At 42.8% G+C, this 72,089-nt stretch overlaps 1 protein-coding gene across 1 annotated transcript; it reads right to left on the bottom strand.

Moving 5' to 3' along the window:
- Positions 1-34,516: 34,516 nt before the first annotated feature.
- LOC147612087 (phospholipase D alpha 1-like) lies at positions 34,517-38,683 on the bottom strand. Its single transcript, XM_086783963.1, has 3 exons — positions 38,446-38,683; positions 35,549-37,442; positions 34,517-35,384 (listed from the first exon to the last, which is right to left on the bottom strand). The coding sequence occupies exons 1-3, from the start codon at positions 38,551-38,553 to the stop codon at positions 34,951-34,953; spliced, it is 2,436 nt and encodes an 811-aa protein (XP_086640089.1). The 5' UTR covers positions 38,554-38,683; the 3' UTR covers positions 34,517-34,950.
- Between the last annotated feature and the right edge of the window lie 33,406 nt (positions 38,684-72,089).

Genomic DNA, 72,089 nt, shown 5'->3' on the forward strand with positions numbered 1-72,089 from the left:
TCCTGAGCTAAAATCAGCCATGTTCTCAAAGAGCAGGAATGTGGTACAGGACATTGATATGTGGCACAAGAGGATTGGCCATGTCAATATACAGAGATTAAAGAACATGCAAACAAGAGGCATTGTCAATGGATTGCCTAGGTTCAAATATGATGGACATATGCATGTTTGTGAAGCCTGTCAGTTTGGGAAGCAGGCAAGGTCGAGGTTTCCTAGAGAAGGAAATATGAGTAACAGGCCACTTGAGATAGTACATAGTGATGTATGGGGTCCAGCACAAAACCCATCTATCAAAGGCACTTTATACTATGTTACATTCATAGATGATTTCAGCAGGATGACATGGATATACTTTCTCAAAGAGAAGAGTGAAGTGTTGGAAAAGTTCATGGATTTCAAAGCTTTTGCAGAAAAGCAATATGGCTGTTGGATTAAATGTCTGAGGACAGATGGAGGTGGTGAATACACCTCAAAAGCTTTTGAGCATTTCTTGAGGAAGCATGGAATAAGAAGACAGTTGACTTGCAGGTATACACCTCAGCAGAATGGTGTGGCTGAGAGAAAGAATAGAGTCATATGTGAAGTGGCAAGGGCGATGCTCAATGAAAAGAGCATGCCAGATTACTATTGGGCAGAAGCATGTGCTACTGCAGTGTATATATTGAACAAAACACCTACAGCAGCCATTCATGGAAGCACGCCAGAGATGCGGCTCACAGGTTACAGGCCAGACATTGGACATCTTAAAGTTTTTGGATGCATAGCTTATGTACATGTGCCTGATGAAAGAAGAAGGAAGTTGGATCCTAAGGCAGAGAAATGTGTATTTGTGGGATATGCACAGGATCGAAAGGCATACAAATGTTATAACCCTCAAACTAGACAAGTGGTCATCTCATGTGATGTGGTGTTTGATGAGCTTGCTAGTTGGTACAAAGCAAAAGATGAAGGTGTCATTGAGTCACTTGAGGCTGATGTACATGTGAACTTGCCACCACAAGCAAGTTCTAGTTCTACTACTATGTCTGGGCCAGCAGAAGCTGAGAGTAGCAGTGTACGTCCATGGTCAGGACGTTTGAGGCATGAGAGTGTGAGCACTGGGAGTAGTGCTATGGATAAAGGCAAGAAGAAAGTCGAAGGAATTGGAATCACAGGTTATGAGTCATCTAGTTCTGAGAGTTTGGATGAGGAGCTTGGCATACCTGTTTTACGCACACCTGGTGCTAGGCAGGACAGATATGTGCCACCACATGCTAGAGTTGCAGGTGTACAGAGTGACCCGCAGGCATTGCGGAGATCCCAGAGAGTCAGATATCCTGTTGACAGGTTGACATATAGAGATTTTGCTATGCACTATGCATATATGACATCTATGGTGAAGCATGTGGAACCTACATGCTATACAGAGGCTATTGGAGAGCATGTATGGGAAAAAGCAATGGATGTTGAGATGGACGCATTGGTCCATAATGATACATGGGACTTGGTTGCACTACCAAAGGACAAGAATGTTATTGGATGTAAATGGGTTTACAAAGTGAAGTGCAAATCTGATGGTTCTATTGAAAGACATAAAGCAAGATTGGTAGCAAAGGGTTATGCACAGACCCAAGGATTGGATTATGATGAGACGTTTAGTCCAGTGGCTAAGATGGGCACAGTGAGAGCAGTCATTGCTATAGCTGCAGCTAATGGCTGGGAAATGCATCAAATGGATGTCAAGAATGCATTTCTAAATGGAGATCTACAAGAGGAAGTGTACATGGCACAGCCAGAAGGGTATGTACACCCAAGATATCCCACTCACGTATGCAGGTTGAAAAAGGCATTGTATGGTCTAAAGCAAGCACCTCGTGCTTGGAGTGATAAGATGAGCAGATATCTTATCTCACTTGGTTTTCAGATTTCTACAGCAGATTCTTTACTCTATGTGAAGAAGACAGAGCATGGGATTGTTTTACTAGTCATCTATGTGGATGACTTGATTATCATAGGTGATCATGGTGCAGATGTGATGCATGTCAAGAAAGCTTTGAGTGGGCAATTTGACATGAAAGATCTTGGTGAGTTGAGATACTTCCTTGGAATTGAAGTGGTGAAAGATCATGCAGGTACTTGGTTAGTACAGCGCCAATATGCATTGGATATGTTGGCAAAGTATGGCATGATAGGGTGTAAGCCTATGAGTACACCATTGGAGCAAAATGTGAAGTTGCGGGCTGATTATGGCGAGGAATTGGATGATCCTTCTATGTATAGGAAGATGGTTGGTAGTCTCATATATATGACTATCACACGCCCGGATTTGAGTTATGCTGTGGGGCTAGTCAGCCAGTTTATGCAGAGCCCCAGGAAACCACATTTGGATGCAGTGAGACGCATCATGAGATATGTGAAGACCACAGCACATTATGGTTTATTTTATGAGAGTGGTAAAAGCTTGGACATACATGGCTACACAGATGCTGATTGGGCATGTAGCGCATATGAAGGAGGTCTACTAGTGGATATGCTTTTACACTTGGAAGTGCTGTGGTGAGTTGGAGTAGCAAAAAGCAACCTACAGTTGCTTTATCTAGTACAGAGGCTGAGTACAGAGGTGCAGCCATTGCTACTTGTGAGGTTGTATGGTTAAAGAGTCTCTTGATAGATTTATGTGAGCCTATTGGTGGCAAAGTTGTCATTCATTGTGACAACATGAGCAGTATACAGTTGGCAAAGAATCCAGTATTTCATGCGAGGACCAAACACATAGAGGTCCATTATCACTTTGTCAGAGAGAAGGTGCTGGATGGTACAGTTGATCTTCAGTATGTGAAGACTGATGAGCAGGTGGCTGATATCTTTACGAAGCCACTTAGCAGGGAGAAGTTTGAGTACTTCCGGACTATGTTGGGAGTACATGGGATGAGCTTGAGGGGGAGTGTTGAGAGCCTTGATATCCCAAGCTCATCTACATCTTCATCGGCAGTACATCATGAGCTTGAGAGGGGCTGTTGAGATTCAAGCTCGATGTCAGTGTGAGCCAGCTATGCTATGTGCTGGCAGATTAGGTAGGAGCATGTGTGAGACATAAATGACCGCATGTCCAGTTGGTCATAGTGTGTGGACATTAGCTAGGGTTAGTAGAGTGTGGACACAACTCATTGTGTGTTGTGTGGATTATGGATTAGTGCATTATGCTTGGTGTGTGTGTGGACATGGCTTCCCTCTATGGTTAGGGTTTGCAAATATACATTAGGGTTTGCTCCTGTGTGTGTCTCTCCTCCCCCTCTACCGTTCTTTCAACAAAATTCTCATTAGGCCAATGCCTCAATTTATAGAGTTTACATCCAAGCATCCAATCCCAGTGATTTCTCCTTGATTCACTCCACCTCTTTTGCTTGATTCTCTCCACCTCTCCCAGAATATCTCCTCATGCTACCCTTTATTCTCTCCCAGTAGATACTTCTCCCAGAATATCTCCACACCTCCAAAATCTCCTCATGCTACCCTTTATTCTCTCCTAGTAGATACTTCTCATCTTTTCATAGGTTCTCTCACATTTACAGATTCTCTTTTACAGCCTCTTGCTAAGGGCTTGTTCCCGCACACACCCTATTCACTTGTATATTTCAACATTCACAACATGCTTCTAAACAAGAGGCGGGGAACTTTGTATCCAGTACCTCTAACCCTAATGAAGGACTCCTGTGATAAATGAGTGTTGTAATAAGCACACATTGTAACTCACAAGCCACTTCTTGTACAAGCCTATGTTATAAAGACTTTTTCCCCTTGTTTTTGGTGTATGTGTATGTCCAATGCCTTCCCATGTCCCATGGTTCGCATTGAGGGGGGGGTGTTGAAATTATATGCTCATATATAAGATAAGGTGTGTGTGTGTGTGTGTGTGTGTATCAAACCATCTCTTGTTGAGATAAGGTTTGTGTGTGTACCAAACCCTAGCCTTGAGGCTATAAAGGGATCAACTCTCTCTCATATTGTGTGAAATGAGTAAGGTATCTTGTAAACCTTATTTTAGCTAAAGCATTTCATTAAGCTTTTGGCTACATTGTCTCTCTCTCTCCATGTATATGCTCATATTTGAGATAAGGTGTGTGTGTGTGTAACAAACCATCTCTTGTTTGTGTGTGTGTGTGTGTGTGTGTGTGTGTGTAACAAACCATCTCTTGTTTGTGTGTACCAAACCCTAGCCTAGAGGCTATAAGGGGATCAACTCTCTCTCATGTTGTGTGAGAGGAGTAAGGTATCTTGTAAACCTTGTTTTGGTTAAAGCATTTCATAAAGCTTTTTGCTACATTGTCTCTCTCTCTCTCCACGTTTTTCTAGTAATCATGTGGCCGATGACTTCCTAAAACAGATCCATTCTAGTGGGGAGAAGTTACTGGCGGCTGCGAGACTGGTACTCCAAGAGCTTGTTTGGGTACCTTGCTAGCCTTCCTCTTCTAGGTGGTGCGAGCAGGACTGTATCCAAGGAGGTCTCTAATGCCCCGTGCTGCTCACCATGATGATAGTGGAGGTAGAGAGCTAGGAGAGGCGTGAGAATTCTGATGCCCCCATGCTGGAGTTGCCATGATGATAGTGGAGATAGAGAGCTAGGAGAGGTGGGAGAAGTCTGGAGAAAATTGGCAAGAGTTTGGCTAGCGAGAGAGTGAGAGGAGGGCTCCCTATTTATATAGTTTTTTACCTAGAAACATACATACTTAAGTGGGCACGTGCGTTCATAGAACATTCTTGGGAACATGTATATTGAGAATGGCATATACGTACGTTCACATCTTTGAACGTGCATGTGAATGTGTAAACATGGAAACATGCATGTGCAGATGAGAATGTGCATACATAGATGTGAACATGGAAATGTGCATTGGTAGCTGGAAACATGGAAACATGCGCATATGGGAACATGGAAACATGCACAAATGGGAATGTGGAAATGTGCATGCATAGATGGGAACGTGCATGCACATCTTGTACATTTTTTTTGGTGAATGATGGAGTGCCTTAGTTAGTGATGTTCTTATCATTAGTAATCACGGCTATGAGATCCCTCTACCCCCTCCGTGCGGATTCCCAGTTGCTATCAGCGGAAGTAGCTTCTTCTTGCACGGGGCAGGGTTTCCCACTCGGGGCCTCGCCCTTGAATGTCCGGACACAAGACTAATCTGGTGGTCATTCCGAAACCAAAACCGAGATATTTCCCTTGCCTGGAAAACGGGGACCATTCCACCTTTTTGATTTCCTTAATGAATTTTCTAACGGGGTCAAGAGACTAAACTAACCTTCACCTAAATTAAACCAGATAGAAGGAAAACTATTACATACTTAACTTGAAGAAATCAACGCTTTTTTCCTAACTGAATCAGGCACAGCCGTTGATCTATTCATTTGAGAAGTCTTCAGGTTTTTATTTAACTACTCGAGTTCTAAGTGTATTCCTATTAATCAATTTCATTATTAAAACTCTACTGATTCCAGCCTATATGGCCCATGGGTTAGCCACCGCCCAACCACTGGAATTGGTAGAACTAGACAATTACTCACCCACCCATAATCGAATGCCTTTCTTAACTTTTGCTTTTGAATACAGATACGCACACACTCCTCTTTAAACTTTAACTTATAAAACGATCCATTGACAAATAGTTATTGATTACAGATGTCATAACTCAAAATTTCCATGCAGTCCTTGTTTCTAAAAAAAACAGTATCACTCTGGACTCTCTGTTGAGACCAGCTGGTCAGCAAAACGAGATCCAGTAACAGAATACAATAATCATTGGTCCATCATACAATATCTTCCACGACATACGCATGGGTGTCCTAGGCACCGCGAGCCGCATGAGCTGTCCTTTGAACACTCTTCGGCCGCCAGCTATTGCAACCGAACTTCCCTTAGAAAAACATATATACCAAATGCTCCCTCCAGCATTCTGGCGTAAGACAGTCCTTTAAGAAAATAAGGTTTCTATGCAAGTTTTCAGTTTGATTTTCTTTTGAATACAATGACTATATCTTAAATCAGTAATCCCAAAACTTCATAATCGTAATACTGAATTTCAAAACAGAATTCCTCGAATTCTGTAACCTTGATCCTCAGATCAGTTCGAAGGGTCTTATCTTAGTTTCAGATTTGGTGGGAGATTTGAGTGTATTTTCCTGAATTGGTCACATCGTCTTTCCTCGAATTTGACGAAAGAGTTTGGTCTTGGTCATAATCTGATTCAGGGAAATTAAACATGGAATTAAAGAGAATCTAATTTTGATATATAAAAAATTTATGCATAAAATCCAGCTTTAATGAAAATAACACTTTTATATAAAAGAAAAAATCCTTTTTTGTATCTATTTATGCAAAAAAAAATCAATTTAATAGGAATAACTCTTTTAAAATAAAAATAATTTCTTTATGCATCTTTTTATGCTAGATATTAAATTTAATGAAAATAACACTTTTATAATAAAAATTTTCATTATGCATCTTTCCATGCAAAGAAATTGAATTCAATGAAAATAACACTTTTATAATAAAAAAATTTCTATTATGCATCTTTCCATCCATAGAATTTAAATTCAATGAAAATAACACTTTTATAATAAAAAATTTTCTATTATGCATCTTTCCATGCATAGAATTTGAATTCAATGAAAATAACACTTTTATAATAAAAAAATTTCTATTATGCATCCTTCCATGCATAGAAATTAAATCTAATGAAAATAACACTTTTATAATTAAAAAAATTCTATTATGCATCTTTCCATGCATAGAAATTAAATCTAATGAAAATAACACTTTTATAATAAAACAATTTCTATTATGCATCTTTCCATGTATAGAAATTAAATCTAATGAAAATAACACTTTTATAATTAAAACAATTTTCAATATGCATCTTTCTATGTATAAAATTTAAATCTAATGAAAATAACACTTTTATAATAAAAAAAATTTCAATATGCATCTTTCTATGCATATAATTTAAATCCAATAAAAATAACACTTTTATAATAAAAAAAATTTCAATATGCATCTTTCTATGCATAGAATTTAAATCTAATGAAAATAACACTTTTATCATTAAAAAAAACTTCCAATATGTATCTTTCTATGCAACATAGAAATTAATTTCAATAATTAATATCAATGATATCCATGCATATTCATAGGTGAATATGCACATGGAGTAAATAAAAATATTTCTTTTAGAATGCACAAACGGTGGGGATTACTCTTTTAGAATAACATAAAATAAACTTTATTTTCCATAAAATTCAAGAAAATTTTACCATAACCTCCTTTGTATGGCTAACCATTTCTCAATTTTTACATTCTAATATCACTTTAAAATTAATCCCAAATTGAAGTAAAATACTCTAATCTACTCAATTTTCACTTTCTAAAGAGTAAACAATAAGACAAGTGTAAATCAATTTATTTGTTACTCATATTAGGATAAAGAAGGGCTGAATTCTTAAGGAAGAGAAGGGGGTAGCCTTTTCATCAAGGCATATCATCAAGATTCACTAAAAAAGCAAAGAAATCAGAAAACCATAGATTAGAAATTAAAAAGTAGAGTTTTTAGCTTACATGGAATTTTGTGAGCTTTCCTTTGGCTTGAGGGATTGAGGGTTCTACTCTTGTTTGGATCAAGAGTGGCCACCAATTCTTTTGGAGATGATTTAGTCAAAAACAATTGAATTATCAAGTGAATTCAATGTATTTGGCTCTAGGGAGGAGTAGAGTAACAGTGCATAAACACTATTAAGCTTTTACAAAGGGGGAGGCTTCTATTTATAGGAAAAAGTGAGCCTCAAACCAAGCAAACTGATTCTAGAATTTTCCAAATCAATTTGGTCAATTTTTGACCATTTTTGGATCAGTTCAGCTTACTTTTTGGAACTAGACTTGAAATAGGAGAGAGGAGAGATGAAATATCTCATTTTATTGATTTAAAATGGAGAGCAATGATGAGAAAAAGGGGCCTCCTTCATGAGGGGGAATCCCCACTCTGAGGTGTCAAAAATTGATTTTTTAACTATTTTCCTTGGTCCTTAGTCCACTCTTCATCTTATGTGAGTATTTACTCATTTTTGGGGGGTTTTTCTTTATTTCTTCAATTTATCTCCTCCCTACATTTGGGTTAATATTATTGGCCCCTCAGAACCTTAATCCAAAAATTTTAAAAAATTTGGACCCTTAGGCTAAGGTCTATTGAGCAGATTATAATTTATTTCTAATGCACCTTAGGAAATTCTTTTTAAACTTCTATTTCGGGGAAATTAAATTTAATAAGAACAGATATTTTTCTATCCAAAGATATCTTAAAACTGAGTTACCTCTCTCTAGAACATTTTCTCTCTCTAGGCCAAACAGGTAGAAACAAGATCTTTTATTATTCTGAAAAGGGGATTGATTATAGAGGAAGAAACTAGACATCTTGAGGGGCTAGGGAGGAATCTTACATTCTCTCCCACTTGAAAAACGCGAGATGTCCTCATCTCGCAAACTGGGGGTAATCTCGTATCAGTTCGGCTTCTTTCTCCCAGGTGGCGTCTTCAAAAGGATAGAACTTGCATTTGATTAATAATTCTCTTAGAATTCTGTTCCTGAGAACCTTTTCTCGAACATCAAGGATTTCTTCAGGTTGGAGTTCCATCAGCCCTTGGGTTGAAGAAGTTGAGTTCATCATTAAGTACATGATTTGGGCTTGGTACATACTTCGTAAGTAGGCTGACATGAAATACATTATGTACTTTGAGATGAGGAGGCAGAAGAAGTTCATAGGCTAAGTCACCTACTTTCTTTTTAATTAGATATGGCCCACAGTATCTGAGGGGGATAACTTCTTGTACTTCCCAAGAGATAGAGAACTTCTTTTGGGGTGTACTCGAATGAAGACCGTATCTGCTTCTTCGAACTTTCTATCTGACCTCTTCTTATCTGCATACTACTTCTGTCTATCCTGGGCAGCTCTCTTAAATCTTTGCGGATTGACTATATCTGTTGCTCCATGTCGTCAAGCATCTAGCTGGACATCTCGACCCTAATCAATGGGTCGGACCAAGTTAGTGGTGTTAGGCAATCTTGTCCATACAGAGCTTTGAAAGGGCTCATCCCGATGCTTTGGTGATAAGAGGCATTGTAGGCGAACATTGTAGGTGAACTCGACTAGGTGCAGATAGCTTAGCCACTTCTTGGGTTCCCTGCCACCACAGCATGATCGAAGTATATATTCGATTACTTGGTTCACTCTTTCTGTTTGACCATCGGTCTCGGGGTGGTAAGCTGTGCTGCTGAGATCCAAGAAAGTTCCTACTACTTCGAAAAATGTAGTCCAGAATCTTGACGTGAACTTGGGATCTCGATCACTTACTATTCTCCTGGGTAGTCCATGCAATCTGAAGATTTCCTTGAGGAACACTCTGGCCATGTCCACTGTAGTGTAGGTTTCTTTTACTGGAATCAGATGGGCAACTTTGGTTAGTCTATCAACTAGCACAAAGATGGAGTTATAACCTGATTGCACTGAAGGTAGTCCAATAATAAAACTGATACATTTCCACTTCATCTGGGGGAGTATTCTCATATGTGAACTATACCATGCCAGTATTACATTAAAATAATGATATTTTTTATTTTCACTTAAAAATCCTCTACTTTTGGAGAGATTGAAGCTTCTCTCTCTCTTCAAAAATCCTTGGAGCTTTCTTCTCAACATACTAAACCAATTGATTGGTTGGGGGCTTCCTTCTAAGATAAAGAAGGAAGCCAAGAAGTAATTTCATGGTTTTCATTAATATTCTCAAAAGATTTCACTTCTCAACCCCTCTCAGAGAAGTTTCAAATTAATTGTTTTCAATGCAAATTGATTAATCACAAAAAAAGTTATTAGGATGCTTTCTATGTATATCTCTCTCTCCCCAAAAGAATAGTCATTCCTATAACTAATTCTTAAGCAAATGAATGCTTCTCATTGATAAATTCTTAATTCAAAATCAATCTCTAAGCTTGTTAAGCTAGAGATTAAGAAAATGGCTTTTTTATGCTTTTATGTTAATAAAATTATGGTAAATTTATGATTTGATTCCATAAATTGGATTTAAGTTCAAATATAGTTCTTCTGAATGGATGAGATGTGATGAGGATAGATGTGATGAGATGTAATATGATGTGACTAGATGATATGACTAGATGAGAATGGATGAAGGACGATGGGAATACATATCATTGGATGTGGATTAAGCAATGTGAATTGATGTAGAAGAATGTGGAATAACGAGAAATGATGTGAAACAATGTGGAAAGATGAGAATTCGTTAGAAACTGTATTTATGACCTGTTTTTAAATGACTGTTTAATGTCAAGAATGCTGGGGAAGCATTTTGACCATCTTGTGAATGAGGGCGTGGGAGACCTAAGTAATAAAGTTGCAACAGCTGACGGAGAGTCAACGGAGGACATCTTGCGTAGCAAGGTCGACCGAGGTCTTGACCAGCCTTCGGTTCGATTTAAATCGTGAGCTTCCGGTACGGTGGATGAGGGACAAAGAAAGTGGCCTATGAGTGAAGCGCTAGGTGACGTGTGAAGGAGCCTAGAGGGTGCTGACCATACGGTGCTCGGGCTCTGGGTCGCCGAAGATACCCACACGTGCATCGAGGAAGAAAATGGAACAAGGAGTTAGAGTTATTTTCTGAACTTGGGCATGGATCTGGTTGATTGTCCTTGCTGGTCCTCAACGGATGAGTCCATGGCTCTTTTATATGGATCTGTTGGTTGATCTTGCTGATCTTCAATGGAGAGTCCATCTGGATTTTTATAGGTGAATATATTTTCGGGTACTATGAGCTAGGAACTATTGAAAAGGCCCCTGAGTGAACAAGTGGTGAGCGTTCTGGTTGCCAATGATGCCATAGGTACACGGATGAAGGAATGATTGAAAATTAGAATTCAAGCTAGATATTTTGGAGGATTATGATCAGTGATACTATGGTTTCATTAAAAGATTGTTTTAAAGACAGCTAAATCTGTAAAAAAAAGCAATTTCATTTTGTATGTGGTGTGACTATCTTGAACTTTGCTTGAAGCACCGGCTAGGGGACCTGGGAACTCTTTTCCCTGGTACCCGGGGCAAAACATAACCAAATTCCTAAATGGATTCTATCACTACAATGGTTGGGCGGTTGGCTAACCCATGGGACTGGATAGGGTAGATTGATGGATCCCTAAAATGAGACTCAATTCTGTTATGATACGATAGATGAAGTAAATCCCGGATAGTTCTTGTTCTATGGAAAAGAATCAACGGATGTGCCTCTCGATGAGGAAAAAAGCGTTGGTCTCTATGATCCAAGTGCAAGTCTTTTCCTTGATCTGATCATGTGACTTACGGGTTCGATCGGGATCAGTTTGGTTAGTTAAGGCTCTTGACTACGTTAGAATAAAAATATCCTGGAGGAATCGCCCTTGCTTTCTGGGCGAGGGAAGTTTTTTCAGGTTCGGTTTTGGAAGAACCGAGGGATTAGTCTCTTGTCCGGATATCCGTGGGTGAGGCCCCAAGTGAGAGGCTCTTCCCCTGCGCAAGAAGTGCTACTTCCGACTGCTAGCATCCCCAATTTCATTGCGCAGAGGGGGCAGGGATCTTTCAGTTAGGGTTTGGTGTTTTGCTATGTGGTCCACTTGGTGGGTCCAATTGGTTGTGTGGCTGATGCTGCGATGACTAGCGTATGTGGACCTTCCTCTTTGGTACACCCACCATGTTTTGCCCTTATCATGGAAACATTAGTATTGTTGGGGGAGTGATGGGTGGCACTGGTGGTCTTGATTCTGCAAAGTTAGAAATATTAACAGTACTAGTGTTAGTTGGGTTGGTTTTTGGAAAGGCCACTTGTGCCAAGAGAGTACTCGACCAAAAAGGTTGATCTCCTGCTTAGAATGAAGTTGGTGACTTATCCCTATGGTCAAGGATAGAATAGGCCTCTTTTTAAGTGGCATGGCTTGAGTGTGGGGTACCTTTGGATGTTTAATGGATTGGAGCACTTATTTGATGGGAGAAGTTTGACAAGTGATGGGCTCCTTGTCTATCACGAGGACAATTATCTGTCAAGCGGCTAGTTGTTGCAAGGTAGTAGCAAATCATGAGTCCCAGTCTATTTGGCATTGATTGTGTCCAGCCATCTTCATCCAAGAAGCACTTTATCACGCATGGTTCTTGTAGGCATAATATAAAATTTGCCTTCCAAGGGGTTATTTCCAATGTAAAACATAGTAGTGAACAATCCTATGCATGATGTTTTTAATACGTTTACTCCTTCCACCCACGCTTTTGTGGATGTCAACCAACGGTTATTGTAGTGCACACCAAGTTATGTGGGACATTATGTTATGGCTAGCACCCATGTCAATGTGATCGATCGTGAGTTGTGGCTTCGATATATCGAAGCAAATGGTCTTCATTTTTTCCCTATAAAAGATATAGGTCATCCCTTTTTGATCTTTCACCACCTTCTAGTCACAGATATCACCTTCAAATTCTGACACACGTTGCATTGTTGCGGTACTTTCATATATATTGAAGCGATTTCCTTACCATCTGCTGTGGCATATCTTGTGTATATTCTCGTTTTGGGAGAATGTCCATAGTCACAAGAGTGTGCATTCAATTTTTAGAGTCTTCCAGCTTTGGAGTGAGGCAAACTCCGAGCTCTCACAGTCCTTGTCCACGTTTTATGACATATCTAGCAAATTTTTAGCTCAGTGGTGTTATTGGTGATTATTGAGTCTTCGCGGCAAAAGGTCCACCACCACTCATAAGATGAGTTTCCATGTATGTAAATTTACTTTGAGGATTTCATTCCTCTTACGAACGTATTGTGTGGGAGAGATGGAATTAGGGTTAGGTTAATTCATGTGTGGGAGACATACACAGAGAGAACAAAGGGAGAGAGAGAGAGAGTTGTGGGGATAAGTCAACTCATAATGATATGAGTGTGTGACTCCCCTATCACACATGTATATTGCACTAGTACACATAGTGCACTTAGTACATTAAAAGTACTAAGTGTACTATGTACTATAACTTATGGGCTTGTACACACTATAAGGGTGGGCATAATGCCTTTACCCCAACAACCTCCCACTTAAAGGCAAAGTGTCCTCCTTAAGTAAAGGAAAAGAAAAATCAGCATGTACATGATAATATACAAGGCCATATCAAGGCTGAAACTGGCCTCATCCAATGCCAATGCCCATCAACAAGTGTCTGCAATGAGCAAATCGCTCCGGAGGCAAACTCTTTGTCAACAAATCAGCCGGGTTGTCATCCGTGTGAATCTTAACAAGCTGAATTTGCTTGTTCTCTATCACCTCTCTGATGAAGTGATACTTCACATCCACATGCTTCGTCTTTGCATGAAAGACAGGGTTCTTTGCCAACTGAATGGCACTCTGACTGTCACAATGCAACAATGGAATATCGTCTGTATAGCCCAAATCAACCACTAACCGAGATAGCCATAATGCCTCCTTGCAAGCCTCTGTGGCTGCAATATACTTGGCCTCTGTAGTAGATAAGGCTGTGCACTTCTGCATCCTGGATATCCATGACACAGCACCTCCTGTGAATGTAAACACATAACCGGTAGTAGACTTCCGGTTATCTGGATGACCGGCATAATCCGAATCCGTGTAACCATGCACTAATGCATCCTATTTGCCAAAACAAATGCACAAATCCTATGTGCCCTTCAGGTATCTCATGACACCTTTCACTGCTTCCCAATGCTTCTCGCCAGGGTTGGCCATGTATCTAGAAACCACTCCCACTGCAAATGCAATGTCCGGCCTAGTAGCAACCATGGCATACATGAGACTGCCACAAGCTGAAGCATACGCAATCTTGGCCATATCAGCCATGTCTCTATCTGACTGTGGGCTATCCATAGCACTGAGTTTCACATATGGAGGCAAAGGAGTACTAGTCTTCTTCCCCCCGTCCATATTGAACCTCTGCAAGACTTTGCCAATGTATTCCTTCTGAGGCAAATACAACACATGCTGATTTCTGTCCCGAAGTATCCGCATACCCAAAATGTGATTTGCATCACCCAAATCCTTCATATCAAAGGTTTGATGCAGCCTCTGCTTCAAGGTATCCATCTCCTTACGAGATTTCCCGGCAATCAACATATCATCAACATACAAGATGAGGATCAATATCCAAAGCTTTCTTGGTGTACAAGCAGTGATCTATGTCACTTCTCCTGAATTTTTGAGATTTCATGAATGTATCAAATTTATGATACCATTCTCTTGGTGCCTGTTTGAGCCCATAAAGACTCTTTTTCAGCTTGCATACAAGCTTCTCCTTTCCACTCACTGCATAACCCTCTGGCTGTTGCATATATATCTCCTCATGGAGATCACCGTGAAGAAAAGCAGTCTTCACATCCATCTGAATTAAGTCCAGATCATGATGCGCAACCAAAGCTAACACAGCTCTAAGTGTGGTCATTTTGACCACTGGAGAGAAGATCTCCTCAAAGTCCACACCATATTCCTGCTTGAAGCCCTTAGCCACTAACCTGGCTTTGTATCTTGCATCTGGTGCAACTTTGAGCCTGTAAACCCACTTGCATGGCAAAACCTTCTTGCCTGCAGGCAAAGGCACCAACTTCCATGTTCCATTTTTATGCAGAGAATCCATCTCTGACTTCATGGCACGCTCCCATAGAGCTTTGTCTGCCCTCTGTAAAGCCTCCTTGTAACATGAGGGCTCCCCACAGTCAGTGAGCATCAAGTAGTCAACCCCTGGAACAAACCTGTCAGGGGCTCTGGGGTCTAGTGGACCTCCGTACCCAATGACCATCATTTGCAGGTTGCTGTCCAGCCTGCATATCACCCATTGGTGGCTCCTGTTCCATGCCATAAGGCTGAAATATCATGCCTTAAGGCTGAAATATCTAGTGGACCTCCATACCCAATGACCATCATTTGCAGGTTGCTGTCCAGGCTACATATCACCCATTGGTGGCTCCTGTTCCATGCCATAAGGCTGAAATATCATGCCCGGTATCTCCTCCAACTGTGGTATATCCATAGGGATATCTTCTGCCATCTCTGGCTGTCCATTTGGACCATTTTCAGCACCATTTAAGGGCTGGTTTTGCTGCTGTAATGGCTGATTTTATAGCCCTTTGTTGTTGTCCATGATGTCCATCATCATCAAAGATGACTCTGCCAGGCTCCTGTTGCCTTGCAGGCTCCTTATACATGCATGTTTCATCAAAAATGACATCATTGCTGCGTATAATCTTTCTATTTATGGGATCCCAAAGTCTATACCCCATTTCACCTCTGTCACCATATCCTAGGAATATGCATTTGTGAGACTTAGGATCAAGTTTGGTGCGCATTTCCCTGCGTATGTGCACGTACGCAACGCAACCAAACACTCTCAAGTGCTTGTATGACGGAGGCTTCCCTGTCCATACTTCCTCTGGCACTTTCCCACCAAGCCTCGTGTTAGGTGACCTGTTTATAAGGTGAACGGCTGTCATAACAGCTTCAGCCCAAAAACCATGAGGTAATGCAGCATGTGTGACAACATAGAACGGACCTTCTCCTGAATGGTCCTGTTCATCCTCTCTGCTGTCCCATTTTGTGGAGGATCATAAGGAGTAGAGAGCTCCCTCTTGATGCCTTTAGCATCACAAAAGTCCTGAAACTGTTTGGACATATACTCTCCACCATTGTCGGAACGCAAAGCCTTCAGTGTTTTGCCAGTTTGATTCTCAACATGAGCAACAAACTTCTGAAACACTGAGAATGTATCACTCTTCAAGCGAAGAGGATAAACCCACACCTTGCGTGTGGCATCATCAATAAAAGACACAAAGTATTTTGCCCCTCCCAAAGAAAGCTGAGGCATCTCACATACATCTGTATGCACAAGCTACTGAGCATCTTTCTGTCCAAGAGCTTTCTTGTGGGGGCACTGTAGTTGCCTACCATATATACAATGCTCACAAAACTTAAAACTTGAAAACTTTAGAGAAGGCAAGTAACCCAAACGAGACAATTGCTCCATTCCTTTGACACTCATGTGTCCCAACCGGCTATGCCACATAGAGATTTTCGGCAGCTCGGTTGCATTTACATTAGCATGGTGACAAACACCTGCATGCATGAAGTAAAGAGTGTCCACCTTAGAGCCTCTGGCAACAACCAGTGAGCCCTTACTAATTTTCCACTTTCCACTACCAAATGTGGTAACATAATCAGCATCATCAAGCTGTCCAGTAGAAAGCAAATTCTTCTTGATCTCAGGCACATGCCTGACATCATGGAGCATAAGCTGTGAGCCATCTGAAAACACAAGCCTCACATCACCTCTGCCAAGAATCTTGCATGCACCGGCGGTGACGGCGATCGGAGCGGTCGGTGGAGTGTGGAGGAACTGGCTTCTCGTCCATAGGTCGGCCACTACTACTCAATTCACCGTCCCCAGTGATTGCCAAGAAAACATAGGTGAGCCTCCGGGAAAAACATCCGGCAAGCAGGCTGCCAGGCATACCTCATACAATGATCCTTCCAGGCAAACCTTCTGGAGAGATATAAAATAAATAAAATGAATCAACTAGCCTCTTGGGCAACTTCATCCAATGAGCTGTAGAAAAAAAATTTTGAACAAGGAGCTCCAGGTGGGCACTTTATCCAGCAAGCTATTTCTGAGTGCTCCTGGGCACTTCATCCAGCAAGCTATCACTAAACTGTCCCTCCCGTCACTCCCCATCGGCACCCTCTCTCATAACCGCCACCTCTCACCTTTGCATTATGTTGCCTCACATGGCCAATCTGAGGTACTTTTGTTGCTGTTGGAGAACGGTGTGTCGTGGAATGCAATGAATCATCATAGACAGATGCCTTTCATGCTTGCTTACAAAAATGGAAGGGTATTTTGCATTGAGTGGCTTGTGGCCTGGGGAGCTATATCCTTATGTTTGATGCTCCCAATGGGAGGACATGCCTCCATTATGTAGTAAAGAGCGGCCACTTTGATTATGTCCACCAAGTTTTGGATGTTATCCACATGCCCATAGTGGCACAAACATGTGGAGCTACACCTCTACACTTGGTAGCCTAGTCTAGCCATTCTAAAGAATTTTGCAGCCATTCTAGAGAATTTTGCAACACATAGAGGATCATCTAAATGTGTCAAAGAGCTCTTAGCATGGGGTGCAGCTAGGTTGCAGAGAAATCTAATGGGCACACGCCTTCTTCATCGCTCTGCAATACCATAATGTAATACCATAACACAACAGGTGCATGTGCAGCTCTTCTCAACCACCCTTGGACTGCAAAGCCCTTGGTATGGCCATCTCCACGGCAGCAATTTATGAGCAGTCTTGACATTGAAGCAAAAGTTCTGTGGGAGGTTGACTTGGCACATGCTACTGATGCTTGGGAGAAGTGAATATTTTTCTGTTAATGAGGTGGAATATTTTATGTACTGGTCATGGCCAGATTTCATTCTGTATCTTGTATGTCGTCTGGACTTCGTGCCGGAAGTTTTTCCCAAACGAAGTGGCCAGTGATTATTGTTTAGATTGGTTTTGTGCTTTTGTTGGTGTTAACCTTCCTTCTGCTGGATGCTTTGCCCAGGGGATTTTTTTTGGGTTTGTTTTTAAGGTTGGGATAAACGCTAAGAAGAAGGGGAGGGGTACAGCTTGGCTCGATAGACATACTGGTTGAAGTTTAGGTGCCCCTTGCCTATTTGGCCTTCAGAGCTGGCCGGTGGAAAGAAATGATGGTGAACAGTGGGAAAGGAACTCTAGGCCAGGTGTGGTCCGTGCTGCTTGAGAGCCGGGAGCTGAGCTGTCTATGTTGCTACTGAATGCCAGTGGAGGGTGCGCACAAGAGAATGCTAGGGGGGCTGGCGGTCTCGTGAGGTGAGAGAAGGGGAAGGCTTGGGCGCACAATGGGCAAGCGAGGGGGCTAGGGGTCATGAGGTGAGAGGAGGGGAAGGCTTGGGCGCACAATGGGTAAGTGAGGGAGGGAAACTAGTCAGTGAGAGGGGGTTAGTGAGGAAGAGGAGGTGGGGGGTAAAGAAAGTGGGGGGGGGACGGGTGACCGTTGCGCACAAGGTTGAGGGGGCTGGGGGGCGGTGAGGAAAGTGGGGAAGAGAGGAGAGTGGGGTCGGCAGAAGGAAGGGGGAGAGGAGAGGAGGGTCGGTTGGTGAGTACGCAACAGAGGAAGGGGAAGACAAGGGGGGTCGAGCGAGAGGGTGGGGCCAGGTGAGCGAACAAGGGGGGGCGCTGGACGGTAGGGTGACAATGAGGAAGAGAAGGGTGGTGGGGTCGCCAGAGAGAAGGGGGAGAGGAGAGGGATGGTGGTCGGTGGGGTGAGAGTGAGGGAGAGAATGAGACGAGAAGGTGGGGAGTGAGGTTGGTCACTTAGTGGGGAGTGAAGGGAGAGGGAGATGAGGTTGGTCGATGGGGAGGGAGTGTCGGTGGGGTGAGCGAGAGGGAGAGAAAGAGAGAGGGGGATGGTCGGTGGGTGCGATGGCGAGATTGTTATTTTTATTTTTGAAAGGGTCAACAAGAGAGCACGGGTGGGTGACCAAAAAAAAGGGTGGGGAAGGTGGTGAAGGTAGGTGGGTCAGGTGAGATGGAGCCGAGAGAGAGAGAGAGAGAGAGTGAGAGAGGGGCTAGGTGGTAGGAGGTGAGGGAGAGAGGGGGTGAGGGCTTGGTCGGTGAGGGGGACAGGTGGTTGGTTGGTGGGGTTTAATAAAGTTTTTTGCTTTGCTTTTCTTTGTGTGTGCACAAGGCAAGAGGGGGTCGGGTGAGAGAAGCCACGCAACTCAAGCATTATTAGCTGACATCAGTTGCTAGCAACCTTTTAGGTGAGTCTTATGGCAATGCTGCTTCAGGCGGCTGGTGCACGGTAGTGAAGGAGTCGTATCTGAGGAAGGGGCAAGCCTCTGGTTGGGGCTACACTAATTTAACCCTTCACATTTGATGGCCTCTTCAAATCACGTGCGTGGGATCGGGTTGGGGGGTCGTTGGTGAGTTGGCGAGGGGGGGGGGTTACACATAGGACGACCGGGGGGGCGGTGGGTTAGTGAGTTGGCGAGGGGGGGCTGCGCACAAAAGTGAGTGAGGAGTGAGGGCTAGGGGGGAGATGGGTGGGGTGGCGAAGGAGAGGGCGCGGGGTCAGGTGAGAGAGGGAGGGGCCTATTGGCTGCACCCGACGAGAGAAGGAGAGAGGGGTGCGTAGGGGGTTGGGTCGAGTGAGAGTGAGAGTGAGAGTGAGGGGGCTGGTGCGTGGTCGGTGAGGGGGCTGGTGACGGTGGGTTGGTGAGGAGAGGGGGCTGGTGATGGTGAGTTAACAAAGGGGCAAGGGGGTGGTTGACGGTGAGAGAGAGAGGGGGGGGCTGGGTGATGGTCGATGAGGCATGACGCAAGGGGGAAAAGAGAGCTGCAGGGGCTGGGGGTGGTGAGGCACGTATGTGAGAGGTAGTGGTCGGTGGGGTAAGTGAGAGAGGGGGTGGTCGGCGGTGGGGTGAGGGGGAGAGGGAGTTTGGAGATAGAGAGAGAGAGAGAGGGGGGGGAGGTGGTGGGGTCGCAAGAGGGAACGGGGAGAGGAGAGGGATGGTGGTCGGTGGGGTTGTGGTCGGTGAGGAGTGAAGGGAGGGGGTGGTCAGTGGGGTGAGGGAGGGAGAGAGGGGGGGGTCGGTGAGATGAGTGAGAGGGGAGTGTCGGTTGGTGAGTACGCAACAGAGGAAGGGGAAGACGAGGGGAGGGTCAGGTGAGAGGGTGGGGCCAGGTGAGCGAACAAGGGGGGTGCTGGACGGTGGGGTGACCGGTGAGGGAGAGAAGGTGGTGGGGCTACCCGAGGGAAGGGGGAGAGGAGAGGGATGGTGGTCGGTGGGGTGAGAGGGTGAGGAGCGTGTGGTCAGTGAGGAGTGAAGGGAGGGGGTGGTCGGTGGGGTGAGGGAGGGGAGTGGTCGGTGAGGAGTGAGAGGGGAGTGGTCGGTGGGTGAGGTAAGGGGGAAAAGAAAGAAAGAGAGAGGTGGCTGGTGTTTTTTTGGGGGGGGGGGGGGGGGTTTGTTTTGTTTTTTAATAGAAAAAAGAAAACTAAGATGGGGGAGTCGATTTTTATTTTTATTTTTTTATTATTTTTTTGGTTTGGAAAAATAAAATAAAATAAATATTGAGGGATTTTTTTTCTTTTTTTGGGGGAATTAAAAAAATAAATATTGAGGGAGGGTTTTTTGGGAATTAAAAAAATAAATATTGAGGGAGGTTTTTTTTGGAAAAGGAAAAAAAATTTAAAAAATACAAAGGGGAGATTTTTTATCTTTTAATTTTTGCTATCGAGGAGAAGGGGAGGTTGGGTTGGTCGGTGATGAGAGTTGAGGGGAGAAGATAGAGGAAAAGGGTGGTCGGTGGGTGAGGGAGAGGAAGAGACCGAGAGAGGGGATGGTCGGTGGGGTGAGCAAGAGGGAGAGAAAGAGAGAGGGGGATGGTCGGTGGGTGCGATGGGTGCGATGGGGAGACTGTTTTTTTTCCCTGGATGGTACAGAGGGGGCGAAGGAGAAGAGAGAGAGAACACTAGAGAGAAAGTGAGAGGGGGGTGGCGTGGGTGAGGGAGAGAGAGAAAGAGAGATGGGGGGTATGGGGCACAGGGGGGTGCGCGAGGGAGAGGGGGGTGGTGGGGTGAGAGAACGAGAGAAGGGGTGACGGGGTGGGTGTTTTTTGTTTTTTGTTTTTTGTTTTGTTTTTTTTTTGGGGGGGCGGTGAAGAAGGCCGAGGGGAGAAGTGAGAGGAGAGGGGGTTGATGAGGAAGGGGTGGTGAAGCCACCCTCCAAAAAAGGAGAAAAAAATTTTAAAAAATGATACAAAAAATGTATTAAAATATGTACAATCCCTTGCCTTCTTATGCCCACTAGCTCGCTTGTCACCCTCGAGGAAGCCAATACTTCTTGACCCTAGATCCGTTCACCAATGGAAGGGTGGCACCTTGGAGAGTTTCTAGCTATACCGTACCCATGGTGGGCAGGATCTTCACCACACTCGGAAAGGACCCTGCCAAGCATACACCAACTTCCTAGCCTTTTTTAGATATTTAGAGTTGTAAACCAAAGCCAAGTCACCTTTGGAGAATTGAGGAAGTCTCAAGTGTCGATCAGGCCACGCTTTACGTCGAAGTTGCTCCACCTCTGTGGCCATCCGAGCGAGTTGACGGGTCTCTTCCAATATTTCGAGCTGCTTCTGTCGAGCGGAGTATGCGGGGTGATAGGTGGCCACCCTATGCTACCCCACTCTGGATGAGCCTGCATTAAATTCAAAGGGTAACACTGCCTCAAGCCCAAAAGCAAGTTGGAAAGGAGTGTGTAAGGTGGTTGCCTTGTAGGATGTGTGATAGGCCCACAATACCCCCAAAAGGGCTTGGTCCCATTGGTGAGAGTGCTCCTTGGCTACCCGTAACAAGGATTTGCACAAGACCTTGTTGGTGTTGTCTACTTGCCCGTTAGCTCTGGGGTAGTGTGCATAGGACCTCCGATGGAAGATTTGGTAACGTGCCAGCAAGGGTATCTATGACTTCATTCATAAAATGTTTCCCCCTATCACTGATAATTTCTATGGGACACCCAAACCTGGTGAAGATGCTCTCAAAAACAGGAACTTGGCCACTGTAAGAGCGGTGTTGTCTCGAGTGGCTTTGGCCTCGGCCCATTTGGTCGCATAGTCAGTGGCCACCAAAAATGTACTCACAGCCCGTGGGGTGAGACTTTGGGGTGATGGGGCCCACAAAATCAATGCCCCACTTCTCGAAAGGCTCCCACGGTGGTGTAGTATGGAGAGGCAAGTAGTGCCTACTATTTGGTTCGGGTCCAAACCTTTTACATACGTCGCATTGTTACACCCACTTTTTATAATCAAAGAACAGGGAGGGCCACCATAGACCAGACTGCATGATCTTTTGGGCGGTGACAAGGCCAGACGAGTGACCACCACCACCTGGTCCGGAATGCGCATCTTCCATAATGAGGGGAACCTCATGAGAGTTGACACATCTCCTCAACACTTCATCCTTGCCCCTCTTGTACAACTGTCCGGCAATGAGCAGATAAGGCCTACTCTTAAGTAAAAGCCTCCTTTTTGCCATGGCATCAGCATTCTGGGGAAACCTCGCTGTGCTCAGCAACATCACTATGTCCTCATACCAAGTAGGGGTGGCATCCACAATAAACAACATGCTGTCCGGGAGATCATCACAAACTCCCTCATCCGAGGCTGGCTCCCCACTCGGGATTCTGGACAGATGATCAGCCATGACATGGTCCTTCCCTGGGCGCGGACCATAATCTCAAAGTCAAATTCTTGAAAGAGAAGGAGCCATCTCCAGATCCTGCCGACGACTTGGGCTTTAATCAACAAATACTTCAATGCTTGATGGTCAGTGATCACCACAAAGTGATGCCCTAATAAGTAATGCCTGAATTTCTGAAATGAGTACACTATGGCCAGCCCTCCCACTCTGTGGTGGAGTAGTTTCTCTCGGCCCGATTGAGCTGCCTGCTTGCATAGTGAATAGGTGTTGCCATATACATAGGCAGTGATGTGTGTGAACACACTTAGGACCACCGGGGCACTTTTTCCCTCTTTAGGAGGTTTTTTCCCCCGGCTTGTATATATGCCCATCATACTAGGGCTAACTTATCTTTTGTACATTGACACAATCTAATACATTGTGTGTTGTGTGCATTCTTGCTTCTTCTTCTCCAAGCTTTGTGTGCTTTCCTGCAACCCTAATTCCAACAATTGGTATCAGAGCAGGCATCGGCTTCCAGGGCTACACCGCCAGTACCCTCCGACTCATGTTCTCCGATTGAGGTGAGCTTTCACGAGCGCTTGCAGATCCCTATACTCTGCAAATAATCCCGTAGGGCTTTGCATTCTCAGAAATTGCATCTGAGGTCGTTTCGGGCTCCGTTTTTGCATTTCAAGTTCTGCACAGGTGTTTTCGTCATTTTCTGCAGAGATTTCGACAGTGCAGTTTTCTGCAAAATAGGCATACGTATTCTATTGTGGACCGTGCTACATAGCACAAGTTGTTTTCTGTTCAGTCTTTGCTTCATTACAGGTAGCTTTTGCATCAGTTTCAGTCAGTGGCCATGGCTGATAATAGCAATGATGTATTTCGCATGTTATCTGCTGATGACAAATTGGATGGAGACAGCAACTACCCACTTTGGGCATACACGATGCAGCATGTTTTGGTTGCAAAAGGAGTGTGGAACATTGTGCAGGGTATGGATGTACGTCCAGGTTCTGTGGATGTAGGATCTGTTGAGGATGTTGCAGGTTCTAGCAGCTCTACTGTTGCTGTTGTTTTACCCACTGCTGAATAAGCTCGTTGGGATGGTAAAGATGCGCAGGCTCATGCCTTGATTGCACTTTCTGTCAAACGTAACATCACCCCACATATTCGTTCAGCTAAAACATTAAAACAGGCTTGGAATATTCTAGCTGGTTTGTATGCAGGTCGTAACGAGGCAAAAATCGCTTACCTGCGTAAAGAGCTAGAATTAAAGATTATGCAAGAAGATGATGACATGAATGTTTTTCTTGCTGAGATTAAAGATCTCAAAGAACAGTTGATTTCTGCAGGTGAGATTATTCCTGATCATTCTCTTGTGCAAACTGTTCTCGATGCTTTACCTGAGACATATCAGACTTTTGCTTCCACGTGGAGACTTCTTAATGAGGACAGACCTGATGCTGTCAAGTATGATACTTTAGTCAACAAACTCTTGCAAGAAGCGCAGTCCAGGCAAAACAGGGCTAGGCAGCAGCGTGCAGTTGATCAAGCAGTTATTGCTGCCCAGCAAAACAGAGAAGAAGTGGTAAGGCAGCCCCTTCCACTGTTTCTTCTCCTATTAGTAGGTCTGCAACTTCTTCTCCTTCCATAGGTAGCAACAATAAGTCTGAGAAGGCTCTTGATAAAGGCAAGAAAAAGACCAGGTGCAACTATTGTACGGCAAATGATCATGTCATTAAGAATTGCCCTAAGCTAAAGGCTAAAGAGGCAAAGAAGAAAGAGTCAAATGCAGCCACAATAGTGGATGCTTCTACAAATGCAGATTCTGCAAATGTTGTGCAGGATATAGAATGGGCGTTTAGCGTGTATTGCCAGTATGACCCATCTGTACATGATGCATGTTTGGCAGTTTCTGTTGACTCTAATGTATGGTATTTTGACAGTGGTGCTACAAAGCACATTACCTCACATCGTGATATGTTCACTTGTCTTGAGGCTGTCTCTAATGGGAATACTGTCACATGTGCCAATAATGCTTCTTACCCAGTGAAGGGCGTTGGTAAAATTATACTTACTACTGTAAATGGCAGCGCTTTCACACTTTCAGATGCTTTGTATGTGCCAGGGATGCAGAAGAATCTATTGTCTGTCTTTGTGCTTGCTAGACTGGGATTTGTAGTCAAATTTATGGATGACAGATGTACTGTTCATGATTTGACTTCTGGTGATACGATTATTGCATCTGGCACCTTGTTTCGTGGGCCGTATAGGCTCAATTCTTATGACAAGTGTGTGGAAGATTCAGCAAATGCAGTTTCTGATGAAAAGGCAGTTTCAGATGCAAAACTATGGCATGCTCGTTTTGGTCATCTGAACTTTGCTAGTTTGCTGCGTTTGCAGAAATTTGATATGGTTGCTTCATTGCCCCCTCTTGAGGCACCATTGAAACATGTTTGTGAAGGCTGTATTTTGGGCAAAATGCAGCGTTCTGCGTTTCCAAAGGATGGTTCTGTGCGGGCCACTCGCAAACTGTAACTTGTACATAGTGATGTATGTGGGCCTATGCAAACTTAAACACTTGTACTTCGTGACTTTCATTGATGATTACTCAAGGCATGCATGGGTATATCCACTGAAGGCAAAGTCCGAAGTGTTTTTGTGCTTCAAACAGTTTTTTCTTATGGTTGAAAATGTATCCAATTGTAATGTGGGCACCCTCCGTTCTGATCGAGGGGGGGAGTACATGTCTAAAGAGTTTGATGCATTTCTGGCTAGTCGTGGGATAAAACACCAATGTACAGTGCCGTATACCCCTCAGCAAAATGGTGTTGCTGAGAGAAAAAACAGGTCACTTATGGAGATGGCACGATGTATGGTCAAGAGCCAAGCTTTGCCACATGCGTTTTGGCTTGAGGCTGTCATGTGTGCTGCATATGTACTCAATAGGTGTCCCACTAAGGCCTTGCAGTCTATTACTCCATACGAAGCTTGGCATGGCAGGAAGCCTTCTATTGGTCACTTGTGTGTCTTTGGTTGCTTGGCCTATGCTTTAGTGCCTGTGCAACAACGCAAAAAATTGGATGATAAGGCTGTCAAATGCATTTTTGTTGGTTACAGTGCTGAGAGCAAGGGTTACAGATTGTATCATCCGCAGTCAAAGCGTATCTTGATTAGTCGAGATGTTGTTTTTGTGGAAGATGCTGTGCAGCCTTTGTTATCATGTACCAAAGAGACAGGTGTGAGCTCACGGGATGTATTTGATACATTGTTGCCTTTGTTTACAGGTGGGAATTCAAATGTAAGTCCTAATGAGGCAAATATTCAGCCTATGCGGATATCAAACGACATCACAGATCAGCCCATTTCTGATGCAGATTTACAGGATGTAATTTTTGAGGATAGGGCTGAAAATGAGCAGGCTAGAGGTATGCCTAAATGGCTGGTGCAAACCTTGCGTGATAGTAAAATTGATGCACCTATATCTAGTCGTACTCATTCAGGTTTTCAGCATGCCTCTTATGCATCAGATTGTTATGCTTTGTCTGTGTCTAGTATGTGTGAAGAGGAAGAACCTCTTTCATTTGATGAGGCACAAAACTCAGAAAATTGGTTGGCTGCAATGCAAAGTGAATATGATGCTATAATGAAGAATGGTACATGGTCTTTATGTGATTTGCCTATTGGTAAAAAGGCCATTGGATGTAAGTGGGTTTTTAAGTTGAAACGAAAGAGAGATGGCAGTGTTGATCGCTATAAGGCTAGACTTGTTGCAAAGGGTTATGCTCAAGAAAAGGGCATTGATTTTGATGAGACCTTTGCTCCTACTTGTCCTATGACTACAATTCGTAGCATTTGTGCATTGGCAGCTCATAATGGTTGGAATGTACATCAGTTGGACATAAAGACTGCGTTCTTGAATGGAGATTTGCATGAGGAGGTGTCGCAGCCTCGTGGTTTTGTTCAAAGAGGGCAAGAAAACAAAGTGTGCAGGTTGAAAAAGGCTTTATATGGTTTAAAGCAAGCTCCACGAGTTTGGTATGAAAAGATACATGCATATTTGACTGCACATGGTTTTCAGAATAGTCCAACAGAAAGCACTTTATATGTTAAATGTGTGGATGATGTACATCTAATCATTGCTCTCTATGTCGATGACATGCTGCTCACAGGACCAAATGAAAGTCATATTGCTAATTTTAAGGCTGATTTGAATGCCTCTTTTGAGATGTCAGATTTGGGACATTTGCATCATTATTTGGGGATACAATTTAAGCAGTGTGATGGAGGTATTACTTTGTGTCAGACAAAGTATATTGAGACATTGTTGCGGAGATTTGGCCTTGAAGACTGCAAGCCTATTGCTACTCCAATGGAGACAAGTTTGAAGTTGAGTCTTCATGATGCTGGAGATCACTTTGATGTCACACTTTATCAGACAGCTGTTGGTTGCCTCATTTATGTATGCATTACGAGGCCGGACATTCAGTTTGCAGTCTCATAGGTGAGCAGGTTTATGCATAGCCCAGGGTCTCAACATTGGAAGGCAGTTAAACGCATCTTTCGCTACTTGAGTGGCACCATATATCTTGGGTTGTTTTATCCCAAGGGGGGATCGTTGCCGCCAGATTTACATGCTTTTTCGGACTCAGATTGGGCTGGTTGCTATGACACAAGAGTGTCCACAAGTGGTTTTTGTTTCATGCTCGGTAGCTCATGCATATCTTGGTTGAGCAAGAAGCAACCTACTGTGGCCACTTCGAGTTGTGAAGCTGAGTACAGGGCAGCTTTCACAGCTACGGTTGAGTGTGTGTGGCTCAGACGGCTTATGGCTGATTTGGGTGTTGGGGACAGGAGTCTGCTGCCACCTCTATCTACACTGACAGTCAGAGCACATTGGCAGTCGAGAAACCCAGTTTTTCATGCTCGCACAAAGCACATTGAGGTGCATTATCACTATGTCAGGGAGAGACTCTCAGCAGGAGAGATCAGCTTGGCCTATGTGCCAACACAGGACAACCTCGCCGATCTTTTCACAAAGGCGCTTCCTCGTGAGAAGTTCGAAGCTTTCCGCAAAGCTTTGGGCTTGCTCCCCTTTGTGGATTGATCTACTTCGGGCATGGCACTCCCCTATACATGAGTGCCAGCTCTCGTTCACACCATCACTCCCAGGGGGGATTTGTTGCCATATACATAGGCAGTGATGTGTGTGAACACACTTAGGACCGCCGGGGCACTTTTTCCCTCTTTAGGAGGTTTTTTCCCCCGGCTTGTATATACGCCCATCATACTAGGGCTAACTTATCTTTTGTACATTGACACAATCTAATACATTGTGTGTTGTGTGCATTCTTGCTTCTTCTTCTCCAAGCTTTGTGTGCTTTCCTGCAACCCTAATTCCAACAATAGGCCTATCCATCTTTAAATCCACATGTGGCTGTGCTAGTACTGCTCCTACTGCTATTGCACTGGCATCCGTGTGCACATGGAAGATCAACTCCCAATTCGAAGTGATGAGGACGGGAGCATGCACCAGCATGTACTTGAGAAAAGTGAAGGCTCTCTCTTGATCTAGGCCCCAATGGAAGGGAACATCCAAGTGGAGCAAACGGTTGAGTGGAAAACAAATATCTGCATACATGCAGACAAACCGACACTGGTAGCCTGTATGCCCGAGCAACTCCTACACACCGTTAGGATTGGACGAGGGGGCTAACCTGAGAATAACGATGATCTTGTCTGGATCAAGGGAAAGACCATCGACCGAGATGATGTGACGCAGAAGGGCACCATGACCCACAAGGAAGTGGCACTTGAAGGGTTTAAGGTGGAGACCGGATACCTTGCACTTCAAGAACACCAAAGTGAGTTGAGGTAGGTGTTCCTCTAGAACCACCACCCTAAGCATGCCTTTTTTCCCACTAAAGTTAGAGAAGTCATCCAAAAAGATGCGTAAAAAATCATTCAAATAATCCTGGAAAATCTTGGTGGCGGTCCTCTGGAATGAGACAGGGGCGTTGCAAAGACCAAAGGGCATCATCTTGTAGGCATATGTTCCCCATTGTGTGAAAAATGCTGTCTTGAGCTGATACTTCTCGTCAATTACTACCTGGTTGTAGCCGCTGAACCGATCCATGAAAGAATAAAGCACATGGCCCGCCACATCTTCTAGAACTCGCTCTATGAAAGGCAAAGGAAACCCATCTTTGATTGTGCACTGATTGAGGGGTTGGAAGTCGACACATATTCTGATCTTGTTGGTCTTCTTTTTTGGAATCACCACTATAGGTGACAACCACTCACAGTGCTCAATGGGAACGATGATACCTGCCTCTTCCATCTTGTCCAGCTCTTTCTTCACTACCTCAGAATATTTTGGGTTCATGCGGTAAATGCCCTTCCTGACTCGCCGACTGCCTTCTTTGAGTGGAATTCTATGAGTGCAAATGGTTGGGTCTATCCCTGGGAGATCCTTGTAAGTCCATGCAAACACATCTTGGTGCTCTTTGAAAAATTTGGTGATTCTCTGCAGAGTGGAAGGGTCCTCGCATACCCAAGTTGCCACCCCAAGATGGGGCGTGGCTCCTCTGTTGTGCCCAAGTTCAGCTCTCTCACCTCCTCGTGGTAAGTGGTTGGTGGAAGAGGAGCGGTGCCGAGTGCTGCTTGATGGAGAGCTACGGGGTCATAGGCTGGGGTGTTGTCTAGAGAGGGAAATCACCAATGTGTTCCTTCGTCCAGCCAGCGGGTATCTCTTCTACTGGCAAGGCTTCTTCCCGAGCCTTGAGGTGCTCTGCCCGCCTCTCCTTGCAGGTGCGTCTAGGAGGGGTTATAGGTGCCTCTGATGACTCCTCTTGAGAGACCTTCTTGCGAGGTTGTCGAGAAAACTCAGGTTCCCCTAGACCTATGACCTCTATCTCTTCCTGTTGAGACACTTGTTGAGATATTGTTGCTGCAGAGGAGGAGGCCAAAGTGAGCAAAGATTCTGTCCAATCCTGTACTCCTGCTTCTTTTGAGAACTCTTCTTCTTGGGACAGCTCTTGAATAGGGTCAGGGTCCAACTCAATTATGTCCACCATGTTGCACTGGAACCCCTCATAGGAATTTAACCAATTCCATAGAGGTTCTGCCACCTCTCCATCTGAACCGAATGGATCCCAGTCCTCATCCACTGGTAAGCCTTGCCATTCCTCCCATTCTTCCTCGTCATTGGGTCCTTCCTCCCGAATGGGAATCATGTCATGTAGGGCAGTACCCCGAGCACTCTCATAGGGGCCTTTTTCCAAGGGCAAGGTCACTGTCCCCTCTGGGTTAGGGATATGCAAGTTGTCCCGACCCCAATCATGGATCACTTGAGCTGCCCTCAAGTAAGGCCTTCCAATGAGTAAGCTGTAGGCCCCTCGAGCTGGTGGGAGGTCTAACACCACAAAAGTCATTTCACATACTAATCCTTCAAAACTGATCGGAACTTGCCTGACTAGTCCCACGGGCATCACTTCTCTCTACGGATGGCGAAGGGAGCTGGCTCAGTAATTCAGAGACCCAAGACTTTCCTAGTAGCTTCGGGTATGATGTTCACACCAGAACCACCATCCACAATGGCTCCTATAATTTGAGTTCCTCCCATGGAGACTGTCACCCTTGGGCTTCGGTGATCAACCATTCCTGGGACAGTGAGGCATACCCTTGCTTGCTACCTCCTGGGCCGTCGCCCACTACTACTCACCCCTACCAATGCTGGACCAAGCCTAGCAGTTGCTCTCCTATTTCCTGGCTCAAACCACGTAACTGAGGAAGGGTAATTTCTACCTTTACTCCTGCCAACTTTTTCTCCCAACTTAAATTACTAACCTTGGGTTGGGTAGACTCCTCATTCGCCTTTGAAGGTGTGGTGGTTGGGGGAATGACCAAGGTAGGCGCCACTTCCTTCTCCATGGGTGGTGTTTGAATGAATTCCTCCACGGCCTCCTTATAAGCTTGGTCCACAATGGATGGGTAGATTGCACCATCAGGGAGAGGAGTTGGTGTCTTTGGGGCTCCTTGGGACCGGGTGACGGCCGCCACTATTGGAGTGCCAGTAGTGGGAGGTGGCACCACTGCCACTATTGGAGTGTCAACCTTGGGAGATGGCACCACAGTTTCCACCATGTTAACCAATGGGGTTTTAGGACAATCCCGGGTGTAGTGGTCTTGGCTCTCCGAGCAATGGAGGCATGGGGGTGAGCCCTCTGGTACAGTGCATTGAGCTTGCATGTGGCCGCTCCCCCCACAACAGTAGCATATAAGAGGTCGGGTGGGGTTGTTGGGAGGACGGCGATTGGGGTACCTTTGGTTAGGCCGAGCCCCATACATGTTGTTAACGGCCGGAGGTACTAGAGGGGCTGTCGCATAGACCACTGGAGGTGGGTTTTGATAGACTTGAGGTGTTTGTGGGACAGGCACTGGTGGGAGGTACTGCTGATAGGTTGGGAGAGTGCTTGCTTGATATGAAATTTGCATAAGCAAGGGGTTGTATGTTAGGGTTGCTCCGGGATGAGGGGTATTGGTGTATGCTACCATGGCTACTTGAGCTCCCTGTTGAGATGAAGTGGTCTGAGGCAGTGGAGGGGTTTGTACAAAAGTAGCCATGGGGGGGAAGGGTATGTGGGGTAGCTAATAAGTAGGAGGGACCATCGGGGGTAGGGTTAATATAAGCTTGGGATTGGGGGGCTGATTCAGGGTTCAAGAAGTGTTAGAATTTCGTGGTGCTCATGCTAGATCAAATATGTGGAGGAGACGGACTCACAAAATACAAGAAAATATCTTGCTTATTAAGTTGCTCAAAATACAACTAAGCTTCATGCTTCATACGTTGCCTTCTAGCTCCACCTTAAATAGGTGAGCTAGTGGACCATAAGTCCATTCACACACACACCCTTCTCCTCCCCTTTTACAATACCTTAGTCTCTTAATACCCCCCCTTAATACCAACTATGAAAGAAAATTGGAATAGGTGGTATTGGACATAGGTTGCCTTTATAACATTAGGCGTACAAGGTTAGGAATATAGGTGTGGTTACATTGAGATTTAAAAGAATTTCTCAGTGGAGTTAGAGGCTGATACAAAGTTAGCCTCTGACTCTTTGTTAGGACATTTAGAAGTGATATGTCCCGTTTGTTTACATTTGTTACATTTCATTTTGTTGGGATATTTGATCCAACAATTATTTGCCAAATGACCCACCTTTTTGCAATGGACACATCTTACTTTGATCACTTGATGTGACAAAGTTGTTCGATATTCGATGAAGTTGTTGCATTTGAAGATTCAGCTCTTCCCTTTGGCCTCTTTTCTTCATCAAGACAAGATTGAATGACTCCTTCAAGGGTGGGATTAGGTATGTTCTTCAGGGTGGTGACTAAGGTGGGGTACACCTTCTTGACTGCTTTTAGTACCACCGGTCGGCACTTTCTTCCAGCGTGGTCGGGAACAAGACCAAGCGTGCATCATCTCGGTTGAGACCTCTTGAGTCACACATAGTGAGAGGAACCGCCGCACATGGTCTTCCGCATCTTCAGTGATGGTACCTTTGAAGGATGGCAGCTTAACTTGCACACGGTTAAGGACGGTAGCCAATGGCTCTAGCCCTGGAGCTGCCATAGGGTTAGAAGAGAAAGATGTTGAGGGAAGAGTAAGGGAACGAGGAAGAACCCTACAACTAGTTCGAAGAGGAGAATGAAGGGGTGAATCACCTCTAGAAGCTCTAGTCTTTGGGGGCATGCACAACACTCCTCTCACCACGATCAAAAATCACCAAAAAAGAAAAAGAAAAAAATTGAGACTATCCTTGACCTCTAGGAGAGTCCCATCGTGATCGCCAAATTTTGTCTAAAGTTGTGGATGATTCCGTCGGTCCTTGCTAGGGAACTCGAAGACAACCGCCATAAACACTATGGTTGGGAGAGAAGGGAGCGTGGATCCTCTCGGGAAAGTATACCCGCCAAGGATGAGTCGACCTCTCTGGCTAGACATGCAAGACCTAGGCTCTACACTGTCTACCGTGCTCTCCGACCACCACCTAGCACCGCAGTTCCCCTACAAGCCTCTCTCTCACACCACACACACCACTCACACGTCACTCACCTCGCTCACACAAAGAGATAGACAAAACACCACACAGAGCACAACACTACAATCACAATACCAAAAAGGAATGATACAAGGGAGACTCCACCCGCCGATAGAAGGACTGTGCTAGAACTCAAGGTGATACACCAAAGAGTGTCCTCTTCTATGAGAGTATGTCCCCGACTGTCTGTCCGCTGTCCCAAGAGTGCTCCCCTTAACTCCTCCTTGGGTGTCCTCCTCCTCGGGTGGTGCTCAAGAGGATCTCGAAGAGGATCTCTCCCTGCCTTGGGAAAGGGAGAGAGGAAAGGATGATGGTGCTCAGGATCTCGAAGAGGATCTCTCCCTGCCTTGGGAAAGGGAGAGGGGTGTTGCCTCCATGAGTGCCATCGGAGTTGGCCATGCACGTATGAGATGTCGAAGGGGACCAGCGGCGGTCAGAGGGTCAAAGAGCACTGGCGGTCGGAGGGCACCGGCGGTGACGGCGATTAGAGTCATCGGAGGGCACCGGCGATCGGAGTGGTCGGAGCACACCGGCGGTCGGAGCGGTCGGAGCGGTCGGAGGATCGGAGCGGTCGGAGCACACCAGCGGTGATGGCGGTCGAAGCGGTCGGAGTAGTCAGAGGGCGCCGGCAGTCGGAGTGGTCGGAGCACACCGGTGGTGACGACGGTCAGAGTCATCGGAGGGCACCGGCAGTGACGACGGTCGGAGCGGTCGGTGGAGTGTGGAGGAACTGGCTTCCCGTCCACAATGGATAATTCGAGTCTCTCATAAAGGGTTTGCCAAGGATGCAGTCATAGGAATTGAGTTGTTGTGAAAAGTTCATCTTCACAAAAGAGTGACGGAAGCTTAGACTGGAAGTCTTGATTCTCAAATTTTGCAATAGCCCATAGGTTTTGCTGTGGTCAATGAGCTTGACTATTAGGCTGGTAGTGTTAAATGATGGTTAACCCCACTTTTCCCTACACTGCTTAGTAATGATGTTGGTTCCAATCCCTCCATCTAGGATGGTTGTGACTTGGCTATCCTTGTATTTTACAAGGAGGACGCCATTCATATCATCACTCTTAAAGTAGTGGCCTAGCTTATTCAACGGTACCTTCGGAAAGGCTTGGTGAACTTCTCCTTCCTTAGCGAGTTCGTCATTCTCTGACTCTTCATCCGAGGAGTCTTGAATTGGTTGTTCTTCCATTCCCGCTTTTAACTTTCAGTCCATCCAATCCCTAAAAGTACTTCCATAGGCTTGGCTTCCTTGTAGTAAGGAGCTGACAAAAATCTAGACTTGCGAGGAAAGGAAGGCAATGAGTCCTACTATATCTCAGGTGTTTGTCCAACTTTCACTTACATAGCTCTCAAGGTTGGTAATGGTGTATGGAATGTGTATAGGCCCCCTTGTGTGTGGCACTCTTCGATCATCGCCCAAGAGTTTGGAGGCCATGGCCTCAAAGCTCTTTTTCCTCACCAATCCCCTATTCCATGTTTCGAGTTTTCTTGGGTTGTGGAATGGACTGGTTTTTTTCCTTGTCTTCTCTTGAGCAAGGTGAAACTGGTCTCTACATTGGCATCCTCTCCAATAGTGGGAACTGTGGGAGGTTCACCGTTGTCCTACCTTCTTAACCTTCATCTTTTGGTCCTAGGTGTGACTCTAGCATATTCCAAAACTTCGTCATCGGGCTGGTTTTTGTGCCCATATGACAGTGCTTGAGAGAGACTTGTTCAGTTCGAGGTTTCAATGATGGAAGGCACTTCAAGCTCTGTTTATCTTCAGATTCCTTACCTCCCTAATCAGTCATCAAGAGTCTTCTACTAGCATTTAATTAAAGAAAAAGAAGAGATTCTCATTCGTTGGCTTGATAGGTAGCAATAATCAACTATGTCCACCTCTCATTTCAAAAAATGGATCTATATAGATCCCCAAAGATGGTTGCTTTCATCAATTGCTGCTACCTGTAAACAGTAATCATCTATGTCCATCGCAAGCCCTCTCATTTCCCTTAGTGGTACGTTTCACAAACACTGCCTGTACATTCTACTTGTGCCCAAACTCTTGGAGCCTTCACAACCCCTCATCACAGTAACACTTAAATTAAAAATCTGAACTTGACATGCTGTATTCATGCAGGACTGAAATCCAATTACATCAACTGAGGCCAACAAAGGCCAAAAACAATCAATACTAGTCATCAAATAACAACCAGTAGTGTGCACTAGCCTTTTAATGGAGATCCTGAGGTAGCCACAAACATCCGAAGCTTCACATTGAGACTGAAGCTGGTGAATTACAAAACTCCGCATGCAGTTTTCATACTGGTTATAGAATTCAAGAAGTGTTTTGAATGAAGTTAAGGGAAAAGCTTCAACCAAATCCAGTCTGAAAGTGAAGCCTAAGAACATATGTACACACACATACTAGCAGAAACCAAACAGAGATGATTATGTCCCACTGAAAATGTTTGATGAATACAACACTCAAGTCTTTGAATAATACTTGAAGCAAATTGAGATGATTTCTGAATTGGCTTAGGTAGTGAGAATTGGGGGGAGGGCAGTTTTGGCACCAAGGATGGGGGCCTTGGTGTCAGGGAAGAACTTGCGACCCGGGAGCTCTGTAACTGAACCATCATTGGAGATGGCAACAGGGTAAGTCAGGAGGTGACCAGGAAGATCAACAGGCTCATCCGCAACAAACTGGTCCCAAAGCCCGTCAGCAATGGAGTTCACCTTGCGAATGCAATCCAAGCTCCAAGGCTGCAAAAAGGAGTTGTCCAAGCGGCCTAGATGCTCATACCACAATGACATTCGGAAGCCGTGAACATCTGCCTTTGGAGTCGGTGCTTCAGTCACAGTCGTGTGGGCTGGCTGGAAAGCTCCCATTGCGATCTCAGAATCCCTGCCTCCATCCATTGACCGTTGATTGATGTTCGCTGATCCTAGGATCACATACTCATCATCCACTGCAATAACCAAACAAGCAGTTCAACACAAGAGGTTTTGGTAAGAATTTGCAGCTAAAATCCCTGACACTACCATAGAAACCCTTTACTTTGAAAAGTTGCCACACACTTCACCAGAGATTACATTTAGACAAAGAAATCCAAGAATTCAGAAAATTGCTCACCTATCATCATCTTCGCATGTACGTAGATCATGAACCTCCTGTTATCCTGGGCCAGCTTGTAATCAGAGTCATGCTCGGGACTGTCTGGAGGGATATACTCATCCCCGAGCCTCTTCTCACGATTTCCGAGACAGAAAAAGGTGAGATAATCTCGGGGACTCTCATCATAAAGCCCCTTGGCCTGTAATGCTTGGGCAATAATTTTGTACATCATTTCCATGGTCCTGTGCATCCAATCCAATATGGCCTGCACAGACCCACTCTCCGGCACACCTTCAGGCCACATAGGCACTACAACATACACATTAAACCGCTCCCCAGCTTCAATTTTGCTTGCTATCTTTAAGGCAAGCTCAACAGGGATAAGGTGTGAACAACCCGAATTCTGCTCTGACTCCCAGCTTGCACAACTTCCTAGAAAATATTGATTCTCAATGTAGATGAAGTTCTTAGCCCTTCTGATAGCATGTATATATGCATCTTGTATGCTCCGATCAATGATACTTTCCTTCCCACTCACCAGCCCTGCCTTGGCAGCATCATCAGGATTGTCAGGGAAACCAAAAGCAGCCCCTCCATCTATAGATCGGAAAACCTGGACACTCCAACTGCTGGGGTCATCAGCAAACATCACCGGCGAAGGAGGGTCAATGGCTGAAATCTCCTGCAAGGTCAACAGCTTTCCCTCCCGTCCTTGTTTCTGCCAACGCTGTTCAAAGTTATGTAACACATCCCATGCAGCCTGACCCTCAAGCTTGGAGTGTATGTCATGCCAAGGCTCTCGGGGACCACCCAGCTTCAAACTGGCACCAGGAAAGTTGGGCTGGTGGAAGTCAGCCTTGTGCACGGTATCCAGAGTGCGGAAAAGAGAGTGAAACTGAGTATCATACCGGCCGTCACAAAGATCAATACCACCCACAAAGCTCACAATCCTCCTTTGCTCTTCATTAGAAGAGCCAGGCAGGGGGGCATCTACAACAACGATCTTCTGATGATGTGTGAACATAGTGCCGATCTGTATCTCCTGCACCACACTCAACCCATTGTCAGGATTCCTTGGACAGAGCACACAGTTCACCTCACTCCCCTTGAAAAAATCTTCTGTATCCTCATCGTGTGTTGCCATCAGCCCGTCCTTCTTAAAAACCCCTACAGAGGTCCTGTCATCCCAAACCAGCATATTCACCCTCACCCCCTCTGCTGCCTTCCTCTTTAACAGCTCCCCCAGTGTCAATCCCTCTGAGCCCTCTATCGGCCTCTCCCTATCACGAACCAGCTCTATCTGTGTGTACACAGACCAGCCTGTAATGTATATCAGATGCTTTGCACCACTTATTGCCATGTAAATGTCTTCCCAACATCTGTGTGGCTCATACAACTTGCCATTACTCAGATAGACTTTGGGGCAGAAATTGTTGGGCACATGAGCATCTTGATATAAAGTCACCTTGCACCCTTTCCATTGCCGGAAAAACGTGTAGGGAACACCTGGATATTTTCCATCTATCACACCTTTTCCAACAAATGGATCAGTTGAGATGTCGAAGTACTGCATTCGGAGATGGACCTTTGCCCCGCCTTTGAGTGCCTCCCCATCCTCATGGCAGAGGTCATACCACTGATCAATTTCCTCTCCAGATAGGATTTCAGTTACAGGAATTTTGGCCTTGCCCAATATTGATGCACCCACTGGGTTGTCATCCTTAACCATCACCACCACGTTTGCAACATTGTAAGCACAGTAAATATGAAAGGACTCATTCCACACCGGGTTGCTGGGTTCATCTGCTATGATTCGAGTCCGGCCCACCCTAGCATTTTCCATTTCAATTGACACATACAGTTTGCCTGAACCTTTTCCCACCTTGATTGCATCCTCCACACCTTCGATCAGCTGAGATTAAATTCACCCACAACAGTGTTAAAACTATTTTGCACAATAGGGTGGGAGCAGATAGGCCTTCTGGTGAATCTGTTACCCTAAATCTAGTCACAAAATACATAATTAAATACTCCAAATGACATCGATGACGTACTTTCAAAACACATTAGTGCGCTTCCTGGATCTTACATCCCACTCTTTTCATCCTTACATGACCCATAAACCCTTTAAATCAAAAAGTAGAAATGGATTACTCTACCCTTAGCCAGTTGAAAGAAGAATTTTCACTTCAAGCCCTCAATCCCCTATCCACAAATCTTCAAATTTATATATAGGCTAGACAACGATGCCAACAATACAAAGAAGTGGACCTTGTCACTACATATCCTGAGAACTCCGGATATCCCCTAACACTGAAAACTGTGGCAGTTACGGTGTCTACATACAAATTAAACCCCTGATCCATGGCCACAGTGTCCGGATCTACACTTGTGCCAAAGTGAGCACATGTGATGGTAGTGATAAACCCTATCAAAATGTTACAATTGAACCAAAACCTTAAGAACTGTTAAGTGAACGAAAAGCAGGCATCTACACAGCACAAAACTGGCCCTGAACCCGACCAAAACCCTGATCTACACTCACCCTAGACTGGTACTGTAACTGGCAAAACTCCTCATTCTCCAATCGAGCCAATAAAAAACCTTGACAAAAAAACGCTGACATATAACTTACATAAACCCCATCATTCACTCACTGCAAAATTGACCATAATCCTATTATCTCAGCTTGCATTCCTCCTGGCTACACGCCACTTCTACTTTCTACAATGGCAAAAGCTCTCATCTTAAAATGATAGAAAACTCAAAACCCTCCCTTTTTTTTTGCAAAAAAACGAAGAAGACTTTGATCCACGTTGTACATGGAAAAAATCCTCAACTAAACGCTAACCCTGAGCATCGAAGAATCGCACAAAACAGAAAAACTTAGCAGAGATTGAGGGGAGGGCACAGACCTTGCGGAAGAACTTGGGAGCACCACCGGTGTGGCGGTGTTCATCGGTGAGGTTGGAGGCCTGCATGACAGTGATGTGGAAGGTCCCATGGAGAAGGTGGAGAGCCATGTCGGGGTTCAGGGACAGGGCAGGGCAGGGCAGGGCAGGGTTAGGGTTAGGGAGAACAAGAAAAATGGAGAGGCACCAGCCTTTGTTGCTGTGCTGCGCGGAGTGACGACCACCTTTATTAAAAAATTTAATTTTGGAAAATCAGCCGCTCGGCAGTGCACTTGCAGCAGTGGCGGGGGGGGGGGCACACGGAGGCCTTGCCAAGCTGGCATGCCACATCGTCACGGGCTTTGGCAACGCCGTGGGGCCCATCCCACACGCTTCGCGTCCGGACTCCGCCTGTCGCGTGACCCCACCCTTCCCAGAAATGGCAGAAAACCTTACCTTTTTTCCACACGTCGCCTTATCCGCAAATGTTTTCAAAAATTCCAACTTGGCATTCGCGCTTAATAATTTTCAAACGTGGAACCTTCTATTCCCCAAGGGCCACCGTCATAAATCCTAAGGGCCAGTTTCCACCTTGCAGTTATTTTCCTCCTCCTTTTTTTTTTGTTAGTTTCACAAAGCTTCCACTTGGCACGAACTTGGAGGTTCGGGAAGAGGAGGAGAAGGCGGAGGTTCGCCCGAACATTTTTGGCCAATCTCTTTTTTTTAATGCATGAGAGGGAAAGAGATAGAGAGAATTGCTCACACACACACACACACCCATGGGCGGGCCCTAACCCATCCCCTTTCGATGTTGCTACTCGATTGGACCTATTGAGACGAGCATTGAATCGAGTGCGACAGGACTCTGAAGCTCTATGCCTTGGGATACATGATGAGAGACAACATTTTTGGCTACTCTCAGTGTTGTCAAAGGTCTAGCACATTCGAAGCTCTATGCCTTTGGGATACATGACATTTTTGGCCAATGTCATTGTTGAAGGTCTAGCGGTGTCTTGAGCATACAAACTCGAAAGTTGTCGAAGAATGTGCATTTAGAACCTACTCTTTAAGATCTACCCAATGATATGTTACATGAGGGGGTTTTGACAAAACCTTAAAAAGATTCACCATAGTCTCTTTTTTACAATCTTGCAAAATGGGAATTGGGATTTTTCCAAATTCTCTAATATGGTCCATGGTAGTGGGCTTGATTGCCAACTAACATTGGTTACGGGCAGGTAAGGGAGGGCCAATCACTTCTTCCTATCACCCTACATATCCAATGGCACACTTCATGTTTCACATAGCATCCTTGATTCATCTCCAAACATTCAAGCTCTCAATTTTTGGTCAGGATATTGTGGGTGCCTCGATCCCCCCTCCTCGCTCTCTTCCTATGCAATTGGCTCGATGACTATATGCATTATTGATGTATGTGTGGTATCACTTTCAAAGTCAATTTTATCCTTATCTTGGTCACATATATACATGCATGTGTGTGTGTGTGTGTGTGTGTGTGTGTGTGTGTGTGTGTGTGTGTGTGTGTGTGTGTGTGTGTGTGGACACCCTCCCCTAGGTTTACCTGTTTATGGTCTTACATGTTCCCTGTTTCTCTTTCCTTAGCTAGCTTATCATCCTCCATCCTTAGATGCTCCTGGCATTCCACATATTGGTCTTTTCCTGTATATGCAAGACCTTTTATTGACTTGATTATTTACTTTTCACATATCTAATTCTCCCTCACAAATGCACACAGTCTATCTTGTTTTGCAGTTTTTTATATGGTATGTACAATTATTTATTATCTCGGTGGCACACATTTACATTACAAATTGGGGGAAATTATCTATTAGCAAAAGGCGCCAAAAAACAAACATCATCAAATTACATCAACACCGTCATGTGCTTTGATGCATATACATCATGGACCACTTGGCCATTAGCTAAAGTCAACACAAAGCATCGCTCATCATCCTCATTAGGGCCACATGATGAGGATGAAACATTTGCCCTAGGCGCGTGAGTCATTGTACAAGGTAACATGCCGACCCATCAATGCCCCTAGTACCTCTGGTGGAGCAAGCCTCGGTGTCAAAGGTAGTAATGCATGACAAGTTTGGCATGAGTCCACACATAAGGGATCCACCAACAAAGTCTTTGTACATTAATGATGACAATACACTCGCAGCCTTTTTCATATCGCACTCGATTTTGTCCCCTTTGATGCTTCCTCCTTAACACACCTGTCTATTGTATAGGTTGAATGGGTGCCACACTTGTCTTGTCAATCATCCCTCCTTTGGTCTTGGCATTGCCATGACCAAGCTGTGTGGCTATCACATGCACTTACACTTGCCAAATGTTGCCTTTCACATTGGTAAGTTGATCTCCGTCGGTGCCCTTGTATTGCAAAGTATTTGTCTCTTCAACGGCTGTATTTACGATTCGTCGTATAACGGTATCCCTTCTGCAATCCTATCTAGGAGATCTTTTAATTCTTCAATGTAGCAACTCAATACCTCCGATGAGGGGGGGCCTTGTAGATCACATGAAGGGTGCACCTCAGATGTAGGGTGGTCCTCACCTCTTGGCTTGCACTCCACTGCCATTGCCGTGCCATGTCAATGATGGGGAGAATAGAATGAAGCTGTGGGAAATAGTCTCTCAATATGAGCCGTAATCCATATAGGTGCTTGTTTGTAGACAGCAGTTGCTTGACCAATGTGGGTAATCACAATATGGCGACTGGATGCTCACATGGTACCAATTTTGTGAACATGAGGTACTTATGATCCTAAAGAGAAGTGCAGTCTCATCAATCATTTGAACTGTGGATGAGTCACTTTCATACCTCCAAAGCATACCCTCTCCACCTACAAGCCTAGTTATTTGTGACTTGTCATTTCCATAAATGTTGTATCGTCCAGAATCAACTACAAGAAACAAATCAAGGTTAAAGAAAAAAAACATGCTAAATAGCCTTAATCAATACTACAACTGGCATGTGGATAGATCCATTGTATATGGGGATCTTTAGCTATGACTCCGTGCAATGCCTCCATTTCACACACTTTGCAAAAGCATGTACCATCACTTTTGGTCTACACAGGTCAACCTGGGCATTGATAGGTAATCCCAGGCCTTCACAGGTAAACCCAGTCAACTGGCCACTATAGCATCATGAAGTGTCTTAGTCAATTTTTCATCCTAGTTCCTAATGTAGACTTCTATAGGTGCACCTTGGCACTAACTAACATACATATGCATTGACAGGTAAACCTAGGCACTCACATGTACATAGTATAAATATGTACACAAGTAAACCCAGGCACTCACCCTTGGCTCTCATTTTTAGACTAGGCTTTTTCTTACAAATATGCTAATGCTCTCTTTGGGGTTGCATTTGGCTCTTGTTATGGGGATAGGTTTCCACATAGGCTGCAGACTCGCGTTGGGGGAGGGGAGAGGGGTAGTCGTAAATATGTAAGTGTAACACGTGGGTTCAACTAAAGGGATTTTTAAAATCCACATTTAACACATTTTTTACATACAGAAGGGTACCATTTAAAGGGGATATTCATAGGTTGAATAGAAAAAGGGTGTATTTTATTCATGAAAAATTCATAGATAAGGGGTTTTTAAAGTAGGCCTTAAACGCACGTGATACTGAGGGTTTACATGTAGTGAATCCCGTCGAGGCTGTAGATAGCCAACCATGAATGGAAACCTTATTATGCTTCCACATGATGGGCTGGTTCTATGTTCTGCCTAATATGCTTTTATTGCTTGCAAATGATTGTAAGTAGATTGCCTTTTATTGCTTGCAAATGATTGCAAGTAGATTGCCTTTGCCTAAATAATGCTAGTTGTCCACTAACAACCTTGATGTATGGCACTATTACTTGGTGTTTGGATTATCTAGGGTTGCTAATTGGGCTGGTCCCATTTGTTCTGATTATTAAAGTCTTACTGTGATTTGAGAGTTCACTTCAAAATAGTAACATCTTATTGAAACCTGCAGGGTTTGGTTCTAGGGGTGTTGCTCCTTAGAAATTGTATGCAGGTTTGCTAGTTACATAGCAATGGTTGCTTGGCTATCTTAAGCTCACTTCTACTCTTACTAATAAGAAGCAATACACTCCCCTTCCACCTATCTGATCTCGTTCTATTCAGGTCCTCCCCTTTCACCTATCTGGTTCTATTCAGGTCCTCCCCTTTCACCTATCTGGTTCTATTCAGGTCCTCTTTCTATGTTTGTAGCAGGATTTCATGAATGATAGAGACACATGCTAGCTCATAAAAAAATCATAAGATTTGTATGATATTAATGAACTTGCTAAATGGAGGTTCTTTCAAACATAAATTTGATGGTGGCTATTAGATAAACACACAACAACTCGATGTATCAGAACATGCGGTGTTAAGTGCTACTTGGACTTACATAATTTACCTTGGTTAGGCTTTTTTGTTTTCAACTTGCAAGGGTAGGGCGACATTTATAACATGTGGATAGGTCCACTAACACCTATAATATGTTGTGTGGTGGCTAGGTGATGGCCTCTGTACACCACCAGCCTACTGTTAATCCAATTCTAGGATTAACAAGAGATACCACCATTATCTTACATCAAAAAGTCATGGTAGATACACCAAAGGGTCATACATTCAAGATATGAAGCAATAGTGTCCAAAGCTACAACTTGGACGGGCACCCGTAATGGTGTGACGGAGTATTCATGGCAATTCCCACTTCAAGAGCGTGTGGTAGCGAGTTAGGAGATGAAGTCCTAAAGTGATGTACTTCATGGATATATTATGAGAGTAGTCATTGTAATAGCATTAGGCCTCTTATGAGCCTAAAGTGCCTGGCCGGCCACAGTTTAAGTGAGTGTGAACACTTGTAGCCATGTATATAAGTGAATTTCTCTCATAATACAAGATACTCTCCCATTGTGTAATTGAGTCTTGCTCTTGCTGATCTCTCTCCCTAATGCATGCTAGTGAGTGAAGTGAGGTGAGAGGAGGGACGAGGACCCGTAGTGCAACGCGGCGGTGTGAAAACGCTCGTGGGGAGACGCGATGGAATTGCTTCTCAAGGAGTTGTAGAGCTTGGAGACCTCAAGGGTTACGAGCTCGGCCATTGGAAAGATCCTCACGACAATTGCGGTTCGCCAGGTAATCTCTTTTTAGATGTGTTTCAAGGAGGGTTAGGGTGAGCCATAACATTTTTGGCGCTGCTGGCGGGGCGGGGAGCCATCCCTTGGCTTTTTCCATCGTTTTGCCTCTAATATACACATAACCCATTGCCCATTATCTTGATTAATGGTTTCCCATGAAAAAGATGTGGATTTGATAGTGCTTTGTGTGAGATTTGGTGTAGAATAGTTCTCTTTTTTATTTTGAAAAGAGTGCTTTTTGCTTAATTTTTAGATTAATTTGTTGTTTTTATTGTTGTTTTTGTGGTTTTTCATGTTCTTAGGGCTTGCATATAGTTTTTATTAGACTTAGTTTTCATCCATTGCATCAAACAATGCAAGAGAATGTAATTTTTAGTGAATGTTAGCTCTCTTTAGTGTTAAACATAGAACTAAGATAATTAATTCTAGTTTAATTGTGTGTTTGTTGTTGAAATTGTTTGGATTAGAGTGTTAGCAAGCATTAGGAGTAGCTTAATCTTTAAAAAAAATTAAAACCATCAAAAAACCCTTGAATTTGACTAATTTCTCTTAATGGATTGGTCTTCATTAAGGGTGATTAATCTTGTTCAAGAGGCCAAAAATTTCTTAAAACCATCAAAAAAACCCTTGAATTTGACTAATTTCTCTTAATGGATTGGTTTTCATTAGGGGTGATTAATCTTGTTCAAGAGGCCAAAAATTTAGAAAATGTGTTAATTGGGGTCTAAATGGATCATATGAGTAATCGAAAATATGAAGGGTATAAGAGGTGTCGTTAAAAGGTTGACTTTTTTTATTACTTTTTTGGGAAAATGCCCATACCCTTTTCATTTTAAATTCAAAAATATTCTCTCCCAAAAAGGAAAATTCGTATTTCCCACTAGATTCCAAAAAAAAGGGCCGCGAAAGAAATTTCAGCGAGAAATACCGGCCTTGAAAGAAATTACGGCGTAAAAATTCTGGTCGTGAAAGAAATTACGGCATGAAAATTCCGATCGTGAAAGAAATTACGGCATGAAAATTTTGACCACGAAAAAAAAATTCCGGCCAATGAAAGTTCCGACCATGAAAAGCCAGGTCGTGAAAGTTCCGGCCATGAAAGTTCAGGTCGTGACAGTTTCGGCCATTGAAAAGTCAAACGTTAAAAATAAATAAAAAATCAAATTTAATATTTCGTGTGAAGTCCGATTTCACGGCGTGAAAACTTAAGGTTTTATGGCGTTTAAAAAAATAAAATTTAATATTCCATGAAGTCCGGTTTCACGGCATATAAAAAAATAAATAAATCGAATTTAATATTTCGTGAAGTTTGATTTCACGGCATGAAAATTTAATGTTTCACGGCGTTTTAAAAAAAAATCGAATTTAATATTCCATGAAGTCCGGTTCACGGCGTGAACCATTTTCTACAATTTCACAGAACTAGAGTTCACGCGAAAAAAATAAAAATAAAAATTTATAAAACTCATGAAGTCCGTCAACGTAAAAAGGGGTCTGTCAACAAAAAAAAAAAAGAAAATAAAGAAAATAAAGACTCTGGAAAATACCCCTATTTGGAGGCCCGTATCTCCTAAACCGTATATCTGATGAGGTGCTCTAGGGCTCATCGAAAAGCTGACATCAAGCTCTTTGACTTTAGACATGCCGTCCGAAGTCAAAATCGACCATTTTGGTCTCCGACCAGCAGCCTCAAAATTCAACTCGGAAATCGAGGCAAAAAACACCAAAAACCACGAAAAATCATAAAAAATAGCGCGAAAACGACATATTCGGGCTACTTTTTGAGGGTCTAAACAAAAAATTACAGACAACTTAGGGAAACAAAGTTGTAGTACTCCAAAAATACTACAACTCCCTCATACAGAGTTTTTAAAAACTCCTTTTGGAACACCCTAAAAAACGTGCTGTGAAATAGGGAAAAAATTCTTAGAATTTTTTTTCCTCTTGAGATAATGATGGAAAATAAGTTTTAGGACCTCCTCTTTCATCTGGGAAGTTCCTAGCATACGCTGAAACAAAAAAATATCTCTAAGAGGTCGTTTACGTGCGTATAGCGCCTAAGCTAATTAGGGCAAACGGACACCCATTTGATCCAACGAAGATTATGCCAAGCCTCTTGAGTGTTGAGAGTCTTGATATCCCAAGCTCATCTACATCTTCATCGGCAGTACATCATGAGCTTGATTTCCTCAACCAATAAGAGTGAAACCAACTCATCGGGTAAACCTGTACTCCTTACTGAGATAGATGTATCAAAAGATTTGTATTCCTTTCCAAGACCACGCAAGGTAATATCCACCAAATCATCATCAGGCATGGGGGCATTTATTGTGGCCAATGCATCTGCAAACTTCTTGATTTCTTGGACATAATCATGTATGCTCCTTTTATTCCTTTTCACATTGTGTATCTGCTGTCGCAATTGAGACTTGCGAGCACTCGTATCTGTATCAAACATCTTGACCAAAGTATCCCATGCATCTTTGGGATTCTCAGCATCCTGAATGTGTATGAGCATAGCATCAAAAATGCATATAGACAAATAATGCAGCACTTTGAATGCTCTCTCTGACCATTGCTTATGAGCAATAAGCTGCTGGTGTGTAGGTTGCCGAGGTAGCTCAGGCTCTGGCTCAGCACCTGTAATGAGATTCCAAAATCCTTTCCCTTTCAAGAAACTCTTTATCCTGTACTTCCATGCCTGGAAGTTCTTCCTATCCAGCTTTTCACCAACAATCTGAACTGGATTGTCCGACATGTTGCTCAATGCATACACCTTCCGCACACTTCAAATCTGTAAATGAGTCTTCCTCAGCTCAACCACACTCCAATGAATGATCCAGATACTCCAAGGTAGCCAACAAACTCCAAATTTGATGTAGAAAATCAACCTGTAATCATCCAAGATGAACTGACTCACTCAGTGCGGGATACCCTGAATTGACACGCCTTCCAAGGCTCCAAATCACAATGTAATGGTGCAATCAAGTGTAGGCAACTTGCATTGACACCTAATGAACCTCAATGTTGAGTATCAACTCCATTTGACATGTGTAATTATCAATTTTTGAAAACCCCTTTCTCTGTTTTTGGAAAAACCGGAAAAACCAGAAAAACCAGTAGAAAATTTGCTCTAATTTCTTCAATATTTCACCAAATTGGGCAACCAGGCATTCATTGGCTTAGCAATAGTGTCCATCAAGTCCATGTAAGAGGAATTTGTCCAATTGTAAAACACCAAAGATTAATTGCTCAATTAAAATGCTCTGTTTCTCTGCAACCAATGGACAGCCTATTTTAATCAGCTCATTCCCAGCTCAATTAAGCATCATTGACCAAACAAATTACATAGCCCTCTTCTCCAAGATGTAAAGCATCCAATTGCTAAGGAATTTGTGGAAGATATCAAGCAACCAATGAGAAATCAAACTCCTCGTAGTCAAAATGACCAAAATGTGCTCTGTTTCTCTGTTGCAGTCTGCACCGCCTGCATTTAGGGGATTTGGGAAGCTTTGTGATGCTAATTGAAGATGGTTTTAAGTCCCCAAGACACCTAGGCATGTGTGTGATCCACCAATGGTTCAATTTTTGCCAAAATCTCACTCCAAATGCATCAATTTTGGGCTTCCTCTTCTCTGTTTTGTGAGAGCTCAAAAAACCAGTAATTTCACTCAATCAAATGCATGTAAATTGCTCCAAAAATTGTTCAAGGCTTGCACATGGGTTGCTAATACATCCCTCTTTGACAAATGCATATGTCTTTTGCCAGAATCACATGTATTTCCACCATACATCAATGTTGTCAAGCTTTAATGGAAAGCTTCAAAAACCAAAATTTTTCTTTGCTTTGATTTGCTCTATTTTGCTTTGCTTTTGCCTGTTTCACCTGCAATCCGCTCAAGGATGTTTAGAGGACCTTACCCGGTAGGCCAAGCTTTCAGATCTGATAGTATTTGGTGTGCTCCAAGCTTCACAGCTCCAATGGCAAGCTTCACAGCTTCTCTTCACAGCTTCTTCTCCCTCTTCACTTCACTCACTCATAAACCCTAATAAACAGCACAAGGCTCTGATACCATGTTGAAAGAATGGTAGAGGGGGAGGAGACACACACACAGGAGCAAACCCTAAAGTATATTGCAAACCCTAACCATAGAGGGAAGCCATATCCACTCTCACACAAAGCATAATGCACTAATCCATAATCCACACAACACACAATGAGTTGTGTCCACACTCTACTAACCCTAGCTAATGTCCACACACTATGACCAGCTGGACACGCGGTCATTTATGTCTCTCACACGTTCCTACCTAATCTGCCAGCACATAGCATAGCTGGCTCACACTAACATCAAGCTTGAATCTCAACAGCCCCTCTCAAGCTCATGATGTACTGCCGATGAAGATGTAGATGAGCTTGGGATATCAAGACTCTCAGCTCAGTGATTCATTTTTGGATGCATATACTAGCCATGATGATGGCAGAAATCAGGCTTTCTACTCGCAGAGAGGTTTTAGAGGCAGGGGGAGATTTGCATCACGTGGACGTGGTGGTAATGGTCGTGGATGGCAGGACAGGCCTCCACAACAGAATTTTCAGCCTTCATATGGTGCTCGAGGTGGTCGTGGATATGCACCTCAAAGAGGTCGTGGTAACCCCCGTGGTAGAGGACGTTGGCAAGGCCAACAAAATTCTATGCAAGATGTGGAATGCCATTATTGTGGCAAATATGGTTATATGGCGAGAGATTGTTTCCGCAAACAGAATGATTTGAGAGGGGGAAGAGCACAACGTGGTGGTCATTATGGTAGAAACTATGCACAACATGGTGGTAACTATGCATCAAGCAGCAATGATGGAACTGCAAATCATTTGTTTGCCATGAAGCATGTTGTGGGTTCTATGACAACAAATGCTGAGAATGATGATACATGGTATATGGACTCAGGAGCATCAAACCATATGACATGTCATGGTGAATGGTTTGAGCACATGAAGCCAATGGATGTCAAAGGCTATGTGGAAACAGGTGATGATACCCAGCATGTCATTACACATGTTGGAAGTGTACCATTGGTCATGCATAATGGTCAGACAAAGTCTATGTCAGATGTGCTGTATGTGCCTTCGATCACTAAAAGCTTGGCCTCAGTTGGTCAAATGGTCGAACAGGGATTACAGGTTAGATTCAATGAGCATGGATGCTTCGTTGAAGACTTCAAACATGGATGTAGAGTGATTGCTAAAGGCAAGAAAGAAGGAAGACTGTTTAAGCTGGATGCTGGAATTCCTGAGCTAAAATCAGCCATGTTCTCAAAGAGCAGGAATGTGGTACAGGACATTGATATGTGGCATAAGAGGATTGGCCATGTCAATATACAGAGATTAAAGAACATGCAAACAAGAGGCATTGTCAATGGATTGCCTAGGTTCAAATATGATGGACATATGCATGTTTGTGAAGCCTGTCAGTTTGGGAAGCAGGCAAGGTTGAGGTTCCCTAGAGAAGGAAATATGAGTAACAGGCCACTTGAGATCGTGCATAGTGATGTATGGGGTCCTGCACAAAACCCATCTATCAAAGGCAGTTTATACTATGTTACATTCATTGATGGCTTTAGCAGGATGACATGGATATACTTTTTGAAAGAGAAGAGTGAAGTGTTGGAAAAATTCATGGATTTCAAAGCCATACTGCTTTTCTGCACTGGGAGTAGTGCTATGGATAAAGGCAAAAAGAAAGTCGAAGGAATTGGAATCACAGGATATGAGTCATCTAGTTCCGAGAGTTTGGATGAGGAGCTTGGCATACCTGTTTTACGCACACCTGGTGCTAGACAGGACAGATATGTGCCACCACATGCTAGAGTTACAGGTGTACATAGTGACCCGCAGGCATTGCGGAGATCCCAGCGAGTCAGATATCCTGTTTGACAGATTGACATATAGAGATTTTGCTATGCACTATGCATACATGACATCTATGGTGAAGCATGTGGAACCTACATGCTATACAGAGGCTATTAGAGAGCATGTATGGGAAATAGCAATGGATGTGGAGATGGACGCATTGGTCCATAATGATACATGGGACTTGGTTGCACTACCAAAGGACAAGAATGTTATTGGATGTAAATGGGTTTACAAAGTGAAGTGCAAATCTGATGGTTCTATTGAGAGACACAAAGCAAGATTGGTAGCAAAGGGTTATGCACAGACCCAAGGATTGGATTATGATGAGACGTTTAGTCCAGTGGCTAAGATGGGCACAGTGAGAGCAGTCATTGCTATGGCTGCAGTTAATGGCTAGGAAATGCATCAGATGGATGTTAAGAATGCATTTCTGAATGGAGATCTACAAGAGGAAGTATACATGGCACAGCCAGAAGGGTATGTACACCCTAGATATCCCACTCACGTATGCAGGTTGAAAAAGGCATTGTATGGTCTAAAGCAAGCACCACGTGCTAGGAGTGATAAGATGAGCAGATATCTTATCTCACTTGGTTTTCAGATTTCTACAGCAGATTCTTCACTGTATGTGAAGAAGACACAGCATGGGATTGTTTTACTAGTCATCTATGTGGATGATTTGATTATCACAGGTGATCATGGTGCAGATGTGATGCATGTCAAGAAAGCTTTGAGTGGGCAATTTGACATGAAAGATCTTGGTGAGTTGAGATATTTCCTTGGCATTGAAGTGGTGAAAGATCATGCAGGTACTTGGTTAGTACAGCGCCAATATGCATTGGATATGTTGGCAAAGTATGGCATGACAGGGTGTAAGCCTATGAGTACACCATTGGAGCAAAATGTGAAGTTGCGGGCTGATTATGGCGAGGAATTGGATGATCCTTCTATGTACAGGAAGATGGTTGGTAGTCTCATATATATGACTATCACATGCCCGGATTTGAGTTATGCTGTGGGGCTAGTCAGTCAGTTTATGCAGAGCCCCAGGAAACCACATTTGGATGCAGTGAGACGCATCATGAGATATGTGAAAACCACAGCACATTATGGTTTATTCTATGAGAGTGGTAAAAGCTTGGACATACATGGCTACACAGATGCTGATTGGGCAGGTAGCGCATATGACAGGAGGTCTACTAGTGGATATGCTGTTACACTTGGAAGTGCTGTGGTGAGTTGGAGTAGCAAAAAGCAACCTACAGTTGCTTTATCCAGTACAGAGGCTGAGTACAGAGGTGCAGCCATTGCTACTTGTGAGGCTATATGGTTAAAAAGTCTCTTGGCACATTTATGTGAGCCTCTTGATGGGAAAGTTGTCATTCATTGTGACAACATGAGCAGTATACAGTTGGCAAAGAATCCAGTGTTTCATGCGAGGACCAAACACATAGAGGTCCATTATCACTTTGTCAGAGAGAAGGTGCTCGATGGTTCAGTTGATCTTCAGTATGTGAAGACTGATGAGCAGGTGGCTGATATCTTTACGAAGCCACTTAGCATCCCAAGCTCATCTACATCTTCATCGGCAGTACATCATGAGCTTGAGAGGGGCTGTTGAGATTCAAGCTCGATGTCAGTGTGAGCCAGCTATGCTATGTGCTGGCAGATTAGGTAGGAACATGTGTGAGACATAAATGACCGCGTGTCCAGCTGGTCATAGTGTGTGGACATTAGCTAGGGTTAGTAGAGTGTGGACACAACTCATTGTGTGTTGTGTGGATTATGGATTAGTGCATTATGCTTTGTGTGAGAGTGGATATGGCTTCCCTCTATGGTTAGGGTTTGCAATATACTTTAGGGTTTGCTCCTGTGTGTGTGTCTCCTCCCCCTCTACCGTTCTTTTAACATTGAGGCTATAACGGGTTGTGGAAGAGTATAAAAAGCAAAAAGCAAAAATAAAAAATCTATAATTGCTTATTAAGGAACATTTAGGCACTCTGCCATGGCCACGATAGAGAGATTGCCAGGGATTACACAAGGACTGAACCCAATGGTGGCTGACATCTTCGAGCCATTGAGATCTATGCCACAAATTCACCTCCCAATACCATTGGCCATGCCTATAACAACCGTGTCATCGGGTTTTACACCCCCTATCACTTCTATCCCACCAGGCTTTGGTTCCTTACCTAACATTCCCACAAATCCTATAAGTACCAACCCTTTCCTAGATGCCCACACCCTGGACATACTGACTAGTCTAGGAATCCTTTGTTTAAATCCCATGAATATTGGCAAATGAATAATGTGGCATTGATCACATGTTCCAAGATTTCCCAGGACGACTTGCTTCAATGCAACTTGTCTCACAAAATACAACTCTTTTAACATCTTAAGTGTACAAAATGGACAACTGGCACGATGCCCTTGAATGTGCTTACACGCTAACAAGCCAAGGCACGAGAAACAGTCAAAAGGAACGCAAAAGACAATACCTCAACATGGGTAGAAGAACATGCTTTAAAATAGAACCCTAAAGAAGGAGAAAAACCTTCTAAAACCAAGAAAAACAAAGGACAACAAACTATCGAAACCAAGGTCGAATTAAAAGCCAGGGAAAAGGAGTCTGTAGTAGAGGACATAAACCTAAAAAGGGACATAAACACGAAAGAGTCAAAAGCTATACAGGATGCAGAAGCATCCACATCAAAGACCACCATGCAAACCATAACACCCATACGTGCGACACAGGATACAAAAACCCAAAAGAAAATTCGATCTCGTCGCATGGGTAAACATAATGAAAATTTGACAAACCAAAGAAAGTCCGAGAATGAAACAAGTTCTAGTACATCACTAACTGACGATGAAACAAATTCTTACTCTTCGTTCAGTGCACCACAAAGACCAATCAAGAAACTAGAACCCATCCAACCACCCCAAATGGATAATAATAATCACATGACAAATGCGGAAGGCAAAAAGCAAGCTCAGGAGAGCATGCTTAGCTTGGTGAATGTCTTACAGGGTCACTGGTTGTGATTGAACCTCATAATGCCAAACCTAAAAAGCAACCAATATACAAAGCCTAGAGGAGTACCGCTTTCCCTTTCAAGAGGAAGACATACTCTCTACAGAAGATTCATTTGAAACAGATCGTATGAACTATAGGCTTGAGAAAGCACGTGAGGAATTCGATAATTCCCTTACAAGATTAAAACAGTCTCTCAAAACCTCATTTGGAGGAATGCTCTTCTCTCATAATAAAGCCAGCATCACATCGGCACTTGCATCTTTAATGGCTCAACCTGAGTTATACAAGGACATAATGAACTCCATAAAACAGGACTATCAAGATTCGCAAGTTTCCAAACAGCCCTCATTAAGAATTGTCCGAGGGCCAAGTGTGCCAGTGTACGCGCATTGGGTACTCTTGAAAAAGCTAAGACCCAAACAGAGGATGAAAGTGAACGGGAGTATGAAACAGAAACGAGATCTAAAGCCGAGTTAATAACCAAAACATTCATGGTTCCTTTGGAAGATTCTATCATGGTATGGTTGGATTTTCCTACACGCAATGATGTTAAGCGCAAACGCGCATTGATTAGTCCTCGAGCAAGTTATAACATCGTGAGAAAATAGACACTTGGGTGTCATTGGGATAACCTAAACTCATCCCTACAAGTAATAGTCTTGCAAGAGAAGCCAATGGACAAAAAAGAACTCCACCAATGCAACAAGTGTGGGTACCAAAACACTAGTGCAGGCACAAGGGTACTACCAAAGAAATACCACAGCTTGGGTACCCAAGCACATAACAAAGTCCCCTAAGCTTGCACAAAGAAGGAAGCCTCAGCACCAAGCACATCGGCCACCAGTTTATAATGCTCATAAAAAATGGGTGCCTATGCCTGTGCTTCAACAACAAGGATACTATGATGGTAATTCCATCACATGGTTACCAAAATTGAACAATGTGAAGAACACCTCACCAACGACTTCAAACCCAACAAATTCACATAAAGTTCGACAATAATGGAGGCCCAAGCAACGACAAGAAAATCACTCAACAACCCTCATGCATTCAGCACACCAACACAAGAGCTTGTGTGTTCAAGCAAACAATCAGCAGTCTTTCATACTTCCTCGACAACATCTGAGCAACAAAGTCAAGAATCAATACCCACATCTGCAACGAAGACTTATGAGCACATCAAGGACAAAATAACAATGCTTTTGTCACCCCTCTGGATGTAAGAAATAAGTGCATAGGATGCTGTTGCTCGTAAGTCATGACTTAGAAGACCCATAAAATTTATTTTAAAAAAAACTATGGGGGTCAAAACCTGCAATCTCACGAGTTCAGGTTTCTCAAGAAATACAATCACGGCATAAGCACTTGCACTTTCACGATTTAAGCCTCATCCCATGGATTAAGCCATATCACGCATTACCACATTCCCAACGATCTTTAATAGCCATTATATATTTGTTAAGCTTCTTGCTTACTATTCTTTTGGCTAAATTAATGTAGCAATTGCTCCATGAGTACACATCCATACTCATGCACTGGAGAACATTTGCACCAAAGCCTCACCATCGACAACTTCCAAGTATATCTCTGGATGGGGGGGGCCATGGTGGGCGAAAGCTTGGTCAATGGTACAACCCATTGCCTGGAATTTTCCTTCAAATTACAAACCTCTCCAAATGATGCTACCATCTTCACAAATCAATGATCTTCAATCCTTCATGAAGATATCTATATTAGCCTCTCGTCGCGCAAGTCAAAGTAATTCTTTCAATCCTCACAAACAAGTGGCTAATTCAACATAGAGCAGTTCAATAAGAGTCTATATGACTTAATTTTTATACTTCATGTAAATCTCCTTCATAATATAAGAGCACTTAAATATATAAAAACATAAAAAGCACATGAACAGAAGATGACAGGAACATATCCTACTCAACAACATTTGACAAGAATCATGCCACACAAGGGACATCATCGAAAGCCAGTTACTTCAAATGACAGGAACATATCCTACTCAACAACATTTGACAAGAATCGTGCCACACAAGGGACATCATCGAAAGCCAGTTACTTCAAATGATGAATGTCACCTCAATGAATCAAATGAGAAACTGGGAATCACCATCTCGTTTTGATGATTAAGTCTACGTTCCTTTGGAATCCTTCCCTCTCTTCTTTCCCATTATTAACATCTCTTAGTGTCCCCACTAACAAAAATCACATGTAACCTTGCCGATGATTGCCAAAAACAAATTGAGCAAAAAAAAAGGGGTTCACACAAATATAAAAATGCAATCATTCTCAAAAAAACCCCACTCCCACCCCGTTAGGAATTCCCAATACACCACTAATCTCTTCATTCATTAACTAGCTTTTCTTCTTTCTTCCGGAGAAACAAAGACCATTGAACATCACTCACCATCAACGCCATTGACAAAGCTTGTTCATTCTACCCATATAAAGGTCTTCAACAATCCGATCACGAGGACGTGATCACCATTAGGAAGTGGGGGATGTTAATCCAATTCTAGTATTAATAAGAGATACCGCCATTATCTTACATTAAGGAGTCACGATAGATACACCAAGGGTCATACATTCAAGATATGAAGCAATAGTGTCCAAAGCTACAACTTGGAGGGGCTCCCGTAATGGTGTGACAGAGTATTTATGGCGATTCTTACTTCAAGAGTGTGTAGTAGCAAGATAGGATGAAGTCCTCAGTGATGTACTTCATGGATATATTATGAGAGTAGTCATTGTAATAGCATTAGGCCTCTTATGAGCCTAAAGTGCCCGGCTGGCCACAGTTTAGGTGAGTGAACATTTATGGCCATGTATATAAGTGAATTTCTCTCATAATACAACATACTCTCCCATTGTGCAATCAAGTCTTGCTCTTGTTAATCTCTCTCCCTAATGCATGCTAGTGAGTGTGACGATGCAAAATGACGAAAAGAGGAAAGAAAATCGAATTTATAACACAGTCGTTGGACAAGGCGACTATCCTAATGAAGAATGCCACATGGCATCGCGTGATTGGCCGATGAAAAATATCATTTCACAGCATGAACCTTTGTAATTTTGTTCACAGCGTGAACGATTTTGGATTTTGTTCACGGCGTGAACGTTTTTCTACAATTTCACATAGAATGCATAAGATCGAATACTTTTCATTTTTTCCTATATGCTCAAGCAGTCAAACATGCACATGATGAGTGAATGATATTTTGCTTACCTCGTACCCATTTGTGCAATCATTGGATACCTTTTGTTTTATTGCCATGAGAACTAAGGGGTCACCTAGGCACTTTTGGGTATTTGTTGATGCAGTTGTTTTAGTTCCATGTGAGAGTTTTTTATTGTGCCTTCCACCTAGTTGAATAATGTTGTCTCGTTGTTCCTGGTTGTGGAGGGCTTCTATCTGCATCTCCTTGTTGAACTTCTTTGTTTTGTACTTTAGGTTGTGGAGGGCTTCTATCTGCATCTCCTTTGCTTTTGTACTTTAGGTTCTTGTAAGATCCCTCCCAAGACATGTATGTATGTGTCTCTTTTAATATAGATTTCAATAAGAAAAGAGAGTGTACTTAGAGAAGAGCAAGACAATAAGGCTAGAAACATTAGGAAAGTGTTAGAATAAAAATATTAGCTCCAAAAATCCTAAAAGAAATAAGAAGACAAGAACAATTCCATGAGATAAGTATCTCCAAAAATAGAAATTCGAATTTAGGTGATAAGAGGTCATATTTAGAGTACTTTTACATATTTAGAGTCCATGCATACTAAAAATATGAAAAAGCAACGCGTTTCTAAAGATGGCGCGTTTGTGGCTATATACAGATGTTTTTGCCTATTCTACCCGCGTTGGCTTGTAGAACAGATAGCTTTCGGTTCTTTTGACTGGTTATATGACCATATTCTGAATTTTTATCAGAGTTATGGCTGGAGTTATGGCCGAAACAATTTGCTGATTCTGTCAGGGTCTCTACACAGGGAAAACTGTAAGAAGGCAGCAAGTAGCCTCAAGGTAATCCTAGAGCTTGAGATGTATATATCCCTTCATTCTCATCTAATATCTTAGAAAAGAAGCTTAGATTGCTATGGTCTTTCGGAGGAAGAGACCAAAACTCCATAGCTTTTCTTTAAAAGAAAGAATAGTATGCCGTAGCCCTGCAAGAGGGCTATTTTGCCATAGACCTTCGAAAGAGAGAAAAGTCACACTACGAGTAAGAGGAGATAAAGCTTGGGGATGATCGGATGATTTCAATCGTAAGAGAAGGTATTAGAGGACTCTATTCTCATATGTCAAGTTCTAAAGCTCTTGTTAACGAGCAAAGGCAACGATAAACGATAAATTTCTATGAGGTATATACATATTTTGTTTTTCAATTATATATCATTCTTAGGGGTTGAGGTATGGCCCCGGCTTCTCTATTAATTGTTAATAGTGATCTATTTGATTGATTTACTAGTTAAAGTTTGTATTCTTTTAAACAACAGCATATGCCTTAATAAAGAATGTCATCTCACAATCTCAAGTTGAAATGCTAAAATCTTTGTGAAAATGATTGTTTTCTTAAGAAGGTAACATGGATTCTAGTCCTATGGTTTAGTTGATAAATGGATTGTTATCTTGGTTAAATTAAGGTACAGGTACACCGTACAACTCTCCCTACCTTGACGCTGCCCCGTTCTTGTGCTTGTATAGCCGGACGACGGAGACGTTAGTAAGGCCCGGAGTTGGCCCATGGTATTTCTCATACCATTGGGAGAATGAGGTTCGCCGATTAAAGCGAGTGATTGTGATGCTGCTTGTTCTGAGGGCCCAGGCTAGTGCGGTGAAATTAGCTCACCCTAGTGCGTAGACATCCCTCTGAGGGGCGGGAGGATCGAGCGATGGAGCCTGAGAGGGCGACAGGCCGGCTTGAGTCCTTGCCAGCCGGCCGACGATGAGGTGTATGGTCCCGTAGGGTTTTGTCTAGCATGTAGAGGCTGGCGAATTCTAGATCATCGGCAGTATAAAGGAAAAGAATAAGAGAGCCGGTTTGGCTTGTATGGAATTGATTCATGTATAAACTTTTTTTAAAAATCTTATCTTTGGCATTATTGTACTGTGAAAAAAGGCTGTTTTAATAAACCTTGTGAAAAGAACCTTAATTAAAGAACAATTTATTTATGTCAAACAGCGTGGTAGGATTAATTAGAAAATAAATTGATGCGTGAGTAGGGTGGAAAGTGGGAGGATGGAATGCCTCGACGGCACCATCCTACGGACGGGTGGACCCGATTAGTCGGTAGCTTTCCAACATATTAACTGAAAGCCCTACGTTAGATAAATAGGTTCTCAGGCAATTCTATTCTAGAAGACTAGGCCACTGGCTGTGCCTTGCATGGATGAGGGAAAAAGCGGTCGCTAGGAATCAAGACTAGTAGTTGCCCAAATTATGATCAATTACCCTATGGGTGATTTGATTTTTAGAAGATCACGCTCTCCCTGCGGGATAGAACTAGGTCTTACCTATGAATCGTATCCTTGAATCTCTGCATGGTTAAGGTGTCGATGAGTAGGAAATTTTCTCCAAGATAAGACTTAGTGGACTATCTTAAGTGTTTCCCCTATTTTTGGAAGGGGGGAACCTTCCAGTTCCTTGTTCAGTCTTGTAGCCAGAGTGGGTACTTTCGTTGCTTGGCAATTCCCAACCCATTTGGCTGAGTTTTCTTTTTCCTCCACACAAGGGTCGGCGTGGTTCTTGCTTGAGTTAGGAGTTGATGTTGCATGCTCTTACCACCCTCTTTTTGATGATTCAAACTGTTTGTGGTATTGGCCACCACTGAGTAGGGTTTGGGTACCCATAGTGCCGTATTGCCTTGATAGTATCCTTGTGCTCACAGTAGGTCTCTTTGAACCCATTGCTTACGGAATCCTTAAGGTCTCTTTGGATGCTTGGAGTCTTGCCAATCGGTTCGAGTCAGCAAGGTCTAACTTTGGAATTGTTTGCAGGTTCTTCTTGGGGTCTTTATATCATTCATGGTGTCCTTAGATGTTGGGTATTGTGGGGGCAAGCTTCGTGGAATGGATGCTGGTTCTGTTCTCTGAGGTGTTTCCATTTGTTTGTCAAGTTCCATAAGGGTATGGACATGACCTTCTCGCCTGTGCTTAGCAATGATGTTCTTTCTTCCCATTACTAGCACAGATCCAGGATCGTCTTAGAATCATCTCTTCTTCCATGGAACCTGCAAGCATGAAAAACACCTTCCCGACAAAGGAATTATTTCTGATGGAAATGTTAACATTTAAATATCCCTCGGCTTTTGTGGTTTAAGTGAACACTATGAACTTGCACATTAGTGGGTTCAAGGTGTGGTTTATCTAATGCTACCCAAGTTTCATATGAGATCAAGTTATGACTTGACCCTGTATCTATTAATGCAATGCTTGTTGCATGGCCTTTAGTTGTAGTAAGTCCCACCTTGAGTCGTCCTGGCTCAATGTTTAGTTCCCCTTCATCCAAAAAAAGGGTCATAGAAGCCATGTTGACATGTATCAGTCTTTTGTGTAATAATTGTTTGGCTTTGGCCTTCCTAGCCTTAGCCTCTTCTTGTGCTTGTTGGATTTTTTCTTTTGCAAGATGTTTCTGTTATTTTAAGAGACGTTCTTGCAAGAGCATCTCTTGGATCAGTGGTCTAAAATATTTTTTTAATTTACTTCCATTGACATAACCCTCCATTTGGATGCCAGCAATTGTCTCAATTCGAACAGACACTTGAGGTGTGATTTCCGATACTCGGAACGGTCCCAGGCCTTGGTATTTGAGTTTCTTTTTCTTGGTGTTATCCACAACATACATGAGGACAAGGTCCCCCATTTCCAGTTCTTTTTGCTTAAGGTTTTTGTTGAACCAATGTTTTCTGCGTAGTTTTTTGACCATGAGTCGATGTGATGCTATCAGTCTAGTTTCATCCAACCAGTGTTAGATACCCGTAACGCCGCTACGGGCGCTACCACAGGAGGGGACGGCCTCTGGCTCACCACCCAGCCATAGAGAAAGAATGAGGATTGCCCCTCATCCCCTAGGCTATATAGTGTGTGGCCTATCGTCCACACTAGCCTGGCCGCCCATGACTCCGCATGGACGTCCTCTCCCACTAAACCCTGGACATGGCCATCCGGTCTGCCGCCGTCGGTCCACAGGCGTTATAGCCTACGTGACATTACCCCCCCCTTAAGAAGAGTTTTTGTCCTCGAAAACAAACTCGGGAAACCTTTTGGAAATTGCACTACGGCGTTCCCAGGTAGCTACCTCCTCATCCCTATCTGTCCATTTAACCAGTACCTCCTGGTATACTTTATGTCGGGTTTGTCTGTCACGATACTGTAGAATCTTTTCAGGTTCATGTGGTATCTTTGGTGGCTCTATCAAGTCCACCAAAATCTCTGGAGAAACTGTGTTTTACTGACATGGAAGACAGGATGGACTTGAGAACTCTCCGGTAACTCAAGTTTATATGCTACGTCCCCAATCTTCTTAAGGATTTTAAAAGGACCACAATATCTCGGAGAAAGTTTATCACACTTTCCCGTTTTCATGGTTTCTGACTGCGCAGGAACCTTGAGGAATACAAAGTCACCTTCTGCAAAGGTCACCTTTCTACGTCCTTTATCCGCATAAGTTTTAGTGCGATCCTGAGCGCTACGAATGCTCCCACGTGCGGCTCTGAGCATATCATTCATATCTTCAAGGAAATCCTTGACAGATTGAATCTTCTCCTTTTCTAGGCCTACAGCCATCAGAGATCTCGGCTGGAATCCATACATTAACATGAATGGTGTAAATCCAGTCGTCGCTGAGTGTTTGGAGCTGTTATAGGCAAACTCCAATAAGGGCAAGTACTCTTCCCAATTAGATTGCTTCTTCCTAACATAAGAACGCAACATATCCTCTAGAATTTGGTTAACTCTTTCAGTTTGACCATCAGACTCCGGATGATCTGCCGTACTCATACTCAGAGTAGTATCCAACTTTTTGAAGACTTCCCTCCAAAAATGACTGTTGAACTTTCTATCTCTATCCGCCGACACTATATCTGCGGGCAGGCCATATAGCTTGTAGAGATGTTCAATAAAGAGTTTTGCCAACTCTGGCGTTTTAACAGTTTTTTCGTGGCGATAAACTTTGCCATTTTAGTTAACCTGTCCCCACTACCACCCACACCGAGTCATTCCCTCGACTCGTCTTGGGTAAACCGGTAATGAAATCCAATAGTCACCCCCTTTACGGTCGCCTGTCGATTTGTGTTGCGCTACGAGCCTCCAGACAGCGCCGCTTCTCTGGGATGCTCCGATCCGAGAGAAAAAAAAATGCCTGCAACTCATAAGAAAAATAAATTTGTTCGGGAGGCTGTGCTTGAAACATCGGATTATCCCTTGTCGGGATTATCCCTCCCCAGCCGAGAGAGAGGATCCGTTTGATTTACTTTCATTTTTAATTTTATTAAAAATGAACAATTAAAATAAATAAATAAAATAAATTATTTTTATTTTTATTATTTTTCTTTTTTTTCTCTGCTCTGGTGGCGCCTGCTGCACTGGCTTAGCTGGCCGCTGCCTGCTGCGCTGGTTGGCCGCCGCCGCCCCGCCGCCTGGCCTGGCTGGCCGCCTAAGGGCTGGCCGCCTGGGATGACCACTCGCCGGCTGGGCTGGCCGCCTAAGGGCTGGCCGCCTAATGGCTGGCCGCTGGACTGGCCGCCCGATGGGTTGGCCGCTTAAGGGCCACGTGGGCTGGCCGCCTTTTGCACAGCCGGTCTTCGCCCCCCCTCAAACGGCGCACATGGGTGCTCTTCGCCCCACCTCAAACGGCGCAAACGGGTCCTGGGGCTGGTCTTCGGCCCCCCTCGGTCGCACAACAGCATTACGACTGTGATTACGGTCGGGCGTAACTTCCTCCCCCCCGTCGCACAACAGCTGTTTCATGTGTTCGCTGGCCACCTATGGGCTGGCCGCGGCAGCACACCAGGCAGCCGCAAATCACCCGACGCACCAGGCGACCTCTCTCTCACCACCCAAACGAGATTATGTTTGCGCAGACAAGCTTCAACGCAGAAAAGAAAAAAAAATGAAAATTGCTTACCTGCGTTTTGGTGTGTGCTACCGAGAGAGAGAGAGAGAGAGAGAGAGAGAGAGAGAGAGAGAGAGAGAGAGAGAGAGAGAGAGAGAGAATTCTTCCCTTCAATTTTGGCCGCCTCCCTCCACACACTCCATTGTGGAGATAAGGATGAGAAGATGAATGGTTGAAAACCATTGACTGGGCTCCGGTCCCCCGGTCACGGACTCTGACGACCCAATCGAACCGATGCTCTGATACCAGTGTTAGATACCCCGCCGCTCTACGGACGCTACCACAGGAGGGGAGCGGCCTCTGGCTCACCACCCAGCCATAGAGGAAGAATGAGGATTGCCCCTCATCCCCCAGGCTATATAGTGTGTGGCCTGCCGTCCACACTAGCCTGGTCGCCCATGACTCCGTATGGACGTCCTCTCCCACTGAATCCCGGACATGGCCATCCGGTCTGCCGTCGGTCACAGGCGTTACAGCCTACGTGACATCCAGTTTCTCCAAGTCAATTAACCTTTCCGCTAATGTATTCTCCATGAGACACTCTTGTACGGCAATCATTAAGCTTGGGAAAAGATATTCCATGGGCATAACTGCTTCATCACCATAAGCTAGACGGAAGGGAAGCTTAGGTTTTTGGGTGCTAGCGTTAGGTAAGGTTGATGCTATCGTATTTTATATTTTGGATTTTTTAAAACCTGAAATGTTACAACTGTCCTCGACTCCATTCACCAACGCCACATGCGTAGTCTCTCTCCCTCGGTGGGCCTGGCCCCGTAAACACTGCAGTCGCTCTCCCTTGGTGTGCCTAGAAATAGGTGGCCACAATGAGCCTGTCGAGTCACCTTCTCCTCCTCTTCTTCGCACCATGAACGACCGCATGCATCGTCCGTTTAATTGTAGGAAAGAGAGGCTTCTAGCAGTAATTAGGAAAATTTACGATTAAATTGAAAGTCGCTACGCACACAGGCAACTTGCAATTAGCACATGATTGTCCCGATCCTCCGTCCGAGTGAGTACCACTCGTGAAAACTCAGGTGCGATATCGTCGGATGAGTATCCCAGGTAGTTCAATTCGTCTTTTGCGGTTGTTTTTTAAAATGACATTTCAAGTATGTTTTTCTCAAATGTGAGTCCATAGGATTTTTTGCCATGAAAAATAAAAATATGTATGGTTTTCTTTTTGTATAATTTTTTCGGAATAGTAGAGTGAATAGTAAAAAGAGAATATAGTGTATAGAATGATATGCTCGAATAAACCATTGCATGTATTAACCTTTCGTTACATGGCCTTTCGTTACATGGTGGCGTATGTTCAGTTCAGGGTGTGGTCTCCTCCTCTTCCTCTTCCTCCTCCTCCTCCTCCTCCTCCTCCTGGATGGTCTGGAGCTGCTCGCCGTACATCTCCCACGCGGCCTTGAGGCGTGCACTCGCCAAAACCACCCTCACTTTGGCCTTCGTGACTAGGACCTTCCGCATCTTCGCCGCCTTCACGTCTTCGTCTACCTCCTGTGTGGGCCTCTGCCTGAAAGGAATCAGAGGCGTTGGCGGCGGCATCCATGCATTTCGGACAGTGCTGTTGCTGTCTGGATCATCACTTGCCGATGCCAGTCGCTCACTTCTAGTATGTTCCGCATGGGGCTCTGAGCTAGAGTCGTTTTCTTCCTCGTCGTCGTCGCCGTCGTCGCCACCGTCGTCGTCCTCCTCGTCGCTGTCCTCTTCCTCTGAATGATCTTGTGAGGCGGAATATGGCGGTACGATGCTACCCCACCACCTGTCCACCGCCACCCAGCCCACGACCGCCGCTCTGAGGCGAGCCCTGCTTGACGTTGCGAGAGCGCGCACCCATGAGTTCCCCATTTCGCTGACTGCTTTCCTGATTGCACTTGAGTCGACATTGCTTCCAACCTTATACCAGACCCAACGCAGATCCCGACCTACTCCGACTCCTGTCTTCCTATGCAATACTCTCTTTGCTTTGTAAGTTTGACCCTTTCTTTTTTTTAAAAAAAATTGCCATTATCTACTTACACCCCCTTTTAAATTAACCCCTTGTTGGAGTAGGGGGAGGGTTTTAAATTAACCCCTTGTTGGAGTAGGGGGAGGGTTTTAAATTAACCCCTTATTGGAGTAGGGGGAGGGGTGAGCTCGATTCGAACTCGTATTCTAGCACAACTAGTGCCCCAACAGGTGGAGTTCCCGGCTTTGCCATTGGGCCTCTATCATTGGGCTATTGTCCCCACCCCTTCATAATAGTTTTGCTAAGGTAACTCCAAGAAGTGCCTTCATTTGGTTGTTCTTTTGTACTTCTTAGGAAGACATCTAGCATGGGAACTCCACCATTGGGCCTCTATCATTGGGCTATTGTCCCCACCCCTTTATAATAGTGACTTTTGCTAAGGTAACCCCAAGAAGTGCCTTCATTTGGTTGTTCTTTTGTACTTCCTAGGAATACATCTAACAGGGAGTAGTGGTACAAGGTCCCTTAGGTATACTGAAAAACCCAAAAACTTGATTGTCATCCCAGTGACACTTTTTCTGTTATAAACATTGGCACTGATCACTTAGCATCACTTACAACACGGCCACAATATGAATGAAGTGTGTCTCTAGGCGTATGGACCATAGTACCTTATAGTCTGGGAAAAATTCAATGGGCACTATTTAGTGACACTCTTGATTTTTTGGTGACTTTCTCTCATCATTTTTGCCATCATTACATTAGCATGTTTTAGAGCTTTGATAAATTCCTAGGTTGGTTTGTATAAAGGTGTCATATCTTGGGTAGTAGTAATTATTGATTGGTGTATAGCTATACCTATTTATGTATTTGTTAGGAGTGATCGAATTTACCAATTAATTAAAAAACTAACGTGAAAAGGAATGTGATTGAAGGAATACGTGCATGTGAAATAAAGTTCAAGGCATTTCATAATAAGCAAATGTGTGATATTTGCACATTAGAGAATAAATACTTTACCTTTGTCTATTGTAGACTTTTATTTCTCTAATGTGTGACATTTGCACATTAGAGAATAAATACTTTACCTAGTCTAGTGTAGACTTTTATTTTTGAATAATACTCTTATACCTTAAAAGGCTATATTCCAAGCCTAATATAAGTTGTAGTTGTCTTTCCTTTTTGGAAAAAGTAAGAGCCATGCTTGAACTTGTAAAAGATAAAGTATACAAGCCTTATTTTTATGCAAGCAACAGTGAAATTCATGCAAGCCACTCCTTTGTAAAAATAAATGTATTGTCTTGGAATTAAAGTGGCTTGGCTTCAATAATATATAAATATCAATGCATGGAAGAAAGCCACACGCATTAAGGGAAAGATTATTCCCATTCTTGTGTGTTGAGTTATTTTTGTTTCATTTTATCTCCATTACTTTAGGTTTATGTTAAATATTTTGAGCAATAGATGTTATTAATGTGTGTATTTTTGGTTTATGTTAATTTCTCTTCCTAGTAAATAGATTCTCCCGTTTGTCAATGGTATCGAAGTATGGGGAGACCATGGGGTAATAGAAAGATTCAATTACTTTAGTTTACATTAAATATTTTGAGCATTGGGTTTTATTGATATATATGTATTTTTTTATGTTAATTTCTCTTCCTAGTAAATAGATCCTCCCATGTCATCATAGGTGTAGGAAGAGGAGATCATAGAGAAATAGAGAGATTCAATTAACTTATCAAAGGCTTCACTTTAAAGGTTAAAGAGTTAGGTTTTTATCCATTATAAAAGATCAATCAAATTGGGTAAATACCCAATTCCAAAGGCAAGGGGTTTTAGAGATGACATTTAATCATATTGAAAAGCCCTCTTATGGGCAAAAGTGGTTTTGCTAAATTCTCATCCTCAAGCTAATCAATCACCACGGATGAATTTAGCAAGTTACATAGGCTCCCTATTCACTCTCTGTGGGGTTGAAGCAAAGTATACAAAAAGATCTCATTAAAAAGAGAATCACTAGTTGATGTAATCATAAAAATATTTTAAATTTTAAAATATGATTAGAGAATTCTTAAAATTATGGGCCATTACTAATTGACTATTAATTTTTATCAATATTTAGTCTTTACATACTATTTTAGATTTTTTTAAAGTGTTCTTAGCTAAAAATATACTTAACATTACTTTGGGATTTTTAAAACTTAAGTAGGAAAACAAGATTTTCTTAATCATTCATACTGTAATCGTATTTACTTCTTGTGCAGACAGTAAGCGATTACGAGACTAGTTACCTTCATACACAGCATACTTATCTTACAAATTGATAAAGATTAAGATAACATCATGACAGATTTAAGACAAGTATGAAAAATTTACACAGAACATCACAACAGATTTGATTGATTAATTCGTCCATACAGTTACATCCATATATAGGAATAGTATCCTCTGATCCGAACAGACATATCTTCCTATGACATCCCCTAGAATCCCTAATGACTATTGCGCATTACAATTTACCCAATGCAGTTACAAGAATGCGGTTGCGGTGTGCGGTTAATGCCGCAACAATAGCTAGAAGAATCACATTAATATAAATAAGTAAATACCTAGTTTTTGTTGATTTCTTGAATATTTGATGTGCCCTTGCTTTTAGGTGCCCTCTTTGAATCCGAGAGGCTAGGCAATAGGCAATGCCATTTTTTTATTGATTTATGTGCCGTGTTTGAATTCGAGAGGCTAAGCAACGTGTGTTTGTGTGTATGAGAGAGAGAGAGAGAGAGAGAGAGAGAGAGAGAGAGAGAGAGAGAGAGAGAGAGATTTTCATATTTCCTACTATGGTGCTGTATGGCATTGGTGGCAGTACATACCTCTTGGGAAGGGATTTTGATAATAGATTATGTGATGGTTGACGAGCATTAATATGGTTGGTAGCACTAGTACCTAGAAATATATTCACTTATAAAAATCCAGATGGAAACCAACAGATCCATATAAAAGAGCCATGGACTCATCTGTTGAGGACCAGCAAGGTCAATCATCCAAATCCATGCCCCTGGTTTCAAAAAACAACTCTTACTCCTTGTTCCAATATCTTTCTCGATGCACGTGTGGGTATCTTCGGTGACCCAGAGCCCGAGCACCGTATGGTCAGCACCCTCTAGGATCCTTCGCAGGTCACCTAGCGCTTCACTCATAGGCCGCTTCCTTGGTTCCTCATCCACCGTACCAGAAGCTCACCATTTAAATCGAACCAAGGCTGACCGACCGAGACCTTGCTATGCGAGACGCCCTCCATTGACTCTCCGTTAGCTATTGCAACTTTATCAGTTAGGTCTCCACGACCTCATTCACAAGACGGTCAAAATGCTTCCCTATCATTCTTGACATAAAATAGTCATTTAAAAACAGGTCATAAATACAGTTTCTATAACGAACTTTCGTCTTTCCACATTTTTCCACATCAATCCACATTACTTAATCCACATCCATTTCATATGTATTCCCATTCTCATCCAATCACATCATTTTCCATCTCATCACATCTTTCCTCATTTATCCTCATCACATCTCATCCACTCGTATCTACCCATATCCATATCTCATCACATCACATTCATCACACTCATCTCATCCATTCATATCTACCCCGATCCACATCACATCACATCACATCCATTTCACCTCACATCTAATTCATTCACATTTATCCCGATTCACATCCCATCACATCTCATCCATTCACATCACATCTCATTCATTCACATCTATCCCGTTTCACATCACATCACTTCACATTCATTCACATCACATATCATCCATTCACATCTATCCCAATTTACATCACATTCATTCACATCACATATCATCCATTCACATCTATCCCAATTTACATCACATCTCATCACATCACATCTCATTCATTCACATCACATCACATCTCATCCATTCACATCCCATATCATTCATTCACATCCCGATTCACATGTCATCACATCTCATTCATTCACATCCTGATTCACATGACATCACATCTTATTCGATTCACATCACATCACATCTATTCACGTCCATCACATTCATTTACATCACATCCATTTACATCTATCACATCACATTCATTCTCATCACCATCCCATCCCAAACATTCTATCCACATTACATCACATCACATCTATCCACATCATGTCTCATTCATACACATCTCATCTCATTCATCCACATCCATCCAATCGTTCATATGTACGACTACCCACATCTATCCATACACATCCACATCCATTCTTTCACATCCACATCCACATCCCTTTATATCACATCACATCCTTTCACGTACACATCCACATCCTTTCTTTCACATACACATCCACATCCATTCTTTCACATACACATCTACATCCACATCCATATCCATGTACTTCCCATCTCACCCTTTCACATATCCTCTCATCTCATTCTCATCCACATCCATTTACTTCACGTCTCATCCCCATTCATTTTCATCACAACACATCCTATCACATCCCATTCACATCTTATCTCATCTTATCACATCCATTCTCATCCTATCACATCCATTCTCATCCTATCGCATCCCATTTACATCTTTTCACGTCCATTCACATCCATTCACATCCTCTTCCTATTTAGTAGTTTTTATTACTTTGATACCGATAATGGAACTTTTTCTAAATTTATGCCAATTGCTTGGCCTACTTTCTCAATTTCTCAAATGAATTATATTCAATATTCCTCTTTTGGAATAGAAGAATTCATGGGATTTACAAAAATCAATTCTACCCATATTTCCACTTTTGATAAATAATCATAAATCGAATTATACTAAGAATTTCTCTTTTTCCCATTTAATTTCTTGGACCTCAATTATCATGGGAATTCCTCTTTTTGCATTTGATTATTTGCATTCCAATGTCATGGGAATTCCTCTTTTATCATCAAATATTTCTCATAAAATAAATTCATCAAAAATAAAATATCCATTAAATCAATATGCTTGGAATTTCTCTTTTCCCATCTAAATGATTGAATTTCAAATGTCATAGGAATTCCTCTTTTAAATTTATCTAAAATTCATCTTTGAATTTAAATAAAATATCCAATAATTCCAATATGCTAGGAATTTCTCTTTTCCCATCTAAATGATTGAATTCCAAATGTCATAGGAATTCCTCTTTTGCCATTTAAATATTTCTCATGAATAAAATCAATTTATCTAAAATTCATCTTTGAATTTAAATAAAATATCCAATAATTTCAATATACTAGGAATTTCTCTTTTCCCATCTAAATGATTGAATTTTGAATGTCATAGGAGTTCCTCTTTTACCATTTAAATTTTTCTCATAGATAAAATAAATTTATCTAAAATTCATCTTTAAATTTAAATAAAATATCTAATAATTCCAATATACTAGGAATTTCTCTTTTCTGATTGAATTTTTTTCATTGAATGTGACAAAAACTATTCTTTTAACCTAGGATATTCAATCCTAGAATATGATAGGAAGTCCTCTTTTCACGTTATGCATAAGAATGAATTATGCATCAATTACCTAAAAATTTTACCATAGCTCTGCTGCTATTACTGGCAATTTTTAATTTTTAGAAAAAGAATAAGACATAGTAAAATAATTATGAAAGTATAACTATCTTTTAGCATTAAATCCAATTTATGGATTTATCCCATAATATTACCATATTTTTGAAGCATATAAGTATAAAAACTATTTTCTTAAACCTCTAGCTTCACAAGCCTGGAGTTTGATTTGTGAATAGAGAATTTCTCCATGAGAAGCATAAATTGAATATAGAATAGGTCATAGGAATGACCATTCTTTGGGGGAGAGAGAGATATGCTTTAAAAAAAACATTTTAATTTAAGCATAAATGAAAACTTTGTGTTTAATCACCAAAATCCATTAGAGAGATTCAATTGCATTAAAGAGCCATTCAATTGAATACTTCTCAAGCTTGAGAGGGGTTGAGAAGTGAGAAATATTTAGAGATTAAGAAAAAGACCATAAATCACACTTTACCTCTTATTTTTCTTGATTCTTTAGTCTAAGGAGAGGCCCCCAACCAATCAGTTGGTTTAGTATGTTGAGGAAGACTCCAGAGAAGGTTGAAGAGAGAGAGAAACTCCATTCTCTCCAAATTATAGAGGATTTTTAGAGGATAATAGAAAATATAATTATTTCAGTATAATACTGGCATGGTATAGTTCACATATTTTTTTACAAAGGGCTAAGGGTCTAATTATAGGTGAGGGATACCTCTAACCAAGTCCAACTAGTTTTTAGAATTTTCCAAGTTCAGTTTGGGTGAATTTGGACAAGATTTGGACCAGTTTGGCTCCAAATTTAGACAAGATTTGAACCAATTTGGCTCCCTTTTTGATTTGGTTTGATCCAAGAGAGAGGAGAGATAAAAATATCTTATTATTTTTTAGTTTAAAACTCCTCCACACATGTGAAATAGGTGCCTCCTTGAAAAGCCCCCTTCTCCTTACCAAGGTGTCAAAAATGTATCATTATACCCAAAATATCTCATTTTTTTTAGTAATATTCATAGTTTTTTTACTAATAAACCTTGTACTCAGTCAACTCTTCATCCTATGTGGCCATTCACTCATTTTTGGGTATTTTTCTTTTATAAATTGGATTTATCTCCTCCCCACACTTGGATTGATCCTATTGGCCCCCATAGGAACCTTAATTGGACCATAATCCAAATTTTTTTTAAAATCTAGACCCTTAGGCTAAGGTCCTTTATACCTATTTTCAATTAATTTCAATTGCACATTGGAAAGTTCTTTTTGAATTCCTGTTTTAGGGGAAACCATTTTAGACACTAGGAGGATTTTTATATCCAAAAATATCTCAATTCTGGACTACCTCCCTCTAGACATTTTCTCTCTCCAAGCCAAAACAAGGTAAAATTGGATCTTTCTTTAATTTTAGAGAGGGGAATAATTATAAGATTAGAAGAAGGGGAGGTTCGTACACCACTATACAACTTTTGTCTCCAAGTACTGAGAAATTCTCATCTTTGGCAAAATCTCAAGGTTGCTCGAGCTCAAAGCCTAATTAAGGAAACCATAAGGTCTACCTTAAGAAAAGCCCAATCATGGTAACCCCTCCAACTACTCCCAAGAACCATCATCATTTAGACCCACCAACTAGAAGGCAATGGGTTCTTGTGAACCTCATAAAGAAACAAGGCTATTATGAAGGGAATAATCAAGTTTGGATACCCAAATAAAAAGTGAAGAGATCCCTAGCTTAGAATAATTAGAATGGTCAATGACATTAACAACCACAATGGGAAAGTGTATTGACAAAGAGAAGCCAAGTTTATGGATACCTAAGGCCATTTTGATAACAGCACAAGGGTACTACTATAAGGAAACCACAAATATTTGAGTACTTAAGAGTGTCCAAGAGCTAGAGACAAAGTTAAGGTAAAGGATTCAAGACCACCAAAAGTCAGGAGGTATAAAAAATAAGAAAGAAAGCCTTGCAAAGAAAGGGCGACCTCAGACATGACACATAGACACATCTTGGAGATAGATGCCATAAGTGCCATCTTGCATGATTGGAAAAAATCAAAGAATTATCCAAAAAGGGCCTAAAGAACCAAATGCATCAAATGATCAACCCCATGAATGACAAAGGAAATAGAAGAGTGGAGGAAGAGACCCAAAATAGATCTTTCCATGGATCTAACAACTAGCTTCATCAAATGGCTAGATGAAGAGGAGATGTAACATTCAAAGAAGTAACTCTACCACCTCCATCAGTAGTATCCTTTACTGGTAGAAGAAAAAAGTGGGAACTAGGGACTTGAAGATACAGAGATAATAAAGACTCAAGGGAAAAGCACCAAAAGAATATCCTTATATCCCTAGAACCAATCATGAGAAAACATGTAGAAATGTTCACACTTGGCTTAAATGTTCATAAGTGACTTTCCATAGAAAGTCATGCCATTGAAAACTCAAGTTTTTCATGCCCAAAAAAGTTAATCCAAAAAGATCAAAATCATGCACTCCACAATGGTTAAAGGAATAATAATATCAACTCAAAAGTATGTTACTCAAAAGATTGGTTGACTTAAAAAACCAATGGATACTCATGGTGTTAACCCTTGCTAGAGACCTCTATGGCATTGTGAGACTTGACCTTCAATTAGAAATGCCTCTATAGCTAGCCAAGCTTCATTGCAATCCACTAGTGGGGCAACTCTAAACAACCACCAACACCACCATAATCCACTCTCTCTCTCCTCAATTTACAAACAACTCTCCTTGGCTTTCAAAGGTAATTATATAATTAAAAATTTATAATAGTGGATGGAAACAAAAGAGTTTTCAATTGAATTTGGTACGATACTAAAAGCAAGCTAATTAAGCTAATTAAGCTAAAGTTATCTTCATTTATGCTTTGAA

This window comes from Cibotium barometz, chromosome 46 (assembly GCF_041138505.1).
Source record: "Cibotium barometz isolate CiBa-2024 chromosome 46, ASM4113850v1, whole genome shotgun sequence".
Taxonomy (NCBI): domain Eukaryota; kingdom Viridiplantae; phylum Streptophyta; class Polypodiopsida; order Cyatheales; family Cibotiaceae; genus Cibotium; species Cibotium barometz.

Excerpts from the sequence above, each read along its gene's own strand:
- LOC147612087 (XM_086783963.1), bottom strand. The coding sequence starts at position 38,553 with ATGGCTCTCCACCTTCTCCATGGGACCTTCCACATCACTGTCATGCAG. Across the intron at positions 37,443-38,445 it reads CTCCCAAGTTCTTCCGCAAG|CTGATCGAAGGTGTGGAGGA; the intron begins GTCTGTGCCCTC and ends ATTTAATCTCAG. Across the intron at positions 35,385-35,548 it reads ACATGCGAAGATGATGATAG|TGGATGATGAGTATGTGATC; the intron begins GTGAGCAATTTT and ends TGGTTATTGCAG.